At 40.8% G+C, this 72,089-nt stretch overlaps 1 long non-coding RNA gene and 1 pseudogene across 2 annotated transcripts; both read right to left on the bottom strand.

Moving 5' to 3' along the window:
- Nucleotides 1-15,242: 15,242 nt before the first annotated feature.
- On the bottom strand, nt 15,243-45,587 carry LOC110256762 (uncharacterized). 2 transcript variants are annotated; one of them, XR_014826382.1, is made up of 6 exons: nt 45,446-45,587; nt 43,258-43,278; nt 27,557-27,627; nt 25,765-26,233; nt 18,715-18,900; nt 15,243-18,565 (listed from the first exon to the last, which is right to left on the bottom strand). It is a non-coding gene; the product is annotated as an uncharacterized LOC110256762 (long non-coding RNA). The 2 variants fall into 2 exon arrangements; XR_014826383.1 differs by lacking the exon at nt 25,765-26,233.
- A 24,309-nt stretch (nt 45,588-69,896) lies between these two features.
- On the bottom strand, nt 69,897-70,008 carry LOC146396397 (U6atac minor spliceosomal RNA; annotated as a pseudogene).
- Nucleotides 70,009-72,089: the final 2,081 nt, after the last annotated feature.

The following is a 72,089-nucleotide window of genomic DNA, read 5'->3' as shown; positions in this document are numbered from 1 at the left end:
TGTGTGATGAAGTCTCTGTCTTGCTCCTTAAAATAACTGGTATTTTTCTGAATGCTGTTAAACCTTGCTACAAAATATCAAAAACATGATTTCAATGGCTTGTTTTCCACCCATGGATGTATGATCCTTTGTTTTTTTTTTTTTTTTTTTTTTTTTTTTTTTGTCTTTTTGTCTTTTTTTGTTGTTGTTGTTGTTGCTATTTCTTGGGCCGCTCTTGCGGCATATGGAGGTTCCCAGGGTAGGGGTTGAATCGGAGCTGTAGCCACCGGCCTACGCCAGAGCCACAGCAACGCGGGATCCGAGCTGCGTCTGCAACCTACACCACAGCTCACGGCAACGCCGGATCGTTAACCCAACGAGCAAGGGCAGGGACCGAACCCACAACCTCATGGTTCCTAGTCGGATTCGTTAACCACTGCGCCACGACGGGAACTCCCTGATCCTTTAAGTTATACTCACCTACCGTCTGATGGCCAACATGTTCTGACTCCTCACCCAAGTTGGAAGCCTCCTCAAAAGCAAAGCCTCACCCAGCCTCACTTGGAGGTGCATTTCTGCCCTCCAAGAAGGGCAGCAGCAACTAATATGATTCTCTGCCTTGTCTGGGCCTCCAGTTCTCTTTGTTTCCTTCCTATATGATGCCTGCTTCCCCGGAAGAGCTAGATTCACACCACTTATCCAGATTAGGTGAAGGATTTCCCCCAGAATGGATGGTCCTGGCCACAGGGACCAGTCTTTATGCAGTTTACAAACAGTGGTTTGCGTTTATAAGGACAGCAGGAATCTCTCGCTTATCTACAAGGCAGGACAAAGACACAAAAAATTGTAACCTACTCACAGCAGGGACAACCCATCACCTCTGCTGTGCTGTCATGGTGAGAAGAAGGCTCTAGTTCAAGCCAACGTGCAGGGGGAGGGGATCACGCAGGACCCAGGAGGTGGGGGCGTGTGGGAGTGGAGGTGTGGGGGGGTGTCACAGGCACGCTCTCCGAATTCCCCCATCTCACCCATTTCTCTTCTCTCCCCTCACAGATTCCATTCTGAAGAGATATTTCTTTCCCTGAACTGAGCAACTTCTCTCTTGTTCTCTTTTTCTTTTTTTCCTTTTTACCACCACACCTGCAGCATAGGGCAGTTCCTGGGCTAGGGGTCGCATCGGCCCTGCAGCTGCCGGCCTACATCACAGCCACGGCAACACCAGATCCTTAACCCACTGAGCAAGGCCAGGGATGGAATTTGCATCCTCAAGAACACTCCTCAGATTCCTAACCCACCTAGCCATAAGAGGAACTCCCCTGACCAACTTATTTTTATTTATTTATTGTTTATTTTATTTTATCTTCCTCTTCTTCTCCTTCGTCTCCTCTTTCATCTTCTTTTTTATGGCTGCACCCGTGGCATATGGAGGTTCCCAGGCTAGGGATGGAATTGGAGCTGCAGCTGCTGGCCTACACCACAGCCACAGCAATGCCCAATCAGAGCTCATGGCAACACTGGATCCTTAACCCACTGAGCAAGGCCAGGGATTGAACCCACATCGTTATGGATCCTAGTCAGGTTCGTTACTGCTGAGCCAGGATAGGAACTTCCCAATTTATTTTTAAACCAGATTTTTGGCCAGAAACTTCATAAAGGAGTCCATTTCTCTTTCTCTCTTCCTCACCTCTTTCCCATTCTTCATTACATTTTCTTTCTACATTTTAACCTCTTCAACTGAAGGGAGACCAGTTTTAGGGGCCACAGCACAACCCCTCCCTGAGAACTAACTGATGATTTATGGAACCTTAAGCATTTTGGAGGGAAGGTAACCTGCAGAGGACCCAGCACACTGAAAATTTTAGTAGGTGTGAGGAAAATAAGATGCCCTCAAAGCATTTCCCATTGTGCTCCAGTAAAAATCTTCCTACTGTCTTTTAAAGGCTCCTTGTAATTAATTTGAAAAATTTTTACATGAGTTGTTTCATGATGAAGAACTTAAATGACTGCATTGGTTTAGGGAGAATCATTGAAGATATTTATTCTGTGCCCTTTCTCACACCAAACACTGACAAGCAACTTGCTTTTGCATATCCTCCCTCATCCTAAGCTACAGCTCATAACACCTTCCACACACACCTTCTACATGTACCCCCCGGATATACTCTCTACACACAGCCTCTCATATCCCATACCCACCCTCTACAGTTTTCCTCCCAGGAGATACACTTGATCCAGCCATACCTGATTCAGATATGCTCTGCATCAGAAATATTTATTTTCTTGGTTTCCTTGATTTTGTTTTTTTTTTTCCTGAGAATGAGTCTATGCCATTCACAGTTATAGTGGTCCACTATGGCCTCAACCTCTGCCTAGTAGATCAGCATTTGTTGGGAATAAGAACAAAAGAAAATTCCCCATTGATACATTTGTCCCAGCACCTCCCGCTTGACAGGAAGTAGACCCAGGGCCAGTGAAGGCTGCTCTTCCCTGCAGGATGATGGCATGGGCAGTTCCTGTTGTTCCTAGAGATTGTCTGGCCCATGTTGGCACTGTCCCCAGCAGGGTCTTTCCTCCTCGTTGAGAGAAGACTCTGGGAAAGGACTTGGGATTGATTTCAGATGTCCCCAGGAATAATACTCTTGCTCGGGGGCTATAGCCTTTTGGCAGAGTTGCCCAACAGGGTGCAAGGGACATCTGGGCAGCAGATGGGGTTCACGCTGCTGAGTTTCTGCTGAAGAAGTAACTCTCTCTGGTCACCAACACTATTCACCAGCCTCCCCAAAAGAAGGCTGACCTTCCAGGTGCAGAGGAAATGAGGAGGAAAACAGTGCGGACTTGTCCATGTGCCCAGACATCAGTGTTGGTCAGATCGAGTGGTTATGCAAGACGGAACTTGCTAAATAAACAATCTCATCTTCATAGAAAAGACATGAATTGGAGACTGAGCTAGTTAGTTGGCTTAACTTCCCAACACAAGAGTGAGGTTATTAGGTTTGGGATATAGATGGAGAAATGATTACAGGACATTTACAGATGCTAAGAATGAATCCCTTGGGAGTTCCCATTGTGGCTCAGCAGTTAACGAATCCGACTAGGAACTACGCAGTTGCGGGTTCGGTCCCTGGCCTTGCTCAGTGGGTTAAGGATCCGGCATTGCCGTGAGCTGTGGTGTAGGTCAAGGACACGGCTCGAATCCCGAGTTGCTGTGGCTGTGGCGTAGGCCGGCGGCTAGAGCTCCGATTCGACCTCTAGCCTGGGAACCTCCATATGCCGCAGGAGCGGCCCTAGAAATGGCAAGGGGATCAAAAAGAAAGAATGAATCTCTTGCCTGAGGCACTGAAGCTACCTTTCTATGCTCCCCCTCAAAAGATGCTCAGGTGACAGACTGCCCCTACCACACTTCTCAACTACCCCAAACTACCTGAAAATGTTTCTAAAGAGTGTTTTCCCAAAGACAACTTGAGATTATTTCTTAAGTGTCTTAAAGAATTCTGTTAACCAAGATGCTATTGACCTTGACAAGAATTGGCTTACACCTGTAATAAATATAAAGACTGAGTTGAAGGAGCTCTGAACATGGTTTTCCCCACTGTTTGAAGGCAGGCTGTTGGGGCTGTGGGTCAGAAAGGGGTGGGGAGGATGCTACTGGTGCCATTTACCCAAGAACCAGTCAGTGGAAGAGGGTCATGAAACCACTGGGCTTGGGGTCCAGGGGCCTGACCTGGAGTATTTATTGGCTCTGTGTCCTGGGGGAAGGAAACTTGTCTCCGGAGTTTTGAGTTCTCCAGCAAATGAGACAGTCTGTGTCAATGTTCTTTACAAACTCAAATGCACATAGGCTCTCGCATTCAAAAACCTGCAGAGGAGTTCCCCTCGTGGCTCAGTGGTAATGAACCTGACTAGTACCTATGACGCTGCAGGTTCAACTCCTGGCCTTGCTCGTGGGGTAAGGATCCGCTGTTGCCGTGAGCTGTGGTGTAGGTCACAGACAAGGCTCGGATCCCATGTTGCTGTGGCTGTGGCATAGGCCGGCGGCTGTAGCTCCAATTTGGCCCCTAGCCTGGGCACTTCCATATGCCACAGGTGCTGCCCTAAAAAGAGAAACAAAAAAACAAATGAAAACAAAACAAAACAAAACAAAAATGCTGCGGAACACCCTCAAAACAACCCATTAGTTACAGAAGGAACTTGCAAGGGCGCATGGCTGTGTGTCAGAGGGACAGGAAAATGCATCACCTGAAGAGGGTTTTTCAGAAATGCAAGCCCACTGCTCCACAGGGTTGGGACACAGCTGCGATGGCCCAGCAGACACCCCGAGTGGGTCTGACCTCATCTGACCAATGACGAGGTGACTGACCGTAGAGGTTGCCCAACTTTCCAAGCTGGTGAGGGGCAGATGGTTAGTGGCAGAGCTGGTTGGAGCCCGCCGGCTGTTGCTCATCCTTCCTCAGTCCTTTATGGTCACCCTTCTAGTTCTTGCTTCCTGAACCAAAGGGAAGCCCATGCCCCCACTAAGTAACCAATAGCAGCTATCATTGTATGTGACACATGCTGAGGGATCTGTGCAAAACCAGCACGGGTGGCAGTGAGTGCCAGCCCAGAGCACAGGCTCTGGGTCACCTCCTGGCCCTGCAGCTCCCATGACCTGTCCGGGGCAAGTAGCTTAACTGCGTGATTGTCTCCACAGAAACATGTGCCATGCTGATCTGTGGTTTTTTTGTTTGTTTGTTTTTGTTTCTTTCTTTTTTTTTTTTTTTTTTTTTTACTTTTTAGGGCCACACCTGCAGCATATGGAGGTTCCTAGGCTAGGGGTCCAATCAGAGCTGCAGCCCTTGGCCTATGCCACAGCCACAGCAGTGCGGGATTGAGCCAAGTCTTCAGCCTACACTGCAACTCACGGCAACACCAGATCCTTAACCCACTGAGCAAGGCCAGGTATTGAACCCACATCCTCATGGATCCTAGTTGGGTTTGTTAACCCCTGAGCCATGAAGGGAACTCCCTGATCTGGGTTTTTTGAGTCATTTTCTTCAGTGTGAATCAGTCAAATGGTTTCTGGGTATGCCTTGCTCTCTGTGCAACCTGTTTGCAAAGCAATGTGAGGGCCCCACATGGACAGCACATGGGGGAGCTTCTGGGGGCCACCTCAGTCTCTGTAGCATTTTGGAAGTGGATGTTGGCCTTTCAGAGACTGATGGAGTCTAGATCCTGTCAAGCGGAGCTCACTCTTCAAAGGCAGTGTGGGGGCATCACTTCCCCATCTGTTGGGTCTGGTTGTCATGAGGATCGGTGACACTGTGCGCTCCAAGGGGGGCTTCCTTGACCACCTACCAACTTCTCCCCCACCCCCTGAGCCCAGCGAAGCCACAGAGTCCGAGTCGGCAGCCCGGGAACCAGCACCCCATCAGGTGAGAATCCAGGACACAGATGGTTAACTCCCGGGGCTCAGTAAACAGAGCAGCAAGAAAAACACATGTGGAGAGGCATCGTCTGGCCTTTGTTCATGATTAATGGGAAATTTCCAGTTTCAGAGAACCAGGATTAGGCTGACATTCCTGAGGATGAAGAAATCTGTGCTCCGTAAACAACTGAGGAGAGAAAAGTAAAAAGAGGGCAACAGAGGAGGGAAAGTGAAAAGGCACACGCCCCTTTGAAGCTCCATGGTAGGAGGGAAGAAACAGTAGTGAATTTTAAGTATACCCGGAAATATGCAGAGGAAAGTGAGCTGAATCGCTGAGAATCCCATCGATGGCGTGGCCCTTCTCATCTTGTGTGCTTTGAAGCTGGGGTGACTCCATTGAGGGTGAAGCCACCTTGCAACAGATCCAAGGAGTGGAAGCCAAAATTGCCCTGGTCCCCACGGTTGGCAGCTCTGGCCACCAGTGAGCGATGTTGTGCGAACCTGCTCTCCAGACCCGGGGCCCCACACTTCCCAATACCCTGAAATCTGGGCCCCACGCTGCGGTCTATCTATGTTTATAATCCAGAGAACACAGAAAATGACAAAAGAGGTAAAAGAAGAAACACTTTCTGCACTAAATTTTCCTAACTAGGGTTTTGTCAGGACAAGTAAAAATTGAATTTAAGAATAAAGGAAAAGGAAAAGATGGGAAATTACAAAGATGAAAATTGTCTGAAAATTAGAGAAAACTGCGTCAAGAAGCAAAAGCGCACAAAAGAGAGAATAAAAGAGGGGAATAACAAAAGAAAATGGAAATGTCCTGAGAGACAGGAGATCCTTTTGGCATGGCTGAAAAATTGGGAAAAAAATAGCTCTTTTTATATATCTTTATTTGGGAGATTCTGGACACGGAGGTCTGAAGCGTCCATGACCATGAAGTATCACGTGTATGTACAAAAAAATCAAATCCGTGTAAATAGGTTCACCTGAAATAAATGTTAGTTTTCAGTTTTGCTCTTGGGACCATAAAGTTGGTGATTTCCCAAGGAGTTCCACTTTCTGATCTTATGTATAAGAATGAAAAAATTCTACGTTATCATGTTTAGTAGATTGGATTCAAGGGAGACCTTTGGTCTGAAGACTGAGGTTTTAATTTGCTTTTCAGTTTTCCCAACTGAAAGGTAGTGAAACAGATGTGAGACTGAGAAAAAAAAAAAAAAAGGAGAAGCAAAGTCGGTCCAGTCAATGAGCCCCAACGTCTCTGAAGAGGAAAACAAGCTTTCGGCTTCCTCGTGTGCGATGACCCTGCAGGGCTCATGCCTGTGAATTTTCTAGCCCGTGAAATTGCAAGTAAACTTCAAAAGATCAAGGCTCAAGGCCTTGTGTTAGCCACAAGATGTCATTTAAAGCCTCACACCCTGGCAAGCTCTCATGGTTTATTTGTTTCCCTGCAACAGAGAACGGGATGCACAAGGAGCCAATCTCGTGCAGAGGTTTTTGGTGCTTGCATTATGCAGTATCTCTGGGCTGCCCTGACCCCACACTTCTGGGTGTTAGGGGCTGAACTGACTGTCCCTGCCCACCCCACCCCCCAATGCAGATGCTGAAGTTCTAACCTCCAACACCACAGAACGTGACATTACTTGGAGATAGGGTCTTTGCAGAAGTAATCAAGCTAAAATGAGGTCCTTAGAGTGAGCCTTCTTCCTGTATGCCAGGTGTCCTTATAGAAAAAGGAAACGTGGACACAGAGAAATGCACCCAAGAAAAGTGTATGAGGTAAAGACAGCCACCTTCAACCCAGGTAGAGAGGCCTGGAACAGTGTCTCCCACAGCCTCAGAAGGAACCAGCCCTGGAGTTCCCATGGTGGCTCAGTGGGTTAAGAACCCAGCTAGTATCCATGCGGATGAGAGTTCAATCCCCAGCCCCGCTCAGCAGCTGAAAGCTGTAGCATAGTTGTCTATGCGGCTTGGATCCTGTGTTGCTTTGGGGGTTGGTGGGCTGGTCTGGATGCCCGCTAGTCCTTAAAACACTGCATAGGAGGAGGAGGGTTTTGTGCAGCTTGGTCTTCCCTCAGTTATTCCCTGCCCCGGCCCCACCTCTCTCTCCCTGCCCCGCCCCTGTTCACTGCCTCCACCAAGGGCCTGGGATGCAGGCAGGCTTAGGCTTGAAGTCTGACTTTGCCCCTCCTTCCCCAGGCAGCCTTTGAACCTCACTCTCCACCTCTACCCAGAGGGGAAAGAACCAGAAACACAAGCAAAGCACCCTCTGTCTGAGGCCTTCTCTAGGAAAGGGGGCCAGGAGCAGAAGGGGAGGTGGAAACAGAGACCCTGATCCCCGCGGAGAGCGTCAGCTCTCAGGTCAACTGCCCCCCGGACTCTTGGAATTTTACTGGCCCTCCAGAGCCAATGGTGGTGGGAGAGGATGGGAGAAGGGCATTTGCATTGTGCTGAGCTGTGCTTTATCGGAATGCCTAGAGATCCTCTTTAAAACTTGGTGTCACTATGAAATTGTCCACTTATCCCATGTGGACAGAGGCAAGTTATAAATTTGCTTTTCCTGCTGCCCATCCGAGAGGCCCGTCTTTGTCTCTGGAATCAAGGAATTGTGTCACCGAGCAGGATAGACAGTGGGTTTGTCATTTCTTTTTTGTTCAGGAGAGACCAGAATTCACATTCCACTCTGCTAGTGGAGCATGTGGCACTTCTTGTCCTGTTGTTTTCTCAGTAGGTTGGTGGGCACCCTGACAGGAGACTTGATTGCAAGGCTAAGTCCTGGGGCTTGGGTGCTTCCTGAGGGTAAAGAGCAGAAATGCGGTCCTTCCACTACGCTTTCTGCTGGCCCCACCCCCAGGCAGAGAACTTGGTCTCTCTTGAACATCCGTCCCCTCTCTGGATGCATGCAGGCCCTTGTCTGCCACCCTGGCAGGTGGAGTGGCCCCTGGTGGAGACATCAGTGGGAGGCTCATAAGCTCAGGAGCCTGCTGAATTCATCCTGTCCATCCACTTTTTCTGCCACATTGGGCCAAGAGGCAGTGGAGAAGGCTGAACTCTGACAACACAGGAGGCCCAAGGGGAAAGAAATATTTATTTCTCTGGTTTAAACCATTAGTTTTTGTGGGTTTTTTTTTCCTGGTGAGAAGAGGTAGAGAAAATGAGTAGCAGGCAGGTTTCTGTCATCCCAGCCACATGGTACTAAATATTTCAATAGCCAACTGATCCGAACATAAGTTATTATCAAAGTGTATCATCTAAACATGGATTTTCCCACTGTGGTGAATTGTGGGGATCACTCCACATGTTCTCTTTTCCTCCCAAGGTTTGTTTACAGCCAGGATCTCTGCTGAGTGGGAAGAGGGAGAGGCACATGGCACTCATTGGTTGGGATGGCTGAATTTTTACTGGAGCTGCTACTTGATTTCTCCAAGAATGTGTAGGGAGAGGAAGGTGCTGGAAAGAATTTAATTCCTGAATTGTCAATGTGACTCTCAACTCTAAACAGGTATAGAGAATATACATATTTTAAAGGCATTTGTGTGCTTGAAAAAGTCCATTTCAAATGTATGATATAAGAGAGAGAATGGTATAAGGAAACCCCTTAGATCACAAACACAGCCTCAATGACTATCAACGGTTTTCAATTTTGTTTCATTTATACAGTGGTTCTTTGAGTGTGAACCACAGGCAGCATCACCTTGGCCCTAGCCCAGGCCTAAGGGACCAGAAGCTCTGGGGGGCCCAGCAACCTGTGTTGAGCAATCCCTGCAGGGCATCCCAATGCTGTCAAAGTCTGAGAACCCAGCCTCTGTCTCTCCAGGTTGGTTGCTTTTTTCTTTCTTTCTTTCTTTTTTTTTTTTTAATGTTTATTGGTGAAATAATGGGCTGCATATTTTTTTTTTTACTGCTAGATCCTTCTCTGTCCCTCTCTAAACCAAAAGGACATTTATTCTTTGACATAATAGACATGCTGTTATCACCTCTAACAAACCCAGTTGTCCTTCTTTAATATCATCTAATGCCTAGTGCATATTCAGACTTCTGATTATCTCTAAAATACCTTGCTACATTTGGCTTTTAAAATCTATATCCATATACAACTCAACAGCAAAAAAGCCAACAACTCAATTGAAAAATGGGCAAAAGACCTGAATAGACATTTCACCAAAGAAGATACACAGATGGCCAACAAGCACATGAAAAAATGCTCTGATTATTAGAGAAATGCAAATCAAAACTACCACAAGATACCACCTCACACCAGTCAGAATGGCCATCATTCATAAGTCCACAAATAACAAATGCTGGAGAGGGTGTGGAGAAAAGGGAACCCTCCTGCACTGTTGGTGGGAATGTAAATTGGTACAACCACTATGGAGAACCCTATGGAGGTACCTTAGAAAATTATACATAGAACTACCATATGACCCAGGAATCCCACTCTTGGGCATCTATCTGGACAAAACTCTACTTAAAAGAGACACGTGCACCTGCATGTTCATTGCAGCACTAGTCACCATAGCCGGGACATGGAAACAACCTTAATGTCCATCAACAGATGATTGGATTAAGAAGATGTGGTATATATACACAATGGAACACTACTCAGCCATAAAAAAGAACAAAATAATGCCATTTGCAGCAACGTGAATGGAAGGAACTAGAGACCCTCATACTAAGTGAAGTAAATCAGAAAGAGAAAGACAAATACCATATGATATCACTTATATCTGGAATCTAATATATGGCACAAATGAACCTTTCCACAGAAGAGAAACTCATGGACTTGGACAATAGACTTATGGTTGCCAAGGGGGAAGGGAAGGGGGAGGGAGTGGGATGGACTGGGAATTTGGGGTTAATAGATGCAAACTATTGCCTTTGGAATGGATAAGCAATGGGATCCTTCTGTGTAGCACTGGGAAATATGTCTGATCACTTGTGATGGAGCATGATAATGTGAGAAAAAAGAATGTATATATGTATGTGTGACTGGGTCACCTTGCTGTGCAGTAGAAAATTGCCAGAACACTGTAAACCAGCGATGATGGAAAAAATAAAAATCACTATAAAAAATTAAAAAAAAATCCAGATTCAGGAGTTCCTGTTGTGGCTCATCAGGTCAAGAACCTGATTAGTATCCACGAGGATGTGGGTTCAATCCCTGGCTTTGCTTCAGTGGGTTAAGGATCCTGTGTTGCTGTGAGCTATGCTGTAGGTCACAGAGGCGGCTTGGATCTGGCATTGCTGTGCTGTGGCACAGGCCGGCAGCTGCAGCTCTAATTTGACCCCTAGCTCAGGAACTTCCATATGCCACGGGTGTAGCCCTGAAAAGTAAATAAATAAATAAATAATGATAAAATCCAGATCCAAACAAGATTGCATTAGGTTGTTAGGTCCCTGAATCCTCTTGTAGCTTAAAACATCTCCCATCTCTATTTATTTATCCACTTATTTATTTTTGTTTGAAGGAAACATGTCATTTGTCTTATAGAATATCCTACATGTTCAGATTTTTAAGTCTTCACGCTTCTGCATTAACAACTATGTGACAAATGTTTCTGTGAAGCTGTAGCTGAGCTTTACAGCCCTCTTCGAGGTATAGGTAGTGACCCCACCCTGTTCACAGCTTCCAGGAGACTCTTCTAGTTCCTAATGGCACCCTGACAAGCATCATTGCTCCATCAAGCAAAAGCTAAGATTGGACAGAAGTTGGGAGACTGAGACACTAGCAGATGTGCCTGGTACATATTAGGTGCTCAATCTTATTTGATACTTGAATAAAAAAGTGAAACAAAAGGACCTATCATCTGTGCCCTCAGGGTCCCCAGCAGTGACACTGCACCCACAGTGGACTTAGAACCTCAGATACTTTCTCCTGGACCCCCCTGCAAACAGGACCAGGTCTGACACCTAGAGCCCCATCTAGGTAGAGACTTAGCCAGTGAAGCTCAGAGAAGAGGCTATCTTTCTGGTTTATTCCAGCTCTCTTGTGTTCCTGAGATGGCCTGCCTGATTAAAAAAAAAAAAAAAAAAATGAGTGAAGGAACAGGAATTCTCATTCCAAGCTCCTGTTGGTGAGAATGCAAATTGGAAGAAGGCTTGGTGGTTTCTTACAAAAACCAAGGTCCTCTTATCACATGATCCAGCAATTGTCCTCCTTAGTATTTACCCAAAGTAGCTGAAAATGTATACCCACACAGAAATTTGCACATGGATATTTATAGCACCTTTGTTCACAAATGTCAAAACTTTGAAGCAACCGTGACGTGCTTCAGTAGGTGCATGGATAAATAAGCTGTGATACGTTCCCACAATGGAACACTATTCAGTGCTAAAAAGAAATGAGCTCTCAAGCCATGAAGAAACATGGAAGAAGGTTAAATGGTTGTTATTAAGTGAAAGAAGCCAATCTTCAAAGGCTACATACTGTGTGATTTCCAACTTATGACATTCTGGAAAAGGCAAAACCATAGGGATGATCAAAAGTGAGGGAATGCCAGGGGCTAGGGGTGGGGGACCATGAATAGGTGAAAATATTCTGTATGATACTAAATATGTGTCATTATGCATTTGGCCAATCCCATGCAACATACAACATCAAGAGTGAACTGTAATGTGAACTATGGCGTCTGGGTGACAACGATGCATCAAGGTAAGTTCATGGGTGCCACTCTGGTGGAGGATGTTGATAGCAGACAGGCTGTGCTTGTGTAGGGCAGGGGATGGTGTGAAATCTCTGTACCTCCCCCTCAGTTTTGCTGTGAACCTAAAACTGATCTAAAATGAAGTCTGTTTTTTCAAAGGATTGAAAAAGATGCCTGGGAACAGGAAGTCCTGTGTCTGTCCCAGCTTCCTTTGGTGGAAACAAGAGAGAAGTTAGGGCTGGTGAGTGTCTGCAGGGCTTCAGCTGCTGGGGTGGGGCTCAAGGATGACATGTGTCTGTGTCAAGGGCAGGGAGGGGCTGCTCCTTTCTCTGGACGGGCAGATCCCTAAGGGTTCTCAGAGCTTTTCTTTTTTTCTTTATGCAGCATTTCTGCATTTGATGTTTATTTCACAACAGTGTCATTTCTCAGGTTTCTGTGAACAGAAACAAATTAGTAGAGACGAAAATGCCTTTAGATCTTCAGAAGAAAGCCATCCTATAAACCCAGCTCATTATTCCTAATAAAACGATGCAGGATAGCCATCTCCTATTCGTCCTCTTCATTAAATAAAAGATAATCTTCACTCTTTCCCTCGCTGACTCTCCCCCACACCTCTCCCCTCTCACCTCCTCCACAGAAAATAAACATCTGGTTTTGTTTAATTATGGGGCATAAAGTTTATATTTGTTCCCACAGGGTTCAGAGACTGCCCTCTTTTAAAACAACTTTGTAGCTGCCCAGATAAAGATAAAGGAGGATTGGAGCCTACAACCCCACTTTCCCTTTTCCTTAAGATTTTAGCACCAGGCCTCTCTCAATTCTGTAATTGCACAACTTTCCAATATTGGTTTTTTTTTCCAATGCCAAGTTTTCTCAAGGAAACTGCTTTAGATCTTTAATTACTACCACTTTGCAACTTTTTACCTATGGGGTTATTTCTCATATTTGTCTGGCTATGGGGCAATTTCTAATATTTCAGGTTATGTTATGGGAGATGAATTGCTGCAACCTCGAAAACTGTGGCCATGAGATCTGGGGTCCACGTAGGGGCTTAGTGACACTAGCAGTTGTTAAGTCCTGCCTCTGCATTGATGCTGCCCTCAGGCTCAACACCTATGGGCTCTGGCAGAGGAGCCATGTTCTCTTTTGGTTGCAGAGGAGTGAGTGGCAGCCGAGATAGCTTTTAGCAGAGGGAGTAATTTTTGAGAGTGTTAGATTTTGCTGCAGGGTTTACTTCCAAACTGACAGGCAGAAAGATCCCAGGCGTGTGGGATGTGCTTTCTGGGTAGACCAGTTTCCTAGGTAAAATGTGCATAAGAGCAGCTTCCTTTTGAACTTTGCTGGTGGAATTGGCCAGCGTTAGGGGTCGGTGGAGTCTGAGGCTACCCTACATATTTCTCTGCCAAGATTCTGGAGGTTGAGCGTGTGTGAGAGCCTCCCTCAGTCCAGACTGTTGCTCCAGCCTACAGCTGGGTCACACTCGAAAACTGGGCTCTTTGGATCATGACAAGGGAAAGGAGCTGTAGGTTCTGGGTCAGTCTGACATGCTTACAATATACCCTCAGTTTTATCAACAACCCCCAACAGAAGCACTTCCACTTTTGGAAGTTCTTTGAATCTTGATAAGCCACAAACCTCCCATTTCCTCTGCATACTTATGACATCTCATATGAGCTTCTGAAAAAAATGGTTCTTCTGAAACTGTAGACTTAAACGTGGCATCTTTGTTATATCACTGTTTCTTCTTACTTATGTCAACGTAACAACACTGGCAATGATCTCAAGGATTCAAGGCCATGTTGGTTTGGTGGCCCAACGACTCCTCGTAACCTCATATTCCCATCCCCTTTTTGCTTTGTAAAGTGAAACAATGTTTTTACTTTGAAATGGACCTTTCCACTTGTAACACTACAGTAGGCTAAGAAACACAAGCTGGAGTCCTCCTCTTAAGTACAGATATTCTACATTTGCAATGCCATTTAGTAAAAACACTGTTATTTCTCCATCAAATTATCTCTGAAACTTGGTCAGAATCAGTTATTCATATAGTGTGGCTGTATTTCTGGACTCTGCATTCCATTCAATCGATTTTTTAAATCTCTATTTTCAACAAATTGATTACTGTAAGTTTGTTATAATCTGGAAATCAGGTAGTGTTAGCTTTCCAAATTCATTCTTATTTTTAAATGTTGTTTTAGCTATTGTAGGTATTTTGAATTTTGGTATGAATTTTGGATTCAATTATCAAAAAAAAAGCCTACTGGAATTTCAACTGAGATTGCATTGTTTGTATGAATCAACTTGTGGAACTGACATCTTTATAATACTGAGTTTTTTAGCCCATGAACACAGTATATGTCATCATTTACTTAGGTCTTCTTTAATTTTTCTCAACAATATTTTGTAGTTTTCAGTGTAAAGTTCTTCCCTTTTTTCTTTTCTTTTTTTAATTTATTTTATTTTTAGGGCCGCACTCGCAGCATATGGAGGTTCCCAGACTAGGGTTCGAATCAAACTGTAGCCACTGGCCTACATAGCCACAGCAACGCCAGATCTGAGCCTTGTCTGACACCTACACCACAGCTCAAGGCAACGCCGGATCTTTAACCCACTGAGTGAGGCCAGAGGTAAAACCTGCGTCCTCAAGGATGCCAGTCAGATTCATTTCCAAGCTGAGCCACGTCAGGAACTCCAGTTCTTCACTTTTTGTCAAATGAATTCCTAAGTATCTCACATACTTGTGCTAATGTCAATGGTATTATTTACTTTTCAAATTCCAATTGTTTGTTGTGAGTACATAGAAATACCATTGATTTCTACATACTGATCTTGTATTCTGGAAAATTGCTAGACTCACTCGCTTGTGCTAGTAGCTTTTTTGTGAATTCCATCCTATTTCTCTATAAATAATCTTGTCATGTGCAAATAATAAAGGAAAGAGGGACTTCCCGTCGTGGCGCAGTGGTTAACAAATCCGACTAGGAACCATGAGGTTGCAGGTTTAGTCTCTGCCCTTGCTCAGTGGGTTAATGATCTGGCGTTTTGCCCCTGAGCTTTGGTGTAGGTTGCAGATGTGGCTCGGATCCCGAGTTGCTGTGACTCTGGCGTAGGCTGGTGGCTACAGCTCCGATTAGAACCCTAGCCTGGGAACCTCCATGTGCCGAGGGAGTGGCCCAAAGAAATAGCAAAAAGAAAAAAAAAAAAAAAAAAAAAAAGACTTTTTCCTTCGTAACACGAATACCTTTAATTTCTTTCTTCTCCTTCTCCTTCTTTTTAGCTGCTGCAAAAAGTTTTATTGTTTCCATTTCATCCAAGACTTGGGAGAGGTTAAAAGGGTGCCTTGTGGCTCTAAAGAGTGCCGTCTGGCAGAAGCCCAGGCACCAGAGGGGCTCTTCAAAGGCCACCGGGCTTCAGAGGCTCCTAGTCGTGCTTGAGGGTGAGCCTTTCAAAGAGGTACTTGCCCAACCCAGCCTGGGGACCAGACAGCCTGTGGAGGTTGGTCAGGTGGTTGCCCATCTTCTTGATGAGCTTCGCCTTCTCATCCAAGAAGTGGCTTTCCAGGAAGTCACAGAGTGGGGGTCTTCGAGGGCAGAACCTAAGGCATGCAGATCCAGAAGGGCCTGGTTCAGGTTCTCCTCCAAGAGAATGGCAGCTTCCATAGCATCCTGGGTTTTACCCCACTCATCTTGAGATGGCTTCTGCACATCCTGGAAGAGGGTGCAGTCACCATGCTGGTTTTGCATTTTCAAGAGACACGCTATACCCTCGTGCTTCTCCTTGGCCAATTCTTGGGGAAAGTGGCTTACCCCTCCAGAGCCACACTGTCCTGGTGAAATAGAAGCCCAGAGAGAGGTAGGTGTAGGAGCCCCACAGATGCATGTGGATCAGGCAGTTGATGCCAGGCCTCCACTTGGAATAATTCTGACAAATCTGGGAGTTCATGGTTGATTGGTAATAAGGTGTGAAGCTCAAAAACTGGTGTTGGCAGGTCCTGGAAACCAAGGATAGCTGAGTGACTGATTCCAAAGGTTGCAACTGGAAAAAAGTTTGGAGGGTAGTAGGAGGCTGGAGAGAGGGGTGTCCCCGTCCCCGGGGTCTGCTCCATCCTAACACTGCTGAAGCAAGAGACAGGTCCATGCGACCACCAAGCGCTCTGCCACCTTCAGTTTCTTTTTCTTGCTTGATTGTGCTGTACTTCCAGTACAATGTTCACTAAAAACATGTTTCTGATCTCAGGAGGAAAGCATTCTGCCTTTTACTATTAATTATGAGTCATCTGTGGATATTTGGTAGATGCCTTTCTAGTCTTTGTTTGATGAGGGCTTTTATCTCAAGGAGATGTTGGATTTTATTAAATGTGCTTTCTGTGTCTGTTGAGGTGATGACATGATTATTCTTTCTCGATTTGTTAATATGATGAATTACATTGATTAATTTATCAATGTTAAACCAATCTTGCCTTCTTGAGATAAACTCCACTCGATTATGATATCTTTTGCTTTTGATACATTGTCAGATTACCTAAAATATTGTTGAGAATTTTTGCGCTTATATCCACAAGGAATAGTTATAGGTACTATTGTTTCTTTAATATCTTTTCTGGGTTTTGGATCAGGGTATGCTGGCCTCAAAATGAACTCAGAAGGATTTCTTCCTTTTTAATTCCATGGAAGATTTTTTGTAGAATTGTATTTCTTTCTTAAATATTTTGTAAAATTACCATCGAAGCTACAAGGGAGTAGAATTTTTCTGTGTGTTTGTGAAAATACTTTTAATTACAAATTAAATTTCTTTAATTTAGGGTTATTTGGGCTATTTCTTCTTGCAGGAACCTTAGAAGTTTGTGTCTTTCAAAAACTTTGTCCATATCATCTAAGTTCTCAAATTAATTAATTTGAATAAAATTGTTCAAAACAAACAAAAAGTTATAGCTAATAAAACTAACAAAGAATATAAAACTAAAGCATTAGTCATTTCATAATGACAGAGGGGTCAATTCATCAAGAGGTTATAAATATCACTTAATAAGAGAAAATAAAAAGTATTCATACAAAAACTGATATAACTACACAGAGAAATATATAAATTCCAAGTTATGGTTAGAGAATTCAGGAGCCCTCTCTCAATAATTGATAGAGCAGGTAGACAAAAACTCAGTAAGAATATAAAATATTTGAACAACACTGTCACCTAACTTGATCTAATTGAAATTTATGGAACACCCCCTCCACCCCAAAATTAGCATAATATACATTATTTTCAAGTGTACACATAATGTTTATGAAAAAAAGTCAAATTTGGGGCCATGAAACAAGTCTCAAGAAATGTACCATGTTCCAAGCCATACAAATTTTATATTCTGCTCACAGCAGAATTAAATTTAAAATCATCAACAGAAAAATCTCTGGAAAACCCTCCAAACACATGCAAATCAAAATCACATTTCTGAGTAAGCCATGAGCCGAAGAGAATCAAATTAGACAATATTTTGCACTGAATGAAAATGAAAACATAACAAATCAAAATTTGTCGGGGGTCACTAGGGCACTTAGGGAGATCCATATGACACTAAAAATCGCTATCAGAAAACAAGATCTCAGATTTAAAATTGCAGCTCCTACATTAAAAGTATAGAAAGTGAAGAGCATGCTAAATTTCAAAGTGAGTGGAAAAAAGGGTAAATAAATGTCAGAGTGCAAATTAGCAAAACAAAGTAGAAAAACAATAGAAAAAATCAACAACATAAAAATGGTTTCTTTAAGATCAATAAAACAGATAGACAAGAGGCACGATTGATCAAAAAAAACCAGAAGTCACAAATTACCAAAATCAGAAGAAAAAAGGTGACATCACCTCAGAATCAAAATAATGACTATAACAACATTACAAAGATATTAATAATCCTTAGAATTGAAATTCTAACATTATTTGGAATTCAATAAAAATATCACTAGGAGTTTTTTTTTTTTAATTAGACAGAATTCTTATGGAAAAAGTAAATCAACAAAATAGGGAAAAAACTATGTGAAATAGTTAGCAGGGACTAACCTTATTAGAAGTTCAAACATATTATGATGCTTCAATAATTAAAATGGTATGATATTGGTGCATGAATTTATAGATCAATGCCACAGATTAGAATGTCTAGAGATAGCACTATGGGCCTATGAAAATCCACTAGATTATAGAACTGGCATTTCAATAGGTGAATAAAAAGATGGATTATTCAATATATGTTTTTGGACAAACAGGGAGGCATCTGAAAAATATAAAACTCTATCTATACCTCACAGTGTACCCTAAAATTCTAGGTAGATCAAAATTTCAATATCTTTTGTTAAAAATACCTGAAGAGATAATCCAACATATAAAGAACTTGGAAGTTACCACTCTTTTCCTCATACCAAGAAAAAAGCTGAGGGAGTTCCCAAAGTAGCACAGCGGAAATGAATCCAACTAGGAACCATGAGGTTGCGGGTTTGATCCCTGGCCTCGCTCAGTGGGTTAAGGATCAGGCATCACCATGAGTTTTGCTGCAGCCCTAAAAAGACAAAAGACAAAAAAAAAAAAAAAAAAAAATCCTGAAAACTGAAAATCATCATCTTAGATCCACCAGAAAATTGAGGTTACAGCACAAACCACCACCCTGAAAACTGGAGACATAGGAAGCTACAGAGAGTCATAGCTTACCTGGAGCAGGTCCACTCAGAAACCACCACTGGAATCAGCATCAGACAGGAATTCTTAAAGTGTAATTGACTAATTGCAGGAGTCTATGCAAGGACTACCTTGAGAGATACAAACTCCTGGAGGCTAAATTCCGTGATAGAGGGCTTACTGTTTCCTCATTCTTATCTCCGGGAGTCTTATCAGGATCTGAGGATGAAGATCAGAGAAAAGTCTTCTCATGCTTCCAGGGGAAGAAGGGGTGTTGATAAAAAAGTAACCGCTTTTGGAGTTCCATCATGGCTCAGGAGAAACGAATCTGATTAGTATCCATGAGGACACAGGTTGGATCCCTGGCCTCGCTCATTGGGTGAAGGATCTGGTGTTGCTGTGGCTGTGGTATAGGCCAGTGGCTATAGCTCCGACTGGACCCCTTGCCAGGGAACATCCATATGCCATGGATGCGGCCCTAAAAAAAAAAAAAGGTAACCATTTTGAAATATGCCCAGGGCATTCTTTTCTTAACAAAACCTGCCCTCAAAGGAAAGTATTATCAGCAGAGATTAACCAACTTGGGTTTTTCCAGAGCCTAACAACCTAGGGAAATACCCAACTTCAGTTCCCTCTAGCCTTTCACATGGGAGAAGGGAAATACCAACCCATGTATCCTCCGGCCGTCTTGACTCACTTAAATGGGACAAGAATCAGAGAGGCACTTGTGAAGGTCCTGGTCCAGGGGCACAGCCTCACTCGAAGACTAAAACTAATCACAGGAGTATCAGACACTTCGTGTCTTCTTCATGTCACATTACCAAAGACCTAATTAGGAGTTCCCATTGTGGCTCAGCAGCTTAAGAACCTGACATAGGGTCTGTGAAGATCGAGTTTGATTCCTGACCTTGCTCAGTAGGTTAAGGATCCAGCATTGCCACAAGCTGCTGTGGAGGTCACAGATGTAGCCCAAATCTGGCATTGCTATGGCTGTGGTGTAGGCCAGAAACTGCAGCTCCAATTCAACCCCTAACCTGGGATTTCCTTAGGCCTCAGGTGTGGCCACAAAAAGAAAAAAATTTTTTTAAATTTTATATTGGTGTGTATATATATATATATACACACACCAATTTATTTATTTATATACAAATTTATTGGTATATATATGTGTGTGTATATATATTATATATATACACCAATTTTCATATATATATATATATACACACACACACACCAAAAAACCCCCTCTTAAATTCAACAGTAGGAAAATGAAAAACCTAGCTTAAAAAAGGCAAAAGATGGAGTTCCGTCATGTTGCAGTGGAAATGAATCCGACTAGGAACCATGAGGTCGCAGGTTCAATCCCTGGCCTTGCTCAGCTGGTTAAGGTTCCGGCATTGCCCTGAGCTGTGGTGTAGGTTGCAGATGTGGCTCGGATCCCGCGTTGCTGTGGCTTCGGTGTAGGCCACCAGCTGTAACTCTGATTTGACCTCTTGCCTGGGAACCTCCATATGCTGTGGGTACAATGCTAAAAAGCAAAAAAAAAAAAAAAAAAAAAAAAAAAAAGCATAAGATGTGAACAGATACCTCAGTAAAGAAGATATACAGATAGCAAATAAGCCCAACATCATGTATCATGAGGGAATTAGAAATTAAGGCAACACTAATGCCACCACACACCTGTCGGGCTGGCTAAAATCCAGGACACTGACAACACTGTATGTGAAGCATGAGAACTCCCGTTTATTGCTGATGGGAATGCAAAATAGTAGAGCCACTTTGGGAAAGAGTTTGGTACCTTTTACAAAACTAAACACACTCTTAATTATGACCTATTAATCATGCTCCTTGATATTTAGAGAAACGAATTGAAAACTCATATCCACAAAAATCCTGCATACAAATATTTATAGCAGCTCTATTTGTAACTGCCCAAACTTGGAAACAGCCAAGATGTTCTTCAGTAGGTAAATGAATGAATAAGCTGTCACACATGCAAATGATGATACATGTGATGCATCCAAGTCCTAAAAATGGGGGGAGCCATCAAGCCATGAAGATTCATGGAGGACCCTTAAATGTACATTACTCAGTAAAATAAGCCACTCTGAAAAGGCTGCAGACTGTATGATTTCAATTCTATGACATTCTGGGAAAGGTAAAACTATAAAACAGTAAACAGATCAGTGGTTGTCAGAGGTTGGAGTTTAGCAGGAATGGAGGAATATTCAGAGCAAAGAGGAATTTGGGGCAGTGAAATTATTCTGTATGATGCCACAGGTGTATAAAATTTGTCCAAACCCACAGAATGTGCAATACCAAGAGTGAACCAGGAGTATTCCCCCTGCATTTTGTTTTTCTTTTTTCTGGCTGCACTTGCAGCATGTGGAGGTTCCCAGGCTAGGGGTCAAATTGGAACTGCAGCTGCCAGCCTACACCACAGCCACAGTAATGCCAGAGCTGAACTGCATTTACAACCTAACCTGCAGCTGCTGGATCCTTAACCCTGAGGCCAGGGATCAAACCTGCATCCTCAGGGACACTATGTTGGTTTCTTAACCCACTGAGAGACAGCAGAACTCCAGAGAGTATGTCTTTCTCTTTTTCTTTTTATAAAGGCTGCACCCACAGCATATGGAATTTCCCAAGCCAGGGGTTGAATCCCAAGCCAGAGCTAAAGCCGCTGGCCTACAACACAGCACAGCAACGTGGGATCCAAGCCATGTCTGTGACCTACACCACAGCTCAGCCCACGGCAACCCCGGATTTTTTTTTTTTTTTTTACTTTTTTATGAGGTCTCTTTATTTTATTTTTTGAAAATTCTTTTATTTGATAATGATTTTTATTTTTTCCATTATAGCTGGTTTACAGTGTTCTGTCAATTTTCTACTGTACAGCAAGTTGACCCAGTCACACATACATGTATACATTCTTTTTTCTCACGTTATCATGCTTCCATCATAAGTGACTAGATATAATAGATTCAAACTATTGCCTTTGGAATGGATAAGCAATGAGGTCCTGCTGTATGGCATTGGGAACTATGTCTAGTCACTTAAACACCGGATCGTTAACCTGGTGAGTGAGGACAGGGATTGAACCTTCGTCCTCATGGATACTAGCCAAATTCGTTTCCACTGAGCCATGATGGGAACTCCAGAGAGTATTTCTCTTAAGTCATCAAGTCTTCTAAGTCAAGTTAACCAGCATCCCCTGCTTTCTACCTTACATTCTCTAGTCCCACCTAAGGGGCAAGACCACCACCCTCTTGTTTCTGTTGACCTGGTTTTAAAGGACATATCAGGTAGGTTTTTTTTTTTGGTAAGATTTTTATTTTTTCTATTATAGTTGATTTACAATGTTCTGTCAATTTGTGATGAACAGCTAAGTGACCCAGTCTCTCTCTCTCTCTCTCTCTCTCTCTCTCTCTCTCTCTCTCACACACACACACACACACACACACACACACACTTTTTCTCACATTATGCTCCATCGTGTTCCATCACAAGGGATTAGATATAGTTCCCTGTGCCATACAGCAGGACCTCATTGCTTATCCACTCCAAATGCAATAATTTGCATCTACTAGCCCCAAACTCCCAGTCCATCCCACTCCCTCCCCCTCAGCAGCCATTAGTCTGTTCTCTAAGTCCATGAGTTTGTTTCTTTTCTGTAGAAAGCTTCATTTATGTAGTTTAATATCAGAGTCCAGATATAAGCGATATCATATGCTATTTGTCTTTCTGAATTACTTCACTTAGTATAAGAGTCTAGTTCCTCCATGTTGCTGCAAGTGGCATTATTTTGTTCTTTTTTTATGGTTAAGTACTATTCCTTTGTGTATACACACCACATCTTCTTAATCCAGAACATTTAGGTTGTTGAAGTTCCCGTTGTGGTACAGCAGAAACAAATCCGACTAGGAACCATGAGGTTGTGGGCTCGATCCCTAGCCTCACTCCATGGGTTAAGGATCTGGCAATGCTGTGAGCTGTGATGTAGGTCGCAGACGCACCTCCGATCCCGCATTGCTGTGGCTCTGGCGTAGGCCGGCAGCTGCAGCTCCAATTAGACCCCTAGCCTGGGAACCTCCATATGCAACGGGTGTAGCCCTAAAAAGAAAAAAAAACAAACCAACCCAAAAAACGTTTATGTTGTTTCCATGTCTTGGCTATTGTGAATAGTGCTGCAATGAACATAGGGGTGCATGTATCTCTTTCAATGAAAGTTTTGTCCAGATATATGCCTAGGAGTAGGATTGCTGGGTCATAAGGTAGTTCTACATTTAGCTTTCTGAGTTACCTCCATACTGTTTTCCATAGTAGTTGTATGTCAGGTAGTTTTTAATTTGCCTGGCTGATCACTGTTTTACGTGATGCTGGACCTACCTTCTCATTAATGCTCTGAGTGGATCTGATCATACTTTTTTCTTTTTTACACTACCACAGGTATATTAAAAAAAAATTGAATAACTCTAAAATTTTTTACCTGGAACCACCTGTTTTGACCAATATACCATCAACTTTATAAAGTTAAAGCAATTATTTTTTAATGTTCTGATAGCAGTGGTTGTTTAATGCAAGTGCTGCTCATAATTTTCTCAAACAAGAGTTATAAGATATCAAACTAGAGATATCAAGGTCATTTGTAAAGGAAAATAAAATAGTATTTAATTGGCACCTATTGGTGAATCAGACTTCAGGGATAAATATTCTTGCAAACTTGAAAATCTGCTGGTACATCTCTACCAAGTGTCCGTGCGAAGTGTCTTTGTCTTTCTAATGAGGACCATGATGCTGGTTCCCTTCATTTGATTTATGAAGGCTGTCTTTTTTTGACTGAAGTTCGGTATGCTGCATTTGTTTGAGGAAATTCACTCATTTTACTCCACCTAAAGGTTACTGTTCCTTGGCTCACACACACTTCCTCTGTGTGCGGGATGTGGAGATCTGTTATTTTTTATGTGAAGCCGGAGATGGGTGCCTTCTCTGAATTACTGATTTGTGAGCACTTGGAACAGGTGTTGTTAATTCCAGGGCACCCTCTGGCTGCAGAGAGGGAAGCTGCCCAGTATTTCTTTGGGGTGAACAGGATGGCACGTTATCAGCAGGCTTCAGCCTACGTGTTGGCAGAGATTGTTCTCAATACCAAGGTCACTCTAAAAAGTAGAGCTCTTTCTGTTAAAAAAGGGTAGTGCCTTGAAACAAATTTATAGTCTCCAAGGAGATTGGCCATTCTCATCAGAGGGACCCCCATGGACATCTAAGCACTTGGTCGCCATGGAAACTTCTTCCTTCTGTCTCCAGTACTGACCCCTTGCTGACACGCAGAGACTCGAACTCTCATGTCCCGTTTCTCCCACTTGAGAGAGAGTCTTGTATCTAAGGGCTGATTCTTTTACCTACTCTAATGCAGCCTGGGGTCTGGAGCATTTGTCTGTGGCAGAGGATCTGGGTGACCACAATTGCCCATCAGCATGACCCAAGCTCGTCAGCATGGCATCTAATGCAGCCAGCTTTGTCCAACTCAGGGGCCAGGCAAGGCTTAGATGGGCAGATGGCTAAAGCCCAGACCGATGAGTCCTTCGCTCCTCATGTGTCGGCACCAAAAGCAAACAGCAAATTAATGAAAAAAGTACTTGCTGTTAGTCCATTAACAAATGAAAGGGTAGGTTTGGGGCCCATAGCTTCTACTTAAGTCCTAAGTTCCTTTGTCACCCATTAGGTGACAGCAGCAATGTGTATTTATCCATGATATTCATGCTTGGATGTATGTTAAAGAAAAAAAATCGTAACTAGCATCCAGAAATTCTTACCAAAAGGTGGGGGGGGAAGGGGATAGAAAGAGAAAAAGAACTCTTTAGCCATGAAGCAGCCATTCTGAATAACTAAGGACCTCCAGAATGGGCTCATCCAGGAAGTCATGGAGCCTGGCTGTCCCCTCCAACCTAGGGCCAAGGAAATATATTTTTCCAGAAGCTGCAGCCCTCCTGGGAAGTGTGCTCACATCTAGGGCACAGTGAGGACACCAAGGGGCAGAGGGTAATCCCACAAGACCAGCCCGGACTGGATACCCAAGATGAGGCAGGATGGACCCCTCCTGGCAATTATGGCTCTTAATGGAGCACAGCTCAGAGCTGTTCCAGCAGTACTGTAGTCACAGAAAGTACAAACTGTCACCTGTCAAGTCAATCAAATTAAAAAAAAAATCTAATTTTAAAAAAGGAAAACTAGGAGTTCCCATTGTGGCTCAGCGGGTTAAGTACCTGACTAATATCCACGAGGATGCGGGTTCAATCCCTGGCCTTGCTCAGTGGGTTGCCGTGAGCGGAGGTGTAGGTCCCGGACACAGCTTGGATCCTGAGATGCTGTGGCTGTGGTGTAGGCTGGCAGCTGTAGCTCTGATTTGACCCCTAGCCTGGGAACTTCCAGATGCCATAGGTGCGGCCCTAAAAAAAGAAGGGAAGGAAAACTGTTTTTTTTTTCAGTGCTTAATCTCAATATTTTCCAATTAACACGTGAAAGAGGATTATTGATTAGGAGAGAAGAGTTGGCCTAGACACATTGGTTCTGGGTTCTATGACTTTTCTGGATTCTAATCTGGCTCTCCTCCTGCTTTTTCCTCTCCCATTTGTCAATGCTTGTAATCTCTCTCTCTCTCCATCCCTCTGTCTGTCTAGTTCTGTCTCCCTTCCTCTTTCCCTCTCTGTCTGTCTGTCTTTCTCCCTTTCTTTCTTTCTGCTTCTGGGAACTGGAGGTTTCCCTTGTCGTGGGCAGCTCAAGGAGGCGGGTAGAGGAAAGGAATGAAAAGTCCCTGAGGACTTGGAGCAGAACCAGCTCTGAAGGAACCAAAATTCCAGGCCCTGAGAATGTCACATTGTGTCAGATCAAGGTTGGGACAAGAAATTGGGGCTGACATTTGGAAGGGTTGATAGCCTGGGGAGAAGGGGGAGAGGAAAACACATGAGAGATTGTTTTCATATGTTTAACTTTTTGGCTTGACTTAAACCTATTGTTTCTTGGTGGACCACCTTCTTTTAAAGAATAAAAGAAGCTTAGACGTTGTACCAGTAACTAACTCACTTCTGAATTTCCTGAAGGGTGGGCACAAAGAGGAGACAGAAAGAGCCAGCCCTAAGGACGAGGACGAGGAAGGGCTCTGGACAGGCTCTGGAATGCTGACAAGCGGAATGACTGAGCAGCAATTTCATTTTCCACATCAGAGTAGAATTTGCATTCAATTCAGGAGCCCTCAGAGGCTCCCCTGTCTCTCATGTGGCCCCATGAATTTTCTGGCTGGCAATATTTCTGAGCAGATGCAAATGTCAATATTGGAGAGATCTGGTTGACCGAAAAAAGCAGTCTTTGTATCTCATTGCAGTGTTTCAAAAAAATCGAATTCCTCATGTCATGGGCATGACTGTGCTTTTATCAAAATCAGAAATCGGGGACAGGCTGAGGGTGAGTTCAACAGGCTCTTCATCCAAAAAGTCATCTTTTAGCGGCTTGGCTGAGACTGGAGGAGCGGGGAACAGAACAGACCCCCTGGAGGCTGTTCCCGGACAAAGAGATGGAGAAAGGATGAAATTTAGCTGTCTCCTGAGAGAACGGCAGTCATGTGATCAGACAACCTCTGGATTAAGGAAAAAATGCTTGTCGAGCCCCAATATACAACTGAACAAAGATAAAACCAGTGCTACCTGCTGTTTCATACCCGAGGCAAAGTCCCTCCAGACTGCCCCCTGCGGGTGGCCTGGGCGCTGGGCTTCAGGGGAGGGTACCATTCTCAGTGGCCTCTGCTGCCGAGAGAGCCCAGGGACGCTTCCAACAGTTCTGTTTCTCTACACCGAGGTGACTGCTGAGATCTGGGATTCCAGCCCAGGGTGGAAGAATACATTTTTCAAACATTGATGAGACGCATGTCTAACCCATCATGATGATGGTTGACAAACATGCCTCTGCAGCTCCAGAGTTATGTCATATGCTCTATGGAGGTGAGTGTGGTCCCTGCCTTGAACTGCCCCAAAGGGGCATATTTTAAAAAAGGATGACGGCTGTAACGTCTTAGAGCCACTCACCTCAACTTCCTCTTATTAGACATGAGTGTGCATACAGATATACTTGGAAGTTTTCTATAAATATTTAAGTATATTCATATTTTTGGCTCCAGGACCCCCACCCCATACCCAAATCCTCAAGTCCTTTATATAAAAGGGCCTAGTATTGGCATAAAACCTACACACAGCTTCCTGCATACTTTAATTGCCTCTAGCTTCCTTATAATACTTCATGCAATGGAAATGCTAAGTAAATAGTTATAAACACAATCAAAATGCTATGTTAATAGTTGCTGGAGCGCGGCAAGATCAAGTTTTGCATTTTGGAACTTTCTGGAATTTTTTTTTCCCTGAATATTTTCTATCCACGTTGAATACTCAAATATGGAACCTGTGGATACAGCCAACTGTGTATATTAAATCTCACACAGAAAGTAAAATTGGAAAGTCTTTCTTTAATTTATTGACTCAGCTCTTTAAATGGGCTATTTGACAATAGACATTTTACTAATTTCTAAAATTCTGGATTCAGAAACACAAAAGAACTCTGGAAAAAAAAATGGAATTGGTCATCAGCAAATGTGTGTCCGGGGCCTCTCCCATCACTGAGGAGACGGCACCTCTGCTCTGTGACCGGAAAGGCCATCGAGGCTTTGGCTGCCACACCGCCTGTGGTGGAACAAGAGGAGCCCCTCATCTTGGCCACCATGGGGACAGTTGGCTCCCTGACAAGGCCGAAAAGCAAAATCCTCTCACTCATCTCCTTTATAACAAAAGGGTCTAGTGTTTTGACTGGCATAGAAGAGGAAGTCTCTTACCTGGATATGGGGTTTTCTTCCAAGCAAAGCTCTTTCTCCACAGAGTGGCAGGTGTTCCCCAGAGACAATTTCTGGTTCCAATCATGTGCAAACAGAAAAAGAGCAAAGAGCATTTTGCTCACCATTCAGGCCTACAAAGATTAACCTGCTGCAGGCACTGACCCACGGTGCACTCAGAGCCTCAGAAGGAGATGTGCCTTGGACCCTCAGGCTCTTAGATAGGTAGATACCCTTCAGGAAGAATTTTAATGAACCCTGTTTCTTGCAATGGCTCGTACTCAGAATTCTTAGTCCTTAACTTGAAATGTCTCTTTTTTTGAGACGAGCAGGACTCTTCAACTAAAATGTAAGCTTGACTGCCTGTATTCCCTAACAGAAGTCACATGTAAACTGGTCTCCCTGACCTCTTTGGAGCAGCTCCTCAGAGCTATCAAAGAGGCTGACTCCTGGGCTATACTCCTCAGTAAGACCCTAAATAAAACCTAGCCCACAACTCGCACGTTGTGTGTTCTTCTTTCAGTTGGCATGTATGTCTTATGACACAGGGTTTAGAGATATGTGGCTATCTCATGTCTTGTGAGACGGACTTCGTCTTTTAAAGCCTGCATTTTTTTTGAAAGGAAGGAAGTACGTTCTATTTTTATTTGACATTTTTGTGATTTTTTAAAAAATTAGAGTATATTTGATTTACAGCGTTGTGCCAGTTTCTGGTATACAGCAAAGTGATCCAGTCATACATATATATACATTCCTATTCTTATATTATCTTCCATCATGGCCTATCCCAAGAGACTGGATACAGTTCCTGGTGCAATACAGTATAATGAGTATACCTCATTGCTTATCAAAGCCTGTATCTTTTAATATGGACTTTAAATAAATCTGGGAAAAAGACTTCCATGCATTCCAACTGCTTAACAGGATGCTCATAAATTATGGAGGACACAGATGTCTGACCCAGCCCCCTTAGACAGACGGATAAGGTTTATTTTCTTTCACCAATTCCTGCCTTTGCCAATATGACAAGCTCTTCTCTTGGGTTACATCAATCAGGAGTTTTACACACCATCCTTCCATTAGTAAAACTCTATTTTCTTTGCCAATAATCAGCTGATGAGAAAGCTCTTCGTTTCTGGCTTCCAATACAATGCTGTTAGCAAATAATTATCAGGAAATAGAGAATGTGCAGAATTTTAGGGCTTAAAACAAATATTGCTCCTACAATAGAATATTATGGAGGCTGGATTTTTCTGTGTCTAGCTTGCACATTGGAAACAAACTCATGCCTTTCTAATGCTCAGAGGCTGCTCCTCATGGCAGCTTAATTTTGTTCAGATCAACAGCATTTTTTTTTTAAAGTTCACATGTTGTGTTATCATTTAAAAATCCTCAGGTTTCTAGATCAGGGCTTAGAGGTCCTAGTTCTTGAGCAGATGGCTGTCCTGGAAATCTATTTTCAATCAAGTAGAAAAACGGATCCTCTGTCACCTTCAGTATTTCTTCTGTACTCAAGCAATGTGCCATTTTCATTGGTCCAGGACACCAGTATGTTTCCAAAATAGCACGGTATCATATATGCTCCTAAACTTCCAGGATAATTAACAAAGTAAGAAAAATCCAAGCCTATGAATCACTGACTGCTGCGTGGTGGCATTTCAGAAAAGCAAAGTAAAAAGAAACTCAAACACCTGATATTCCCATTGAGGTAACTAATGTTACCATGACAACTGCTGGAACATGCTGCACACATAGCAGGTTGTAATAAATACAGATACAGGACTCAGCAAGCACACAGGTTTAATGTTGTTCTGAATGCAAAATGGCAGGATGGATGGCCTGAATCCCATCCTTTCCAAGCCGGCTCAGAGCCCCTAATGGGCCACCTACTTTCCCTCATGTCAAAGTATAATTTTCGACCAAACATCTGACTCTCATAGTTTGAGAGTGTGTCAAAGATTAATTGATTTAACACATTGAAGAGAAAACTAATAGGCAAAGGATGGCAAAACCAGCTCAAGAGAAGATAGGACGAAGTATAACCATGCACACACACATTCAGTGGGGGAAAAAATACTGCTTGGGCCGTATCATGTTTACCCTCTCTTGTGATAAATGAAATTAACACCTACCTTTACAAAGTCTGGCAGTAAATAATAGCAAACAATAAGTCCAACAGTTATTCCTTCCCAGAATATTAGATGATTCTTAGATGAGCTTGTTGGACAAGGTTGAATTATGACACCCTTTTGTCATTTTTCCTCTTTTTTATTTATTTATTTATTTTGGCATATGGAGGCTTCCAGGCTGGGGGTGAATGAGAGCTGTAGACACTGGCCTACACCACAGCCACAGCAATGCTGGATCCTTAATCCACTGAGCAAGGCCAGGGATCGAACCTGTGTCCTCATGGACGCTAGTCAGAGTCGTTTCCACTGAGCCACGACAGGAACGCCAATGTTTTTGTTTTTTGTTTTCTTAACAATCAAAGCATATGGACTATATCCTGACTCTTAGAATTTTAAGAAGGATAACCTTAGAGCAAACTCAAATGACTGGTTATCCTAGTCTGATTTAGGATTTACCATTTATAAAGTGATTTTCACATTTGATCTTTCCCAAACCCTTAGATTTACTGCGCACCAAAAATAAGCATTCTCTTGAATCTAAGAACTTTGGGAAAGCATTTCTCACACTGTACTTGAAGGTATAACGCGAACAATTCATTAAAGAAATAACTTGCACTTCATTGATGATTATAGTAGATTGTTATAAGGATCTACTACTTGAATCTGGAGGGGGAATAAATGAGAACAGAGGTCCATTATTTGAATGCTCTGTTCTTTGTTTATTTGAACAGTGGCCAGAATCTGGGCAGGAATGTGTCAGAAGCCCCTCGCTAAAGGCAGATGCTGGTCATGCCAGGAAACGAACTTCTTGCTCTCAGATGGGAAACATTGTCTCTCACTATCATTTTTCAGACATCATTTACCATGTGGAGGACGTTCCCTTCTCTCCCCAGTCTGTTGAGAGATTTTTATCCGGAATGGATGTTGTCCTTGGCTAAATGCTTTTTTCTGTGTCTAGCGAGATAATCATATTTAAACTTTTCACTTTGAGATTCTTGTAAATTGACATGAAGTGTAAGAAACAACAAGAGGGAACCGGATACCCATTGCTCAATGTTTCCCCTGACTCGAGAATAACACTCCCCTAAACTATAGCACAATATCACAACCAGGATATTGACATTGATGCGGTCCAGATACAGAACATATTCACCGTCTAAAGGATTCCTCCTGTTGCCTTTTCATGGCTCCCCACACTTCTCTCCCCTATTCGGGGGTTTTCTATTCTGTGCCTTTTCTTCTTCCAGTACCACATGCTCTTGATTCCTATGGCTAAAAAACAAGTCTTAAAATCTGGTAGACTGATTCTTCTATTTCAATTTTTTTTCAAAGTCTTTTTAGCTATTCTACTTGCTTTCCCATATAAATTTTAGATTATGGTATCTATATCTATTAAAAAACTCACTGAATTTTTATAGGAATTGCATTAAAACAACATAAAAATTAATGTGCTTAAGGATATTAACTAGACTTAGGCAATGATCCTTTTATAATATATACAAATATCAAATCATTATGTTGTATATCTGAAACGAATATAATGTTATGTGTCAACTACACCTCAATAAAAAACCTGAATATTAATTTGGGGAGAACTGACATCTTTACTGTATTGAGTCTTCCAATCCATGAATGTGGTATGCTTCTCAATTTGTTTAGAACTTTGATTTCTTTCAGCATCATTTTGTAGTTTACGGCATTTAAGTCCTATTCATGTCAGATTTACACTTAAGTATTTCTTTCTTTCTTTTTTTTTTTTTTTGGAGTAATTTGTAAGTGGTATTAATTTAAATTTTAGTGTCCATGTGTTTTTTGCTAGCATATAGAATACAAATAATTTTTGAGTGTTGGTTTTGTATCATAAAACCTTATTAAACTTGCTAGTTACTTGTAGGTAGTTTCTATTTTTTTTGTACATTCCTTAGGATTTTCAGCATAGATAAACACATTATTTAAAAAGAGAGACAGTTTTCTTTCTTTCTGGTCTATATGCATTTTCTTTCCTTTTCTTTGTTCCTTGCACTAGCTAGAAATTCCAGTACTATATTGCATAGTGGTGGTAAGAATAAACACCCATATCTTGTTCCTGACTTTAGAGAAAGACATTGAGTCTTTCACCACGAAGTATGCTGTTAACTGTAGGGTTTTTGTACATGTTCTTTACCAACTTGAGGAAGTTCTCTTTTATGCCTATTTTTCTAACAGTTTTTATCATAAATAGTGTTGAGTTTGGTGAGTATTTTTCTGTATCTATGGACATGAGCAAGTGATTTTTCTTCTTTAAGTCAGTTAATATTATGGTTTGCAACGATTGATTTCTAAATAGTGAGTCAGCATTGCATCCCTGGGATAGATCCCGCTGGTGTTAGTTTATAATTATTTTTTACACTTGCTATATTCTATTTGCTAATCATTTGTTGAGGATTTTTATACCTATGATCATAAGGAATATTGTGCTGTAGTTTTTCATTTGTAATGTCTTAGTCTAGTTTTCCTATCAGGGTTAAGACTAGCTTTGTGAAATGAAATGGAAAGTCTTTTCTTACTTTCTGGAAGAGATTGTGTAGCATTGTGTTAGGTGTTCTTCAAACATTTGGTGGAATTTTCCAGAAAAATACTGTGGGCCTCGAGATTTTTCTGTTATTTTTTTGTGAGTTCCATTTCTTTACTAGTTATAGGGTTATTCAAATTGTCATTTGCATATTGTGCAAGCTGTGGTTGAGTGTTTTTGCTGTTGGCTCATTTCATAAAAGTTATCATATGTCTTGTTTATTTGGTCATAGCATTCCCTTATTACTCTTTTGATATCTGTGGTGTTTGTAGTGATATTCTCTCTTTCATCCCCAATACTGGTAATTTGTCAGTATTAGAAGCTTGTCGAGGGAGTTCCTGTAGTGGTGCAGTGGAAACGAATCCAACTAGGAACCGTGAGACTGCGGGTTCCATCCCTGGCCTCACTCAGTGGGTTAAGGATCTGGCGTTGCCATGAGCTGTGGTGTAGGCTGCAGATGTGGCTTGGATCTGGTGTTGCTGTGGCTCTGGTGAAGGCCGGCAGCTGTAGCTCCACTGGACCCCTGGCCTGGGAACCTCCATATGCCGCAGGTGCGGCCCTAAAAGGACAAAAGCCAAAAAAAGAAGCTTGTCGAATTTATTAATCTTTTCAAAGAAGCTGTTTCATTGATAGTCTCCGTTGTTTTCCTATTTTCAATTTAATTGATTTCTGCTGTTATCTATATTAGTTCCTTCCTTCTGCTAGCTTTGAGTTTATGTGACTCTTCTTTTGCTATGCTCTTGGAGCAGGAGAATTTTCCTCTTTTCTAACATATGCATTTAGTGCTATGAAATTTCTCTCAACACTGCTTTATCTGTATTATACTGATTTTCTTTGATGTGTTGCATTTTCATTCAATTCTACGTGTTCTTTTATTTCCCTTCACATTTCCTTTTTGACAGTGGATTAAAGTATATTGTTCGGTTTCCAATTGTTTGGAGATTTTCTTATCTTTCTATTACTGATTTTTAGTTTGATTCTGTTAATGGACAGAAAAATGCATTCTGTATGATTTCAATTTTTTTTTTTTTGCTTTTTAGGGCAGCACCTGTGGCTAGGGGTCAAATCAGAGCTGCAGCTGCCAGCCTATGCCACAGCCACAGGATCCGAGCCGTGTCTGTGACCTACACCACAGTTCGAGGCAATGCCGGATCCTTAACCCACTGAGCAAGGCCAGGGATTGAACCTACAACCTCATGATTCCTAGTCAGGTTCATTTTCGCTGTGCCACGACAGGAACTCCTGATTTCCATATTTTTAAATGTTTCCAGGTTTGTTTTATGGTCTAGGATATGATCTGCCTTAGTAGGTACACCATGGGTGTTTGAATAGAATGCGTATTTTGTGTTGTTTGGTACAATTTTGTATAAGGTCATTTAGATCCTGTTGATTGATTATAACTTTGCTGATCATCTGTCTAGGAGTTTTAATTGTTAAGAGGAGGGTGTCGAAGTAATAATAATTGTGGATTTGTCCATTTCTCCTCTCAATTTTTAAAATTCTTTTAATTACTGATTTTCTTTATTTATTTTCCTGCTGCCTTATTTGGTAATACACAATTAGGATTGCCGTGTTCTTGGTGATTGACCTGTTTATCATTATATAATATCCCTCTCTGCCTCTGGTAAATTTATTCACTCTGAAGTCTGCTTTATCTGCTATTAATATAACACTCTTATTTTTATTAATGTTTGCATAATATATATTTCTTCATTTTTAAAATTTCAAGCTACCTATATAATTTTATTTGTACTGAATTTCTTTATTTCTTTTTTATTTTTAGGGCCAGACCTGTGGCATATGGAAGTTCCTGGCCTAGGGGTCAAGTTGAAGCTGCAGCTGTTGACTTATGCCATAGCCACAGCAATGCCAGCTCTGAGCTACATCTGCGAACTACACTGCAGCTTGTGGTAATGCTGGATCTTTAATCCACTGAGTGAGGCCAGGGATCAAAGCCCCACAACCTCATGGACACTATGTCGGGTTCTTAACCTGCTGAGACACACCAGGGAACTCCTGTAAGGAATTTCTTACAGACACCAGGAGTCATATTTTTTAATCCTGCCTGTCAGTTTCTGTTTTTTTGTTTTTGTTTTTGTTTTTTTTTGTCTGTTGTCTTTTTTGTTGTTGTTGTTGTTGCTATTTCTTGGGCCGCTCCCGCGGCATATGGAGGTTCCCAGGCTAGGGGTCCAATCGGAGCTGTAGCCACCGGCCTACGCCAGAGCCACAGCAACGCGGGATCCGAGCCGCGTCTGCAACCTACACCACAGCTCACAGCAACGCCGGATCGTTAACCCACTGAGCAAGGGCAGGGACCGAACCCGCAACCTCACGGTTCCTAGTCGGATTCGTTAACCACTGCGCCACGACGGGAACTCCAGTTTCTGTTTTTTAATTGGTGTATAGTTCATTTACATTAAATATAATTTCTGATACATTAGGGCTTAAGTCATCCATTTTATTTTTTGCTTTATGTTTGTTTTATTTTTCACTACTTTTTTCTGTCTTTCTGTGAATTACTTAGACCTTTTTTTCTAGAATTGTTTTTATTTAATCATAATGTTTTAGATAATATAAATAATGTTTTAAATACAGTTTTTTAGACTATAGTGTTAAAGTGTATTTCCTTGTATAGCTTTTTTGTGGTTGCTGTAGGTATTGCATACATATGTATGACATTAAACTATTAGCATCATAATTTTATCAAAATGAATGAAATGGAGAAAACTTAGCTGCCTTTGTGTCTCCTCACCTTCCCCATTTTTATAATTCTCCACACATTTAGAACAATATCAGAGAGTATATACTATTTTGCTTCAGTAATCAAACATAATAGAAAAAACTAAAGATGAGATTAAAAAGTCTACTGTATTTACTAATTTTTGCTATATTCTTTCTTTCCTCCTGATGTTCTCAGAGTTATTATTTTATTATTTCCTTCTTGTTTCAAGAGCTTCCTCCAGCTATTCTTTTAGGGTACCTAAGCTGGCGACATATTCTCTTAGTTTTTCTTCATTTGAAAGGGTCTTGTTTACCTTTTCATTCCTGAAGGATATAGAATTCCTTGTTGACAGTTCTTTTCTTTTAGCACTTAGAAAATGCCATGCCACTTCCTTCTGGCTTCCTTGGTTTCTAATAAGAAATCCATTGTGGAGTTCCCGTCGTGGCACAGTGGTTAACGAATCCGACTAGGAACCATGAGGTTGTGGGTTCCGTCCCTGCCCTTGCTCAGTGGGTTAATGATCCGGCGTTGCCGTGAGCTGTGGTGTAGGTTGCAGACGCGGCTCGGATCCCATGTTGCTGTGGCTCTGGCATAGGCCAGCGGCTACAGCTCCGATTAGACCCCCTAGCCTGGGAACCTCCATATGCCGCAGAAGTGGCCCAAAGGAATAGCAAAAAGACAAAAAAAAAAAAAAAAAAAAAGAAAAGAAAAAAAAAGAAATCCATTGTTATTCAAATTGTTTTTACCTTCTAGATATTGTTTGTCCCTGCTTTCATGATTTTTCTTTGTCGTTCATTTTTTAAAATTTTTCTCTGATGTGTCTTGTGAATTTCCTTGATTGATTTTCTTTGGGATTTGCTCAGCTTTTGGAATCTCTAGATTTAAGTTTTTTGACGTGTTTGAATTACTTTCACCCATTAGTTATTCGAGCCCTGCTATCTTTTTTCTTTTCTTGCAGGATTTCCATTCTATCATTACTCAGGGAGATAGAAATCTAGGCTCCTCACATGGTCTCCATTGACAGCATGGCCTTGGAGGCTCCTTGTTGCTGAGTAGGAATGAAGGTCCTGGCTCTACTCAGGCTTTTCTGATGTCACCCTGGGTGAAAGACAGGGAGCATCATAATATAGCCTTATGAGGTTGGAAGTCTAGGCTCCCCACCTGGCTTTTGCTAACATGGGCAGGAGTGGATCCACAGTAGTTTCTGTGTTGTTTGGCTGGAGTAAAGCAGATATTGTTTAAAAGTTTATTACCTTAATGGAGTTCCTGTCGTGGTGCAGTGGTTAATGAATCTGACTAGGAACCATGAGGCTGCAGGTGTGATCCCTGGCCTTGCTCAGTGGGTTAAGGATCTGGCATTGCCATGAGCTGTGGTATAGGTTGCAGACACGGCTCGGATCTGCCATTGCTGTGGTTTTGGTGTAGGCTAGCGGCTACAGTTCCCATTGGACCCCTAGCCTGGGAACCTCCATATGCCATGGGAGCGGCCCTAGAAAAGACAAAAAAAATTAAAAAAATAAAAAAATAAAAAAGTTTATTACCTTGAGAGGCTACTCTTCCTGGTCTTATGGTTAAAGAGAATAAGCTTTTGTTCAGGCCTCTTTTAGTCTGAACCTGTTGGTGTGTCTTGTTGCCAACTTTTCCAACACCCAGTCTGAGTTAGATGAGGCAAAAAGAAAATCTTGGGTCAAGATTCCTAGCTGGTCTTCCTTTTTCCCCCCTCTACCTTGGAGAATTCTCTTATTTTTTTCTATTAGTGTTTGTGGGTGTGTATGTTGAGAAATAGGGAAAAGTATATCTATTCCATCTTCCTGGAAGTAGAAATGGGAACGTACTGATTGGTTTTTGAATGTTAAACCAACCTTACATTCCTGAGATAATCCCCAGTTGGTCATAATTTATCTTTTTATATGGATAATACAGTGACCAATTTAAAATTAATTATGCCTCACTATTGATGCAAAGTTGTTGTTGTTTTTTTTTTTTTTTTTTTTTTTTTTTTTGTATAATCTACCCCAAACTCATTGAATCCAGCAGTGTTTTCAGCTGGAATGTGGGGAAAGGCACTATTCCCAGCCCTGTGTGAGCATCAGACACCTATCTTTAATCCTTCCAGATGGTTTTTTCTCTGGCCTTTTTTCACATGCATATGCCATTATACTCAGCTGAATGATTATCATTAACGTATGAATGGACTAAAAAAAAAAACTGTGATACAAGGATAAAATAAAATACAACTCAGCAATTTAAAATGTTCATTGCAGCACTATTCACAATAGCCAGGACATGGAAACAACCCAAATGTCCATCGACAGATGATTGGATTCGGAAGATGTGGTATATATACACAATGGAATACTACTCAGCCATAAAAAAGAATGACATCATGCCATTTGCAGCAACATGGATGGAACTAGAGAATCTCATCCTGAGTGAAATGAGCCAGAAAGACAAAGACAAATACCATATGATATCACTTATAACTGGAATCTAATATCCAGCACAAACGAACATCTCCTCAGAAAAGAAAATCCTGGACTTGGAGAAGAGACTTGTGGCTGCCTGATGGGAGGGGGAGGGAGTGGGAGAGATCGGGAGCTTGGGCTTATCAGACACAACCTAGAATAGATTTACAAGGAGATCCCGCTGAATAGCATTGAGAACTATGTCTAGATGCTCATGTTGCAACAGAAGAAAGGGTGGGGGAAAAACTGTAATTGTAATGTATACATGTAAGGATGACCTGACCCCCTTGCTGTACAGTGGGAAAATAAAAAAAAAATTATAAAAAAATAAAAATAAATAAAAAAAATAAAATGAACTATTGGTAGGATTGATAGGTGCTATGATGTGAGTAAATCTCAAAACAACTCTGTGTGGTAAAAAAAATTCATACCAAAACAAAAATATATTCTTCTTCTGTTTATATAAAATTCAGGAAAATGGTATTTAACACATAGTAGTAGAAACAAGATCCACAGATGTAAAGATTACCAGGGGGATTGAAAACACCTTGGGGAGGATGTGTATGATCATTGACTGGACTACATGATGGTTTCATAAATGTATACAAATGTAAACAGCTTCTAAATGTACACTTCAAATATGCACTTCACGTCGCTTATACTGTGTGACATGAAACTATCAAATTGTTCAAAAACATAAACCTACAGATTATTGCCATGTGGGGCATTAATTGCTTCTCTTCATCTCACTTAGAATTCTAATTTCAGTAGCCTTCCTTTCACTGACTATATGCATCTGAGGCCCCCAAATTCTCCTTTGAGTCACATTTGTTCCATCATGAACAGATTAGCTATGTGCTGACTGTGTACTTGGAGAAGAATTATGTTTTTACCATTTTGCAAATTATCCGTTGACAACCTTTACACCTATATACATACCTTTATTTAAAATATCAATACAGGAGTTCCCGTCGTGGCGCAGTGGTTAACGAATCCGACTAGGAACCACGAGGTTGCGGGTTCGATCCCTGCCCTTGCTCAGCGGGTTAACGATCCGGCGTTGCCGTGAGCTGTGGTGTAGGTTGCAGACGCGGCTCGGATCCCGCGTTGCTGTGGCTCTGGCGTAGGCCGGTGGCTACAGCTCTGATTCGACCCCTAGCCCGGGAACCTCCATATGCCGAGGGAGCGGCCCAGGAAATAGCAACAATAACAACAACAGCAAAAAATAAAATATCAATACAAATTCTTTGAGAGAAAATATCTATAAACTTTAAGCCTGAAATATTCTTTCATCTCCCGTCCTCTACCATGGACCATAGAGAAGCAATTTGATTTATAAATAGACTTTTGACAACCTGAGGATTCCTAGGAGGACACTGAACTTAAGAACAACCAAGTTTCATAACCTAAAGCATTATGTGAAAATGAAGATGAGACACAAGAACACCTGTATATGTCAAGACAAATATCAACAACAACAACAACAAAAAAAAGGAGTTCCCGTCATGGCGCAATGGTTAACGAATCCGACTAGGAACCATGAGGTTGCGGGTTCGGTCCCTGCCCTTGCTCAGTGGGTTAATGATCCGGCGTTGCCGTGAGCTGTGGTGTAGGTTGCAGACTCGGCTCGGATCCTGCGTTGCTGTGGCTCTGGCGTAGGCGGGTGGCTACAGCTCCGATTAGACCCCTAGCCTGGGAACCTCCATATGCCACAGGAGCGGCCCAAAGAAATAGCAAAAAAAAAAGAGACAAATATCAAGACCTATTTGGGAATTTGGAGGAGGGCTGGGGCGGGTTGCAGAGTCCAATAAAACTGAATAAAACAGAAAGCACAGGGGATTTAAAAGGAAACACATGGGAAAATTGAGGGTAGTGGTGGCTTGTTCTGTGGTATTTGAACTCATCTATGACATCTTAGGAGTAATTATCTTTGTGTTATACCCTCAAAGGAAAAAGCCAGGAGAAATATCAGACAGAGGGGCTATGGAGAAAAAAGAGACTAAAAAGAAAATTGGGCAAGAGAGAGAAAGAAGATTTGGATAAACGTATTTATGTCAACTTGCCATTAAAGATAGAGGACAAATTTTGGGGTGAGAAGCTCTCAAGTGAGAACTGTGGGTGTCTCAGAAAATACAAGTAAGCGAGGACTCTGTGAGGTGGGAAGGGTCCCACCTGCCAGGCTGCTGCTCCTCCAGCCCTCCTGTACGTACCTCCAGGGGCAGATGGAGGTATGTACAGACATGCTAAAAGTACTCACGAGGCAGACCTGAAGTGAGTAATTTCCATCTGACCTGGCTCAATCTCCAGTATCTGGCAGTTCTATTCAGAAAAAAAATTATTGACCTAGATGGAATTGTCCTTTTTCGAAGATGTCTTATGAACCAAAAATGTTCAATATTAGGTCTCTATATAAAGATTACCCTCATATCTATTGGCGCTACTCCCCTGGGAGGTAGGGCAGTAAATAAATATAATAATAAAGAATACATTTCAGTTGCAGTTATGCCTTAATAATGCTGGGAGAAATACATCTAATACCATGAATTAAGGCTGTTTGCTTTTTAATATATGTTAAAAATACATTTCAAGATAAGAATTGTTCCAAGCATAAGAAAAATATTCAAATGATTGCAATCTAAAAATGTCAAAGAAATTAAAGAAAAAAGTGGAGCACTGAAAGAAAAAAAAGGAGTTCAAGGAAGAGATTTTATAAGTTAAAAGCAAGCTAATAGAAAAAGTTAAAAGAGAGTTGGAAGTTTGATGAGAAAAGAAATTTAAGATAACATAGAACTATTACAGTAATGAAAACCACATTAGAAGCAGCTAGTATAAAAATAGGACTGCTGGAAACAGATTCAATGCAAAAACAACTTTAAAAAGATCACATGAACAAAATGGAAAACTAGAAAAATGTTTTGGGGAAAATAAAATATATAGGAAAGCAGATTAAGAAAGTTCAACATGTGTATAACTGGGGTTTCTGACAGAATAGAAAAAGTATTTGGAGTTCTGGTGATGTTGGGACTTTAAGGATAAAAATAGGGGGAAAAAAGCCAATTCACTTAGAAAGAAAAAAACAGACCAATTTCAGAATTCCCTAGGAATTCCTGTTGTGGCTCAGTGGTAATGAACCCAGCTACGATCCATGAGGATGCAGATTCTATCTCTGGCCTTGCTCAATAGGTTAAGGATCTGGTGTGGCCATGAGCTGTGGTGCTGGTTGCAGTCATGGCTCAGATCTGGTGTTGCTGTGGCCTAGGCTTAGGCCAGCAGCTTCAGCTCCAATTTTACCCCTGGCCTGGGAAATTCCGTTTGACATGGGTACAGCCCTAAAAAAAAAGCCCCAAATAATTATTTTCTGTGGCAGAATACAGTGGAGAAATACATCAATGATACTAAGGATAAAAAAACCTAACTCCAAATATTTTGTAGTCAAAGTACCCTTCACTTAAAAGATAAGAGGAAGACATTCTTAAGCTTGTATTCTTAGTGCATATAGCACAAATCTGTTTTTTTTTTAAAAAGTTGACAATTGCAGAATTTAATGCAGAATTCCCAAAGTGAAATTGGGAAATATTTCATATATTAAAATTAAATATCTTTTTTTTTTTTTTTTGTCTTTTCTAGGGCCGCACCCATGGCATATGGAGGTTCCCAGGCTAGGGGTCTAATTGGAGCTGTAGCCACTGGCCTATGCCAGAACCACAGCAGTGCAGAATCCAAGCTGCGTCTGTGACCTACACCACAGCTCATGGCAACGCCGGATCCTTAACCCACGGAACACCTTGCTCAGGGATCAAACCGGCAACTGCGTTGTTCCTAGCTGGATTCATTAACCACTGAGCCATGATGGGAACTCCTAAAACTAAATATCTTATCTTTCATCATGTAAGAACAATTGATACTAAAATTTATGAATTAATGAAGATGTTTGCATATATATGCATGATATATTTATATATAATAAATATACATATATTTACAAAGGTAATCACAAGAAGAAAAAAGAGACAATAAAACTTTTAAATTACCAGGAGAAAAATAAGTACACCCCTCTCCACACACACACACACACACACACACACCCACGTGCGTGCTCACCCACCACACACACACTCAAAACAAATGTTAAATTTTGCAAATATACCAAGAATATATGTTACAACTATAGATATAAAATTTTTTAAAAGACATAGCTCCTTTGTTGGATCCAAACGCTAATGCAATTACATGCCAAAGTAAGAGATACATTAAAAATTAAAGGAGTTCCCATCGTGGCGCAGCAGAAACTAATCTGACTGGGAACCATGACGTTGCAGGTTCGATCCCTGGCCTTGCTCAGTGGGTTAACGATCCGGTGTTGCCAGTGAGCTGTGGTGTAAGCTGCAGACGCGGCTCGGATCCCGAGTTGCTGTGGCTCTGGTATAGGCGGGTGGCTGCAGCTCCGATTAGACCCATGGCCTGGGAACTTAGATATGCTGCAGGAGCGGCCCTAGAAAAGGCAAAAAGATAAAAAAATAAAAATAAAAAAATAATTAGAAAAAGTGGCTTTCAGAGCAAACAACAGTGTCAAGGAAAACAAGGTTATTTCAGAATGATAAAGAAGCAATTTCATTAGGAAGGCATAACAGTCCTATATATATATATATACATGCACCTAATAGCAGAGCTTCAAAACAAATGTGGCAAAGCTAAAAGAACTGCAAAGGAAAATAAACAAATCCATAATTACAGTTGGAGTTTCAATACCCTCTCTCAATAATTGATGGAATAAGTAGGCTGAAGATTAGTAATACATAGAAGACTTGACAACACTATCAATTGATTGGACCTGAATGACATTCATAGAATTGTTTACACACACACACTAACATATTCTACAAGTACACACAAAATGTTTACCAAGATAATGATATTATGGACTATAAATAATACTTTCAAATAACCTACTCAAAGAAAAAAGCAAAAGAGATATTAGGCAGTGCTTTAAATGGAATGAAAATAAAACACAACACATTAAAATTTGTGAAATGATACTAAGGCTGTAGTTGGGACATTTATAGTACTTAATATTTATATTTGGAAAAAATTGTCAAGTTATCTGAGATTCTACCTTGAGAAATTAGAGAAAATGGAGCAAAAGAAACAAAAAGTAAGCAGATGATAGGAAATAATAAAGATCAGAGCAGAAATCAACGAAGTGGAAAACAGAAAAGCAGCAGAGAAAATCAACAAAATTCAAACTCTTTCTTTGAGAAAGTCAATAAAAATGATAAATCGTGGATCCCATTTATCAAGATAGGGAGCAAAAGACACAAAATACCAATATAAGGAATGAGAGATGTCATATTAGCACAGAATAAAAAGGTAATAAATGAACTGTAAGGGAATGCTATGAACAACTTTATGCCATAAATTAAACTTAGATAAAATGGACAAATTTATTGGTAGATCTACCAAAAATCACTTAAGAAGAAATAGATAATCTGAATAGTCCTCTATCTACTAAAGAAAACTTTATTTATTTAGTCTTTTTGCCTTTTCTGGGGCTGCTCCCGGGGCATATGGAGGTTCCCAGGCTAGGGGTTCAATCAGAGCTATAGCTGCCAGCCTATGCCATAGCCACTGGCCTACGCCATAGCCACAGCAATGCAGGATCTGAGCTGCATCTGCGACCTACACCACAGCTCACAGCAATGCCAGATCCTTAACCCACTGAGCAAGGCCAGGGATCAAACCCACAACCTCATTGTTCCTAGTCGGATTCACTAACCACTGAACCATGACAGGAACTCCTGTAGAAATTTATTTTTTAATTAAAATCCTTCCCTCCTTACCTTCATAAACTGGATGAGATTCTGGAACAGAAAAAAAGAGAAAAAAAAGGACATTAGGTAAAAACAAAGGAAGTACAAATAAATATGAACTCTACCTCTTAATAACTTCTAAATATTCATTCATTCATTTTAAGAAATGTACCATAATAATGTAAGGTATTATAATAGGGGAAACTGGATGTGAGTTATATCGGAAATCTTGGTACTATCTTTGCAAGATTTCTATAAATCTAAGACAGTTAAAAGATAAAATGTCTATTTTTTAATTTTTAATTCTCTTCTTATTGCTTTGTAGGGCCGCACTAGGGGTTGAATAGGAGCTGCAGCTATAGGCGTACAACACAGCTAAAGCAAATTGGGATCCAAGCCAAGTCTGTGACCTATACCACAGCTCACAGGAATGCTGGCTCCTTAACCCACTGAGTGGGGCCTGGGATCGAATCCATGTCCTCATGGATACTAGCCGGATTCATTACTACTGAGCCATGATGGGAACTCCCAAATGCTTATTTTTTTTAAAGGTAATAAATAATATGGTCTTCCTTCTCACGCATGTACATACACAAATCTCTCCCACAAAGATAACTCTAGGGAAAGACTGCTGTAAATACCCAAGCTCATTAACAAAAAAGAAGGGAAAACACAAATACAGAAAATTAGCGCTGTGTATAGCAATATAGCTACAGGTCAAAGAAAATTTCCAACAGAGCACATTTCCTGATCTGTGCTAATAAATTTTAAATTTTGATTAAATAGCTGATTTTCTAGGAAAATATAAATTATAAAATTTGATGTAAGAGATTAACAACATTGAAAAATATTAGCTAGACTCACTAAGAAAAAAAAAGAAAGAAGGTTCAGATAAAAGCTGAAAGTAAAGAGGAGAAATTATATTGGATAAAACAAAATCTAAAGAAACCAACACAAGCAAAAGAAATTGTGAGAATTCTTAGTGTTATTGCCTATATTACCAAAACCAAATGCTTTCCTGCTTTCAAAAAAATTATGATTCTGACAATACTTGTATTGTTTAGAGCCTTCAGAAGACAAGAGTCTTATACAGGTATACAAGTGAAACTGACATAACAGCGATTTTAATACTTGACAAAGACAACAGAAAAAAATGAAAACAGTTTGGCAGTATTAATATCCCCATTTAACAGATAGATATCTTTAGGTTTACAAATGTCAAGAAATGCATCCCAAGCCATCAGAAATAGAGTGGGCATTTTTTTTTTTTCTTGTCTTTTTGCCTTTTTCTTGAGCCACTCCTGCAGCATATGGAGGTTCCCAGGCTAGGGATCTAATCGGAGCTATAGCCACCAGTCTACACCAGAGCCACAGCAACCAGGGATCCGATCTGTGTCTGCAATCCACACCACAGCTCACGGCAACGCCAGATCCTTAACCCACTGAGCAAGGCCAGGGATCAAACCTGCAAACTCATGGTTCCTAATCAGATTTGTTAACCACTGAGCCACGACGGGAACTCCTAGAGTTGGCATTTGAATTCAAGTAAAGCAGTTTTCAAACCTAAAGTCTAAACTGCTATTTACCAGTAAAAACCATAAATACTCCCTTTAAAGTCGGAATAGGACAAAGAAACTCAGAACTCTACTGCTTAGTGTTGTTCTAAATACTTTACCAAAACAATTGAAAGAGGAAATAAGATGAAAGGGAAAAGATAAAATGAATATAATTAACTGATGTGACTCTATGTCTGGAAAACATTGATGACCACTTTGTAGTCCCAAATGTCTGGCAAATACAGTAATAATGATGGTGAAACTGACAGCACTAATGGCCTAAATCCAGATTGGGACTTGAATCCATGTGCTGAGACTCGAACCCAGCCTAAACCCTAGATTGGGACTTAAACCCACAGTTTTAAACTAGAAACACTTGGAGTTCCCGTCATGGCTCAGTGGAAATGAATCTGACTAGGAACCATGAGGTTGCGGGTTTGATCCCTGGCCTCGATCAGGGCTTAAGGATCCAGCGTTGCCATGAGCTGGGGTGTAGGTCACAGACACATCTTGGATCCTGCATTGCTGTGGCTGTGGCTGTGGCTGTGGCTGTGGCATCGGCCAGCAGCTATAGCTCCGATTAGACCCCTAGCCTGGGAACTTCCATATGTCGTGGGTGTGGCCCTAAAAAGCAAGTAAATAAATAAATAAGAAATACTCACCCGATGTCTGAACTCACTGAGGTTCATTCAGGTTCTTCATGCCTCCGCACAGAGGGAATTCAGTGAGAGACAAAGTGATAGGCAAGAAACAGATTTATTAGAATAGGACACTTGTGAGAGATGCAAGCCGGCAGGCAAGGAGGCCCTGCCCCAAGGATCTGGAGTTATTTCATCCAAGGGGAGTTGGGGTTGGAAAAGATGGCCTCTTCCTCTTTCTTTGAGTAGTAGCCCCGCCTTAGAATCTAGTAAGGTGTGTACTCAAATCAGCAGAATGGGCGGTCCTCAAACTCCTGCTTTTGCTCTGAATATGAATGCAGGCCTCATCCCACCCCCCACCCAATGACCTGAGGCAATTCTCGCACTTCCACTGGTCAAGCAAGCCTGCCTTGTTCTGGTGGCTTTCTTGAGCAATTAGTAACTGACAGTGATCTCCCAACATTCCCCGGGTGTCCCTATGATCCTTTATTGGGACTTCTACAACTACCTGAGCCTACCCCATCCCTATCAATAGTGGGAGTGAAATATACTAAGGCATACATGGGACTAAGAAAATTTTAAGGGTAAAATGAATGATGTGAGCCTAGCAGTATCTGTTAGTAACAATATGTTTCAGTGCTCATAAATGGTGATACAGACTTGCACAGGAATAGACTCATAGAAGGAGGAGCTAGTTGTGTTCCTACACAACACCAGAGTTAAAAAGCCAGAAAGAGATCCGAATGGATGTGAGAACTTTGCATATAAAAGCTGGCATTTCAAATAAAAGTGTATTGGTGTGGGGGATGCTAGCTTGTTATTTGAAAAAAATCACAAAAGCAAATGACTATTACCTATCTTATTCCAAAATAAATTCCAGTTAAGTGTTTCCTTGTGGTTCAGTGGGTTAAGGATCCAGCATTGTCACTGCTGTAGCTCTGGTTACTGCAGTGGCTCTGGTTTAATCTCTGGCCCAGAAACTTGGTCCACATGCTGTGGACACAGCCAGAAACAAGTAAGTAAGTAAGTAAGTAAATAAATAAATAATTTCAGTTAAGTAAAAAATTAAATGTAAAAAATTAAGCCACAAAAGTATTGTACACCAAGCAGGTAAATTTTATAGATCTTCCCAATTTGGGAAAATACTTTCTAAACATACTGTAAATTCCAGACATCAAGGAAAAGACTAAGACATTTGGCTCCATAAAAACTTTGTGCAGAGTAACAAAAGAAATAAACAAATATCATGCCACTATGGTGTAAAAATTACTTGCATTACATATAACACAGAGAGAATGCCTTAACATGTAAAAGGCTCATATAAATCAATAAGAAAAAGATGAACAATCCTTTAGAACATGGCTATCAAAGGATCTGAACAAGAGTTCACAGAAAAAGAAAGAGCAATGACAGTCAACATTTGAATAGAGGCTCAACTTCACCACTAATCTAACAGTAGCAGATCTAAACAATGACAAGATTGCATTTCATATCCACCAGATTAAAAGCTTGACATTATCTGGTGCTGTCAAGGACCTGGGTAACTGTTTCGAAGGGAGTGTAAATTGGCATCACCTTCTTTAGAAAGTCATTTGGCAACACAAATCAAAACTTTAAATATGCATGGACTTTGATTCAGCAACCTCATTTTTTAGGAATTTATCCTACAGAAATACAGTGTTGGTGTAATTCTACAAACACAGACACACACACACACACACACACACACACACACAGACACATGATCACACACCACTGTAGTAAATATGTCGATTTCAGAGCTATTAAGTACGTTACTACTTCCCTTAGGTAGGAATTTTCAGTATCATTTTAAAGTGCAGTTGAAGGCAAGCTACCTATGTATCTCTAGGGAAAGGTGTTGCTGGCTTGAAGATCATTCCTTATTTACATACAACTTGTTGATGACTTCACCGGAGATTGCCAACTTATTTTGTGCAAACTGAGAAAACCACTACTTCTTTCTGGTCAGGCAGAGGGTACTCATTTATTTCTGGGAAGAGAAAGACACAGCATTTTATAACTACTTGCTCAGGGACCGCAGACACAGGAATGCTTTTGTGAAACACTCCATGGATATCCGGCAGCTGTGTGGTCCCACTGCCTGGGAATGAAAACTGGCGCTGAGGCAGGGGAAAATCTCTTTGAGATAAGGCGCAGAGCATTAGTCACGGGCTGGTGCTCAGCAGCAAAGCCCAGAGCTTTTTCTGGGAAGAGAACTCCTGCTGCCTGAGTTCATTAGCAAGAGAATCTGAGTGATCTGACTCAGCTCCAGAGGCTTAGACCCCAAAATGTGTAGGGGCACAAGAGAACTCTTCACATATTTGGGGGATTTAAAAATATCTTTTTTTTTTTCCTCTTTGGCTTTTAATGTAAAAGAAAAAAATGAATTGTGAAATGGTCTTTAGAAGAGCTCAAAATAAGGGCTTGTTGAATTTGCTGGAAGTTGGATCTTGTTTAGATGCTAAATAAAACATAACCCATGTGAATGGACAGAAATCTCAGGATTACTCTATTTATCAAAGTAGCACTCTGGTATTTAAAACATTCCTATCGCATTTTCTGGAAAGTGAATCCCTGACTAGATAGGTCTCCAGGGCTGTCTCAGGTGGCCCTTTCTATCAAGGCAGAGCAACAATTGGGCTTCTTGGATTATTGGGTAAGTCAGTTCTGAATGACATGCTGTTGTATTCCATATGTGAGAGGTTGTTTACTCAGGTACTTAAATTAGTATCACTGGACTCATGAATATAAGCAGACACACTGTTATTGGACTCTAGATTTTTTTGTGGGAACACTAATTATTTACTGATAATGCCATAAGCTTTGGCCATGATGAGGCAGAATACTAACTCAGGGAGTCAGTGTAAGAGCCTGGACTTGAATGCATTCTTTGATATGGCTATTGATTAATATTTGTGGTCTAGGGCCTCCAGAGAGTAATTCCCCACAGGCCTTGTTTTATTATAGGAAGTGTACCTTCCCCACAGACCTTGTTTACTATAGGAAATGTGCCTTCCCCCACATGGACCTTAATCTCTAACCCACTCCTCAACTGAGGAATGAAAGGAAGGGTGACTCAGTCTAAGGAAAGAGAAGGACACAGAAATCATAAAACTTATGGGACATTTCCACCCCTAAAACCCCTATTGGACAAGGACTGATATAGGTAATTGGACAAGGCCAATGCGGGAAAACTACACGTTTGTGGACCCCACATTTGTACCCTCCCCATCTTTAAGGGATTAAAAACCCCTAGAGGACATTTGAGAAGGGGGGCTCTTCTCCCCCTTCCCAGCAGCCCTGGAAGCTATTTGCTTTCCTGTAATAAAGACTTTGCTTGCTTGCTGCCTGTGCCTTCGTGGAGTTCATTCTTTGACTGCGTGAACAAGAACCCGGATTCTGGTAACATCTTTCCGGCATCATCTTTTGGGGGTTCATCTGGGATCCAATCCAATACACCAGCACTCACAAGGTAATTGACAGAAAGCTTGCACTTTCTACCCTTTTCAGTTTCATTTGCCTCTGAAAGGAGGGTGAAAGTGCAAATGAATGTGCCAGCCTGAGACGCATCCTGGACATGAAGCAAGTGCGGAGTCCCCCATCCGTGGTTCTGTTTAAGCTCCTGAGTGATCTCATATGGCTAAAAGGGAGCCCTCCTGAGTCCAATTGGGCCAGGAGTCTGGTTGGGGGTTTATACCATCCTGCCATATGCCAAGAGGCACCAAATGGGGTGTCCCGAGAGAGAGATGGCTGACAAAGTGAGTCATGAGGCAAACTTTCCTTCCCATTCCCCCACCCCCAAATCTCCTCTATGTACTCTATAGTCTTTGTAAAGCATTTGGGAAATCACAGGTTACTATATTTCTGAAGGTTCACAACTGTTGAAAGGCATATGAGGAACAAAAGTGTTGTTTTCTGAATTCTTGCAGGGTGAAAAATGTTTTAAAGTAGCCATTCTTGACCCGTTACAAGACTCTCACTCCACCTTCCCTGCTTCCTACAGTATGTTAGGAGCCAGCATTTTACAGTAAATGATGTTAGTTGAGTGGCTGGACTCCAAGTTTTGCTGAAAATCTATATTTTAGTGGCATCCCTAAGAGGACAAGACACAAGGAGACCCCTTGCAATATGGAGGAAAAAAAAAAAAAAAACCTTAAGGGCTATATGGACAAAAGTCCTCACAATACAGCTCTGTAAGCTTAGGGAGTTCCCCTGAAATTCTAAGTCCATCCCATTGTATCGCACTTCTGGTCTTTTACCCCTCAGTATTTTTAGCCAGTTCAGCACCCCTTGGGCTTTAGGCCAATTGATACCACCTCTTATATGACTTCAGCCTTGTCCCCTATGCTGGGCTTGGTCACTGTTATATTCTTCTCATTGAACAAGTCCCAATCTCCTTAGGAGTTTTTTAAAGGGCTTGACTAATCCGATTCTTTCTCATTTCCTTTGCCATTACCTCGAATGGAGCTGCAGGGGCAAAGGAAACAGACCTCTAGATGTGAAGACCACCCTGAGTTGCTACCCTGCCTGTGAGGGAGAAGGAGTTCATAACTAGTATTCATCTGAATTAGGCCAAGTGTTTAGTCTCAGGGCCCAGGGAATGGTCAGTTTTGCTTTATGCTATTTCCTTTCACCCTGGTTGGAGAAACCAACAACTTGTTCATCCAATTTACCTGTTAACTGTGTCTTAGGAACTTTCCTAATATTAACAGAGGGCGTGTCAGAGCAAGCATCTTAGGATTCAAAAGCTCAGGACAGGGCCTATATGCCTGGGTTTTCCTCACCTCTGTCCAGAGATGGGCAGGGATGACATGAAAAGAGGTTGATAAGGAGTGGTTAAGTCCAGTCAGCCTAAGGTCAGATGGAACAGTTGACCACTAGTGTCTAGCTGCTCTGTACAAGAGAGAGAATGCCCTCACACAACCTAGAAAGGACAACAGGTGCTGGATACTGGACTTTTCTCTTTTTCAGATGGGAGACACATCCTCGAGTCTGGTACAACTCCTCTGACATGTGCCTTAAAAGAACTGGGAAAAGGTTGACCCTCAGACTCTGAGAAAGAAATGTTTAGTTTTCTTTTGCACAAAAGCCTGGCCACTGTATAACCTGTCAGGTGGGGAGTGATGGCCATCTGAAGGCTCTCTAGATTATAATACTCCTCTCCAATTAGACCTATTTTATAAATGAGAAGGGAAATGGTCAGAGGTGCCTTATGTTCAGATCTTCTTTACAATGAGGGAAGATACTAAACTGAGGAAGGCTGGTGGACCTCTCCAGTGATTACACCAACTCCCTCAGAAACTAGGTGCCCACCATATCCTGACACAATTGGGTCAGGCCCTCCTGAAGTTAATCAGCCTTCTCCAATACTACCCAAGACTCCTCTTCTCCCCACTCCAGGGCCAAAATTATATCCCTCTTTACTCCCATTGCAAGAGGTAGCAAACAGAGAGTGGGGACCAATGCAAGTCCACATGCTTTTTTGATTCAGGACTTAAGACAGATTAAAAACAAATTTGGGAAAATTTGCTGATGACCCAGATAGATATATCAAGGTCTTTCAGGGTTTCACACAGTCCTTTGAGTTAGCCTGGAAGGATGTCATGTTATTACTAAACCAGTCATTGACTATAAGTGAAAAAAATAAAGTCTTAAAAAATGCTCAAGGCAGGGGAAATGAGTGGTATACTATAAATGCCAGAGGAAGATCAGAAGAGACTGAATAAGATTCCCAACAGGGTGTCAGGCAGTTCCTGTGAGAGATCCTAATTGTCTGCTGATAAGGGGGATAAAGATGATTGGCATACAAATCATTTTATTACTTTTATAGCTGAGGGAAACAAAGCAGCATGAGTAAAGCCCATTAACTATTCCAAACGATCAGAGATTTGTCAAGGGGAATGAGAAAGTCCATTGGCTTTCTTAGAAAGACTTAGAGAAGGGAGTTCCCATCGTGGCTCAGTGGTTAATGAATCTGACTAGGAAGCATGAGGTTGTAGGTTCAATCCCTGGCTTTGCTCAGTGGGTTAAGGATCTGGCATTGCTGTGAGCTATGGTGTAGGTGGCAGATGTGGTTCGGATCTCGCATTGCTGTGGCTGTGGTGTAGGCTGGTGGCTACAGCTCCGATTAGACCCCTAGCCTGGGAACTTCCATATGCTGCAGGAGCAGCCCTAGAAATGGCAAAAAGATTAAAAAAAAAAAAAAGAAAGAAAGAAAGACTTAGAGAGGCACTGAGAAAACATACATGAATGGACCCAGAATAAATGGAGGGCCAAATAATTCTTAAAGACAAGTTTATAACTCAATCGGCACCAGATATATGGAGAAAGTTCCAAAACTTGGCTTTTGGCCCTGATCGGGACCTGGAGCACCCCCTTAGAGTAGCAACTCAAGTATATTATAATTGGGACCAGGAAGAATGAAAGGAGAACAAGAGGTGAGACAGAGGAAAGGCTGAGGCTCTAATTATGGTGTTTCAGGGAGTCAACCTGGGCACTTCCAAGGTGAGAGGACTATGGCAGAGACCTAAACCTGGAACCTATTTCCTCTGTGGAAAAGAGGGACATTTTAAATCGAAATGCCCCAAGGGTCAGACCACAGCACCTAGGCTGTGTCCCATATGTCAGGGAGATCACTGGAAGAGGGATTGCCCCTGAAGATGAAGGTCCCTGGGGTGGACCCCTCAGCCCCAGGATCAAGACTGATGGGACCCAGGGCTTTCCATATTGGCTCCTGTCCTCATCAGGAGCCCCAAGTGACTCTACAGGTAGGAGGACAGCCTATCGACTTCCTCCTGGATATGGGAGCCACATTTTTGGTCCTCCTCTCCAACTCTGGTTCCCCCTCAAGTAAATCTGCCACTATTCATGGTATTTCTGGCAAGCTGGTTACAAAATTCTTTACACAACTGGGAGTCCATTTGCTTGTGACTGGGAGTCCATTTGCTTCTCTGATGCTTTTCTGATTGTTCCAGAGAGTCCAACTCCTCTTTTAGGAAGAGATATTTTGTCAAAGGTTAAAAACCTGCTCAACTTTAAATGCTGCAACTTTTCTTCCTGACTCACTAGATCAGAAATTTAAACATGACTATCACCAGATTTTAGTTGCTAATTGTGCAGCCAAAGAGGACTTAAAAGATGAGCCTTTAACTAATCTGATCTCACTATGTTTATGGATAGCAGCTCTTTTATTGAAAAGGGAGAACACAAGGCAAAATATACAATTGTAACTCTCTATGAGATCCCTAGAGAGTGGAACTTTGAGCCCAGGAACAATTGCTCAACTAGCAAAATTAATAGCGTTATCCACGGCATTGGAATTGGGGTCAGGAAAAAGGGTAAATGTTTACACAGACTCCAAATATGCATATCTAGTCCTCCATACACATGCAGCACATAAACTGGAAAATATTTAGTATTAAATTAACATCTTCTATTAAAATTGAAGTTTGTCAATCTAATTAATACCAACATGTCATTACAGTTATCAATGTTAAGTATAGTATCTTATTGTACCTAGGTTTAATAAAAGTCAAATGAAACCCTGAGACATCAGTTACTAAACAGAAAAACTGAAGGTATTTAAGACTATGAATTAATGTGTTTAGTGCAACCCTGAGATGTTCTCTATTAAAAAAAACATATGTTTTTTTTTAAATTATAAAAGACAGTCCATGGCTGCTTTAGAAAAGTAGATTGTGTGTGCTTTCAGTAAAGAAGGAATGAAAAATGGAATTGCATTTTATTAAGGGAAAAGAAAGTCTGTCTTTAGCTTGTTGCTCTGGATGAAAAAATAAGGAGCAAACTAATATGGATACAAAAAGTGATGCGAGGTGTGTGGAAAGTGAATACTGAGAAAAGAATTTTGTCCATGGTGGGGACTAAGTTTAGAATAAATTTAATTGAGTAAATGAATTTTAAAAGTAATGTGGTGTCATAAATCATACTCCTCGCAATGACGTAATGTAACTTTCAATTATACACTGACCAAGGAGACAACATACAAATATTTCATGAGCTGCCAGAGAAATCAGAAAAATCATACAGGTTATAGGTATTTTAATAAATTTTTATCAAATATGGGATCAATACATGTGTATCACTCCTGAGAAGGGTTATTTAACCCAGCCCACATCTATTTGCTGTGAGCAAAATAAACATTACATGCTAGATGCATCAGATCAGTGTTCCACTGGTATGATTACTTAACAGCAATATTTGTGCCTTCATTGGGAACCACTGACACAATGCTGCGGGTGAAAGCCTTAACTAATTTTACTCAACAAGATCTTAATGATACTGCAGAAGCTGTTTATAGCCTATATATGGAACGACAACAAAGAAGAAAAGTAGTGTTACAAAACTGAATGGCCTTAGATATACTCACTGCAGCTCAAGGAGGTAGCTGTGCTGTTATAAAATCTGAATGTTGTGTCTATATTCCTCATTTTTCACAGAATGTGTCTGATTCCCTGTGAGATCTCTGGCAGCAGATTCATAAGTTATCTGATCCAGCTCCAGCTTTTGTTTATTTATTTATTTATTTTTGTCTTTTTGTCTTTTCTAGGGCTACACCCATGGTATATGGAGATTCCCAGGCTAGGGGTCCAATCAGAGCTGTAGCCACCAGCCTATGCCAGAGCCACAGCAACGTGGGATCTGAGCCATGTCTGCGACCTACATGACTGCTCACGCCAATGCCCAATCCTTAACCCACTGAACGAGGCCAGGTATCAGACCTGCAACCTCATGGTTCCTAGTCAGATTCATTAAACACTGAGCCACAATGGGAACTCCAGCTTCAGGTTTTGGAGCTGCCCTCTGGAACTAGTGGACCTCCTCCTCCTGGTGGAAACATTTCTTCACCATAGTCATCATTGTGATCTCGATCCTCTTATTTGGACCCTGTATAATTAATTGTATTTCTCACTTCATTACATCCCAATTAGAAGCTATCAACCTTCAAGTGGTGATAGAAGGGGTACCCAGAGTAATGTATTGAAGCCCACCCAACCATCCCATGAGTGGAGACCTAACTGCTTTCTCCTAATGACACCCCCTTTCAGCAGTCAGAGTGGTCATTGTCCCTTTTCCCAGAAGTTAGTCTCCAATTCTAGAAGAATACTAACTCAGGTAGTCAGTGTAGGAGCGTGGGCTTCAATGTGTTCTTTGATATGGCTATTAATTAACAGTTGTGGTTTAAGGGCTCCAGGGAGTAAATCCCCACAGGCCTTGTTTTATTATAGGAAGTGTGCCTTCCCCACAGGCTTTGTTTACTAATGTGCCTTCCCCCAAATGGACCTTAATCTCTAACCCACTCCTCAACTGATAGAAAAGGAATGAGAGGAAGGGTGACTCAATCTAAGGAAAGAGAAGGACACAGATATAAAACTTATGGGACATTACTGCCCTCTAAAACCCCTTTTGGACAACCCCTATTGGACCTGCTATAGGTAACTGGGCAAGGCCAATGGGAGAAAACCACATCTTTCTGGACCCCACATTGGTACCCTCCCATCTTTAAGGGATTAAAAACATCTATAGGACAACAGAGAGCAGGGGCTCTTCTCCCCTCTCCCAGCAGCCTTGGGAGCTATTTGCTTTCCTGTAATAAAGATTTTGCTTGCTTGCTGCCTGTGTGTTTGAAGAGTTCATTCTTTGACTGTGTGAACAAGAACCCAGATTCTGATAACATATTTCTGGCATCAATGACAGGGCCACACACCTGGGGATGGTAAATGTGAGGCATTGTAAGATGCAAACCCGAGCCGTGTGGCTCCTATTTTTAGGATGATCTCTCTGAGCACCCAGTCTCTCCGCCTTCCCACTCCAGCACCCAATCACTCAACTCTGCTGCAAAATGTAAGTCTTCAACCTGGGGTTTTCCTAAGAGGACAGCAAATGCACAGATGAAAGAGAAGCACCCAAAAAACCTCTTTTGACACATCTATCTCAGGGCCCCTTTCTTTTTCTTTTTCTTTTTTAAATTTTTTATTGCAGTTGATTCACTATATTCTGTCAATTTCTGCTGTACAGGAAAGTGACCTATTTATACATATACAAGGCCCCTTTTCTTTATCCTTTCACTCCTATCACAAGTGGCCCAGCCTTCACTCACAGAAGAATAGTAACTGTCCCTTCTTGCCTTCCTCCTTCAACCGACTGCATCTCATTCTTCCCCAGATGGCTCTAAGCACTTTCTCCATTTCTTGGGTAGGAACCCCTGTTCTTTCTCACCCTCTTTAATTTAGCTCTTCCATGTACTTCATTTTTCTGCCAAATAGAGACCTTCCAAATGAAGAGAAACACACACTGTCTCATAGAGGTGGGTAAGGGAAAGAGTTATAATACAATTATTTTAATTTTTTCCCCATCCAAGAGTAAAGAGTTTCTTTTCTTCCTTTAATTTTTTGAACATTTTCTACATGGTAGGTATTGCTGGGGTGGGATGGGGAGTAGGGTGGATTGTTGACCAAAACCCTATTTCTGTCCTTGTGTAGCTTACTATTTCCAGCTTTGACAACCTGGAAAGACTTCTCTATGACAAAAGAAGAAGAAGAAGAAGAAGGAGGAAGAGGAGGAGGAGGAGGAGAAGGAGAAGGAGAAGGAGAAGGAGAAGGAGAAGGAGAAGGAGAAGGAGAAGGAGAAGGAGAAGGAGAAGGAGAAGAAGAAGAAGAAGAAGAAGAAGAAGAAGAAGAAGAAGAAGAAGAAGAAGAAGAAGAAGAAGAAGAAGAAGAAGAAGAAGTTGTTCTAAATAAAGTTGGTTTCTCTCCCACTCAGCAGACCATTTTTTTTTCATCATTCTGAGGAGCACCCATCCTAGTGAGCATTTAGGAAGATGTTCTATTTGAAGTTGCTGCTCTATCTTTCAAAAGTTTCCTACAAAGAATCTCTCTTTATATTGGCAATCTTAAAGGCCTTTGTCTTTACCTTAAGACAAGGTTCTATGTGTTCCTACCTTGACCTTTTTGTGTGAAACTACCATATGCTTTCCCAAGAGATGAGATTACCTGTAAGTCAACTAAAACAGATGATAAATTCTAGAACACTTCATCCCTCCTTTTCTGACTTTCCAGCAAAAGAATAAATAAATTGATTTCCTAATACTCTAGTGAACAGTTGACTTTTGCAAAGGAACTTAAAATTTTAGTCAAACAACAACTGAAGTTCTGATGCTAGCAATGCCTGGACCCCTTATTCACTTGAACACATTGTTGTCTCCCTTTTAAAATGTAATCCACAAGGATCAGTGCTCAGAATATTTCTATAGTAGTTACCATTTTCTCACTGGTATACTTACACAGTTTGCAGATTAAAAAGCATAAGTAAGTGATTGGGAAGAGTCCTAGTTAGGAAGAAACATGAGACCACCCCTGTGCATTGCTCACCATGGTATTCCTAGCTCTGAGCATGATATGGTTTGAAGAATGAGTTCAATAATTACTTTGTATAATGAATGAATAAATGAGAGAAAAGGAATCTGGGATTTCTACTCTCTGTTTCTTTCCTTTTTTTTTTCAACTTCTTGCATAACTTTATTTTTTTTTTGTATTTATTTATTTCTCAATGAATTTACTACATCTGTAGTTGTACAATGAGCATCACAATCCAATTTTATAGGATTTCCATCCCACAACCCCAGTGTATCCTCCCACCCCCCAAACTGTCTCCTATGGAGACCATAGGTTTTTCAAAGTCTGTGAATCAGTATCTGTTCTGCGAAGAAGTTCAGTCCGTCCTTTTTTCAGATTCCACATGTCAGTGAAAGCATTTGATGTTGGGGTCTCATTGTATGGCTGACTTCACTTACCATGATAATGTCTAGGTTCATCCATGTTGCTAAAAATACTGGTATTTCGTTCCTTTTAATGGATGAGTAATATTCTATTGTGTATATGTACCACATCTTCTGGATCCACTCCTCTGTTGATGGACATTTAGGTTGTTTCCATGTCTTGGCTATTGTAAATAGTGCTGCAATGAACATTGGAGTACATATGTCTTTTCGAGTCATGGTTTCTCTGGATAGATGCCCAGGAGTGGGATTGCTGGATCAGATGGTAATTCTATTTTTAGTCTTCTGAGGAATCTCCATACGGTTTTCCACTGTGGTTGCACCAATTTACATTCCCACTGACAGTGTAATAGTGTTCCCTTTTCTCCACAGCCACTCCAGCACTTATTGTTTGTAGACTTTTTGATAATGGCCATTCTGGCTGGTGTAAAGTGGTACCTCATAGTGGTTTTGATTTGTGTTTCTCTAAGAATGAGTGATATTGAACATCTTTTCATGTGTTTTTTGGCCATCTGTATGTCTTCTTTGGAGAACTGTCTGTTTAGATCTTCTGCTCATTTTTCGATGGGGTTGTTTGTGTTTTGGGTATTGAGCTGTAGATGGTGTTTATAAATTTTGGAGATGAACCCCTTGTCAATTGATTCATTTGCAAATATTTTCTCCCCTTCTGTGTGTTTTCCATTTTGTTTAGGGTTTCCTTTGCTGTGCAGAAACTTCTAAGTTTCATTAAGTCCCATTTGTTTATTTTTGTTTTCACTGTCATTACTCTAAGAGGTGGATCTGAGAAGAGGTTGCTGTCATTTATGTCAGAGAGGGTTTGGCCTATGTTTTCCTCTAAGAGTTTTATAGTGTCTGGTCTTATATCTAGGTCTTTAATCCATTTTGAGTTAATTTATGTGTATGGTGTTAGGGAGTGTTCTAATCTCATTGTTTTCCATGTAGCTGTCCAGTTTTCCCAGCACCACTTATTGAACAAGCTGTCTTTTCTCCACTGTATATCCTTGCCTCCTTTGTCATAGATGAGTTGGCTATAGGTGCGTGGGTTGAATTCTGGGCTTTCTATCCTGTTCCACTGATCTATACGTCTGTCTTTGTGCCAGTACCATGTAGTTTTGATGATTGTTGCTTTGTAGTAGAGTCTGAAGTCCAGGAGCCTGATTCCTCCAACTCCGTTTTTCTTTTTCAGGATATTTTTGGCTATTCTGGGTCTTTTGTGCTTCCAAACAAACTTTAAAATATTTTTTTTGTGTTCTGTGAAAAATGTCCTTGGTAATTTGATAGGGATTGCATTGAATCTCTAGATTGCCTTGGGTAATATAGTCATTTGGATAATATTAACTCTTCCAATCCAAGAGCATGGTGTGTCTTTCCATCTATTTGTGTCCTCTTTGATTTCTTTCATCAGTGTTGTATAGTTTTCAGAATACAGGTCTTTTGTCTCTTTAGGTAGGTTTACTCGTAGGTATTTTATTCTTTTTTTTTTTTTTTTTTTTTTTTTTGTCTTTTTTCTATTTCTTTGGGCCGCTCCCATGGCATATGGAGGTTCCCAGGCTAGGGGTCGAATCGGAGCTGTAGCTGCTGGCCTACACCAGAGCCACAGCAACGCGGGATCCGAGCCGCATCTGCGACCTACATCACAGCTCACGGCAACGCCGGATCGTTAACCCACTGAGCAAGGTTAGGGACCGAACCCGCTACCTCATGGTTCCTAGTCGGATTCGTTAACCACTGCGCCACGATGGGAACTCCGAGATTTTATTCTTTTGGATGTGATGGTAAACGGGATTGCTTCCCTAATTTCCCTTCTGATCTTTCATCGTTGGTGTATAGAAATGCCATTGATTTCTGTGTATTAATTTTGTATCCTGTGATTTTGCCAAATTCATGGATGAGCTCTAACAGTTTTCTGGTAGAGTCTTTAGGATTCTCTAGGTATAGTATCATGTCATCTGCAAATAGTGATAGTTTTACTTCTTCCTTTCCAATTTGGATTCCTTTTCTTTCTTTTACTTCTCTGATTGCTGTGGCAAGGGCTTCCAAAACTATGTTGAAGAACAGTGGTGAGAGCAGACATCCTTGTCTTGATCCTGATCTCAGCAGGAATTCTTTCATCTTTTCACCATTGAGAATGATATTAGCTGTGGGTTTGTCATATATGGCCTTTATGATGCTGAGGTAGATTCCCATTATGCCCACTTTCTGAAGGGTTTTTATCAGAAATGGGTTTGGGTTTTGTCAAAAGGCCTTTTCTGCATCTATTGAGAGGATCATATGGTTTTTATTCTCCAGTTTGTTAACGTGGTGTATCACACTGATTGATTTGCGGATTTTGAAGAACACTTGCATCTCTGGGATAAATCCCACTTGATCATGATATACACTGCTTTTAATGTATTGATGGATACAGTTGCTAGTATTTTTTTTTTTTTTTTTGTACTTTCGCCTTTTCTAGAGCCACTCCAGCAGCATATGGAGGTTCCTACGCTAGGGGTTGAATTGGAGCTGTAGCCACCGACCTACACCAGAGCCACAGCAACTTGGGATCCGAGCTCCGTCTGTAATCTTCACCACAGCTCACAGCAACGCTGGGTCCTCAACCCACTGAGCAAGGCCAGGTATCGAACCTCCAACCTCATGGTTCCTAGTCAGATTCGTTAACCACTGTGCCACAACAGGAACTCCAGTTGCTTGTATTTTGTTGAGGATTTTTGCACTGATGTTCATCAGTGAAATTGGCCTGTAGTTTTCTTTTTTTGTGGTATCTTTGTCTGGTTTTGGTATCAGGGTGATGGTGAACTCATAGAATGAGTTTGGGAGTATCCCTTTCTCTGCAATTATTTGGAATAGTTTCAGAAGGATAGGTATTAGCTTTTCTCTAAAAGTTTGATAGAACTCACCTGTGAAACCATCTGGTCCTGGACTTTTGTTTGTTGGAAGTTTTTAAATCACAGTTTCAATTTCTGTTCTTGTGATTGGTCCATTCATATTTTCTATTTCATCTTGGTTTAGTCTTGGAAGATTGTACTTTTCTAAGAATTTGTCCATTTCTTCTAGGTTTTCTGTTTTATTGGCATATAGTTGCACATAGTAGTCTCTTATGATCCTTTGTATTTCTGTGATGTCCATTGTTACTTCTCTTTCTTCATTTCCAATTTTATTGATTTGAGTCCTATCTCTTTTTTTCTTGATAAGTCTGGCTAAGAGTTTATCAATTTTGTTGATCTTTTCAAAGAACCAGATTTTTGTTTCATTGATCTCTTCTATGGGGTTTTCTTTGTTTCTATTTCATTGATTTCTGCTCTGATCTCTATGATTTCTTTCCTTCTACTAGATTTAGGTCTCATCTGTTCTTCTTTCTTGAGCTGCTTTAGGTGTAAAGTTAGGTTGTTTATTTGAGCTTTTTCTTGTTTCCTGAGGTGGGCTTGTCTTGCTGTAAACTTCCCTCTTAGAGGTCATAAAATCACTCCCTACAAATAAAAGTCCAGGACCAGATGGCTTCACAGGTGAATTCTATCAAACATATAAAGAGGAATTGGTGCCCATCCTCCTTAAACTCTTTCAAAAGGTTGAAGAAGAAGGAATACTCCCAAAGACATTCTATAATGACACCATCACCCTCATGCCAAAACCAGACAGAGATACCACCAAAAAAGAAAACTATCACCCAATATCTTTGATGAATATAGATGCAAAAATTCTCAACAAAATCTTAGCCAACCGAATCCAACAACATATCAAAAAAATTATACACCATGACCAGGTTGGGTTCATCTCAGGTTCACAAGGATGGTTCAACATAAGCAAATCAATCAGCATCATACACCACATTAACAAAAAAAAAGTCAAAAATCATATGATCATCTCAATAGATGCAGAAAAAGCATTTGACAAAGTCCAACATCTGTTCATGATCAAGACCCTCGCCAAAGTGGGTATAGAGGGAACATGCCTGAATATAATCAAAGCCATTTATGATAAACTCACAGCAAATATAATACTCAATGGGGAAAAACTGAAAGCCTTCTCACTCAAATCTGGAACAAGACACAGATGCCCACTCTCACCACTGCTCTTCAACATAGTTTTGGAAGTCCTAGCCATAGCAATTAGACAAACAAAAGAAATAAAAGGCATCCATATAGGAAGAGAAGAGATAAAATTGTCACTGTATGCAGATGACATGATACTATACATAGAAAACCCTAAGGACTCAACCCCAAAACTACTTGAACTGATTAATAAATTCAGCAAAGGAGCAGGCTATAAGATTAACATTCAGAAGTCAGTTGCATTTCTGTATACCAGCAATGAAATATTAGAAAAGGAATACAAAAATATGATACCTTTTAAAATTGCACCTCACAAAATCAAATACCTCGGAATACACCTGACCAAGGAGGTAAAGGACTTATATGCTGAGAACTATAAAACTTTAATCAAAGAAATCAAAGAAGATGTAAAGAAATGGAAAGATATTCCATGTTCCTGAATTGGAAAAATCAATATTGTAAAAATGGCCATACTACCCAAAGCAATCTACAGATTCAATGCAATCCCTATCAAATTACCCATGACTTTTTCACAGAACTGGAACAAAAAAATCCAAACATTTATATGGAACCACAAAAGACCCAGAATCGCCAAAGCAATCCTGAGAAACAAAAACCAAGCAGGAGGCATAACTCTCCCAGACTTCAAGAAATACTTCAAAGCCACAGTCATCAAAACAGTATGGTACTGGTACCAAAACAGACAGACAGACCAATGGAACAGAAGAAAGAACCTGGAAATAAACCCTGACACCTATGGTCAATTAATCTTTGACAAGGGAGGCAAGAACATAAAATGGGAACAAGAAAGTCTATTCAGCAAGCATTGCTGGGAAACCTGGACAGCTGCATGCAAAGCAATGAAACTAGAACACACCCTCACGCCATGCACAAAAATAAACTCAAAGTGGCTGAAAGACTTAAATATAAGACAGGACACCATCAAACTCCTAGAAGAAAACATAGGCAAAACACTCTCTGACATCAACATCATGAATATTTTCTCAGGTCAGTCTCCCAAAGCAATAGAAACTAGAGCAAAAATAAACCCATGGGACCTCATCAAACTGACAAGCTTTTGCACAGCAAAGGAAACCCAAAAGAAAACAAAAAGACAACTTACAGCATGGGAGAACATAGTTTCAAATGATGCAACTGACAAGGGCTTAATCTCTAGAATATATAAACAACTTATACAACCCAACAGCAAAAAAACCAATCAATCAATGGAAAAATGGGCAAAAGACCTGAATAGACATTTCTCCAAAGAAGATATACAGATGGCCAACAAACACATGATAAAATGCTCAACATCGCTGATTATAAGAGAAATGCAAATCAAAACTACCATGAGATACCACCTCACACCAGTCAGAATGGCCATCATTAAGAAATCCACAAATAACAAGTGCTGGAGGGGCTGTGGAGAAAAGGGAACCCTCTTGCACTGTTGGTGGGAATGGAAACTGGTACAGCCACTATGGAGAACAGTTTGGAGATACCTTAGAAATCTATACATAGAACTTCCATATGACCCCGCAATCCCACTCTTGGGCATCTATCCGGACAAAACTCTACTTAAAAGAGACACGTGCACCCACATGTTCATTGCAGCACTATTCACAATAGCCAGGACATGGAAACAACCCAAATGTCCATCGACAGAGGATTGGATTCGGAAGAGGTGGTATATATACACAATGGAATACTACTCAGCCATAAAAAAGATAACATAATGCCATTTGCAGCAACATGGATGGAACTAGAGACTCTCATCCTGAGTGAAATGAGCCAGAAAGACAAAGACAAATACCATATGATATCACTTATAACTGGAATCTAATATCCAGCACAAATGAACATCTCAGAAAAGAAAATCATGGACTTGGAGAAAAGACTTGTGGCTACCTGATGGGAAGGGGAGGGAGTGGGAGGGATCGGGAGCTTGGGCTTAGCAGACACAACTTAAAATAGATATACAAGGAGATCCTGCTAAATAGCATTGAGAGCTATGTCTAGATATTCATGTTGCAGCAGAACAAAGGGTGGAGGAAAAAAATGTAATGGTAATGTATACATGTAAGGATAACCTGACCCCCTTGCTGTACAGTGGAAAATAAAAAAAAAAAAACTAAAAAAAAATAATAATAAAAAAACTTTCCTCTTAGAACGGCTTTTGCTGCATCCCATTGGGTTTGGAGTGTTGTATTTTTATTGTCATTTGCTTCTAGGTATTTTTTAATTTCCTCTTTGATTTCTTCAGTGATCTGTTGGTTGTTTAGTAGCATGTTATTTAGTCTCCATGTGTTTGTGTTTTTTGCAGTTTTTTTTCTTGTTGATTTCCAGTTGTATAGTGTTGTGGTTGGAAAAGATGCTTGATATGATTTCAATTTTCTTAAAGTTACCAAGGTTGGATTAGTAGCTCAGGATATGATTAATCTTAGAGAATGTTCCATGTGTACTTGAGAAGAATGTGTATCTGTTGCTTTTGGATGGAATGTCCTATAAATATCTATTAAGTCCATCTGGCTTAATGCTTCATTCAGGCCCTGTGTTTCCTTATTGATTTTCTGTCTGGATGATCTGTCCATTGCTGTAAGTGGGGTGTTGAAGTCCCTCATTATGATGTGTTATTGTCAATTTGTCCTTTTAAGGTTGTTAGCAGTTGCCTCATATATGGTGGTGAACCTATGTTGGGTGCGAAGATATTTAAAATTGTTATATCTTCTTCTTGGATTGATCCTTTGATCATTATGTAATGTCCTTCTTTATCCCTTAAAATATTCTTCATTTTAAAGTCTATTTTGTCTGATATGAGTATTGCTACTCCAGCTTCCTTTTGATTCCCATTTGCATGGAATATTTTCTTCCATCCTCTTACTTTCAGTTTGTATGTGTCCCTAGAAGTGAAGTGGGTCTCTTGAAGACAGCATATATATGGATCTTGTTTTTGTATCCATTCAGCCAGTCTGTGTCTTTTGGTTGGGCATTTAGTGCATTAACTTATAAGGTAATTATTGATGTGTATGTTCTTATTGCCATTTTATTAGTTGCTTTGGATTTGTTTTTGTTGCTCTTTTTTCCTCTCTTCTTCTCTTGTTCTCTCCTCTTCTTGTTTGATGACTATCTTTAGTGTTGTATTCGGGTTGATTTTTCTTATTTGTTTTTGTATCAACTGTAGATTTTTGGTTTACAGTTATTCTGAAGTTTTGATATAAGAATCTATATACATATATTCATGAGTTCGTTTTAAGTTGTTGGTCGCTTAATTGCAAGTTCATCTCCAGTGTCTTGCATTTGTACCCACCTCTTCTCATGATTTCTGATTTTGGTGGCATAATTGTGTGTGGATGATTTCGTATCTTTACTGTATATATACTTTTACCAGTGAGCCTTGTCACTTGTATTATTTTTGTTTCCTGTTGCTGTCTTTTCTTTTCTGCCTAGAGAAGTTCCTTTAGTATTTGTTGTAAGGCTGGTGTAGTGTTGCTGAATTCTCTCAGCTTTTGCTTATCTGTGAAGGTTTTGATTTCTCCTTCAAATCTGAATGAGAGCCTTGCTGGGTAAAGTCATCTTGGTTGGAGGTTTATTCCTTTCATCACGTTGAGTATATCATGCCACTCCCTTCTGGCCTGCAGAGTTTCTGCTGAAAAATCTGCCAATAACTTATCGGAGTTCCCTTGTATGCTATTTGTTTCTTTTCCCTAGGTTCTTTCAAGATTTTGTCTTTGTCTTTAATTTTGGTCAGTTTGATTAATGTCTTGGTGTATTCCTCCTTGGGTTTATTTTATATGGTACTCATTGTGCTTCCTGGATTTGAGTGAGTGGTTCCTTTCCCATGTTGGGGATGTTTTCAGCTATTATCTGTTCAAGTATTTTTTTCTGTCCCTTTCTCTTTTTCTTCTGGCACCCCTATAATACAGGTGTTGGTGCATTTAATGTTGTCCCAGAGTTCTCTGAGACTCTCTTCATTTGTTTTCAATCTTTTTTCTCTTTTCTGTTCCACATCTGTAATTTCCACTAATCTGTCCTCCACCTTGCTTATTCATTCTTCTGCTTCCTGTATTTTGCTGTTAGCTGCTTCTAGTGAAATTTTTATTACAGTTATTGTATTTTGCATCTCTTCTTGTTTAAGTTTTATATCTTGCATCTCTTTGCTCAGTGTTTCCTGTAAGTTATCCATCTTTGCCTCCAGTTTTTCCAATGTCTTGCATCAACAGCATCAACAGTCTAAAGTCTTTTTCCTGGAGGCTGAGAATCTCCTGAGCACTTAGCTGATTTTCTGGGGTTTTTTCTTTCTCCCTCATCTGAGTTATAGTACTCTGTCTTTTCATTTTTATAGGTTTTTGGTGTGGTGACCTTTTTACAGATAATAGAGTTGTAACCTCTCTTACTTCTGGTGTCTGCCCTCCTTGTGGCTGAAGTTGGTATATGTGCTTGCTGTAGGCTTCCTGATGGGAGGGACTGATACCTGCCCTCTGGTAGGAGGAGCTGATTCTTATCCCTCTGGTGGGTGGGGCTTTGTCTCTGGATGGGATTAGAGGCAGCTGTGTGCCTGGGGGGTCCTTAGGCAGCCTGTTTACTGAGGGGCAGAGCTGTGATCCCACCTGGATTGTTGTTTGCCCTGGGGCTTCTCAGTGCTGATGGGTGGGGACAGATTTTCCCAAAATGGCCACCTCCAGAGAAAGGCACTGCTGCTGAATATTCCCAAGAGCTTTGCTTCCAATGTCCTTCCCTCACAACAAGCCACATCCACCCCTGTTTTCCCAGGATGTCCTCAAAGAACTGCAGTCTTGTTTGACCCAGATTCCTAGGAAAACTTTGTTTTGCCCTGGGACCCAGCGCATGTGGAAGTCTGTGTGAGCCTTTTAAGAATGGGGTCTCCATTTCCCCCAGTCCTGTGGAGCTCCTGTGCACAAGCTCCACTGGCCTTCAATGCCAGATGCTTCAGAGGCTCTTTCTCCCAGTGCCAGATCCCCACACGTGGGAGTTTGATGTGGGGCTCAGAACTTTCACTCCTGTAAGTGAGTCTCTGTGAACCAGTTAGTTTCCAGTCTGTGGGGCTTCCCACCCAGGAGGTATGGGATTGCTTATATCATATCATCGCCCCTCCTACCTCTTGATGTGGCCTCCTCTTTTTCTTCTGGAGTAGGATATCTTTTTTAGAGTTTCTGGTCCATTTGGTTGAAGATTGTTCAGCCTTTAGTTGTGAATTGTGTTGATTTTAGGAGAGAAGTTGAGCTCTAGTCCTTCTATTCCACCATCTTAATCCAATCCTCTTCACATAACTCTTGACTGAAGACCTAAGGCAATGCCATCAAGACTCAGTTTTTCCCCCATCTCTTGGCTTGTCCTTCTGCAATGCTGATTTCATTTTCAGGCTTGACATGGTGTCCACGATTGGGTCACTATTACTGCTGGCAGTGCCAGGGAAAAGAGATGGTCTCAGCTGAGTGGTTTCTAGACAAATTCCAGTATTTTGGATGACTGAAAAAAAAACTGTGTAGCTGAAGTCTCTCCGAACTAATTAATCATGTTGCTGGGGCTCTACTCTCTGTTTCCTTGTTTTTCATAATCCCAGTATACCCCCATGCCAAGAAAAATCCTTTTAGAAGTAAGATGTAATCATCATCCTCTTTATTTAGCCTCTTAGAGACTGCCATTGAAGACACATGCTGGCATGGAGAAACTCCTCTGGAATGAATGGTGTGCTCAATGCTGTGGTTTAACCCAAAATATCATAGGTTAGCATTCTCTTCCTGTGGATAATATGTTCAAAGGATAGTGATGATGAAAAGTATATCAGGAAGCTCTTTCTGCAGAATATATGCCCTAATTTTGCCACATTCTTTCCCCTTGAAGAGAGCAGTGATGCCTTTGATCACTAACTCTGTGTGTTTCATCAAGCAGTGCTGGGCATGGCCTTTGTCAATGTTCAGTGGTAGGAAATATGAATGCGTGGCTGTAATTGCTCAAGCTGCAAATATTATAACCCAAACATTTACTGCACTGCTTTGTTGTTTTTAGGTTATTCTTCCCAAGGTTTCAAGGTTTATGCAAATTTCGAGATGAATCATTATGTTTCCCACATGTAAATTTTGAAATTCTGGAGATTGTTTGGGTTGAGGTATCCTCTTGGCTGTACAATTTCAAATGCATCCATGACAAGATTCCAGGAGCATAAAATGCAGTTAGAACCTGGTCTTTGTTCAAAAAAGAAAGATATAGTAACTGTAACTTAAATATCCAAGGTAATCATCTTTTAGTAAATAGATATTTAATTTAAAAAATTAAAATAGATTTTAAACTCTAGTTTTGAATTGATAAAATCAGTGAGTGGGTTCAGCATTTATAGTTGTAATTTTGTATCTAACATTCTTTCTAAATTACCTACTGCTTGGCTGCTAGTATGGAATTTGAAGCTTTTCAATATTTTGTCTCTTTCATTTCTAATGGACAATTGAAGATAAATGTATTAACAGTAGGGGTGTCTTCACTTGTTTCCTACTGTGAACTTTGTAAATTTTGAACATGAGGCAAATCATATTGGGAATTTGGAAGTTCGAAATCTTAAAGCAAATGCCCCTCTCAACAAAAGGGTGTGCTTGAGGCAAAGGATGTGAGCTGGACATAATAGAACTGTGAGATCCAGTAATCTCATTTCTGGATACATATCCAAAATAATGGATATCAGAATCACCTGGTGCAAAAAATATCTGCCCTGCCTATTCATTACAGCCTCATTCACAATAGTCAAAATATGGAAACAAACAGTTGACCAATGAATGAATGAAATACAAGTCAAATATAGTGAAATAAAACAGTCAAACTCATATAATCAAAGGGTAAAATAGGTGGTTCCAGGGTCTTGGGGGAAGTGGGATAGTGTTAGTCAAAGGTTACAAAGATTCAGTTATGCAAGCTGAAAAAGTTCAGGAAGTTTAACGTACATTATGGTAGCAAGAGTTAACAACACTGTATTGTGTACTTGAAATTTGGTAAGAGGGTAGATCTTAAGAGTTATCATCAGAAAAATTGACTATGTGAGGTAATGGAAAGTTAATTGACTTCATTGTGATAATGTATATGTATATCAAAACATCAATTTGGAGTTCCCATCATAGCGCAGTGGTTAACGAATCTGACTAGGAACCATGAGGTTGTGGGTTTGATCCCTGGCCTTGCTCAGTGGGTTAACCATCTGGCGTTGCCGTAAGATGTGGTGTAGGTTGCAGATGCAGCTCGGATCCTGCGTTGCTGTGGCTCTGGTGTACAGTTCTGATTCGACCCCTAGCCTGGGAACCTCCACATGCTGCAGGAGTGGCCCAAGAAATGGCAAAAAGACAAAAAAAATCAATTTTATATCTTAATTATATATATTATTTGTCAATTATACTTCAATAAAGCTGATGAAATTTTTTTGAAGACTAAATTCATACCAAGTATCTTTTTTACCTCAATAGAATGACAGTAGAAATTAATAAAATAAGGAAAATCAACAAATGTGTAGAAATTAAAAAACAAAATGGAAAATTAAATGGATCAATGAAGAAATAACATTGTAGTAAAAAAATACTTGATATGATCTTAAATATGGTAAGATTTGCTTTGTGGACTTACAAGTGATCTATCCTGGATAATGTTCTGAATGTGTTTGAGAATAATGTGTATTCTTCTACTGCTGGGTGGAAAGTTCTGTATATGTCTGTGGGTTCATTTGGTATCTAGGGTTCAATGATTCTTTACTGATTTTCTGTCTGGATAATCTATCCAATATTGTAAGTGGGGTATTAAATTTCCCTCTTATTATTGTATTGCTCTCTCTGTCTTTTATTTATTCTGTTAATATTTGCTTTATATCATTAAGTCCTCTGCTGTTAAGTGTGTATATTTATAAATGTTACATCTACCTGCTGAATTTATTCTTTTCTTTTTATATAATGCATTTTTTTGTGCCCTATGACACTTTTATACTTAAAGTTTATTTTATCTATTAACAGAATGGCTACTTTGTGTTACTTCCTTTGTGTTACTATTTGTGTGAAATATCTGTTTCTATCCATTCATTTTCAAACTATGTATGTCTTTAAAGGTAAAATGAATCTCTTGTAGACAAATATGGTTAGATCCTTTTTTTAAAATCCATTTGGCTACCCTTTGCCTTTTTATTGGTAAGTTTAATCTATTTACTTTTAAAGTAATTATTAATAGGTAAGGACTTACTCTAACATTTTACTAAATTTTCCTGTCATTTTCTGTCCTTTTTGTTCATTTTTCTCTTTTTTTCTTTTGTAATTTTCATAATACATATTTTGGTCATCTTGGTGTTGATGTCCCTTAAGCTTCTTCACTTTTTTTTATTCTTAATTTTTTCTGCTTCTCAAACTTGATAATTTAATTGTTTTATCTTCAAGTTCTCTAAATCTTTCTTCTATCTGTCCATATCTGGTCTCAAACCTCTCTAGTTAATTTTTTATTTTAGTTATTGTGCTTTTCACCTCCATAATTTCTGTTCAGTTCCCTATTATAATTTCCATCTTTTTTTGATTTTCTAATTTTGTTCAGATATTATTTTCCTGATTTTCTTCCATTCATTTTTAAAAAAATTATTTTTAAACTATATTTAGATGCCACAAAGTAGGTGGCAATGTCTTCATTATCTGACCTGAGGCCCTCTTCCATCCATTAAGGGGAAACTAACCTATTCACCTTTCAAACAATAGCTGATTTCCTTTGCTTCCTGGAGTTTTTCCTTAGCTTTTTGAGCACATTTAGGAGTACATTTTTTTTTTGGCTTTTTTAGGGCTGCACCCATGGCATATGGAGGCTCCCAGGCTAGGGGTCAAATCAGAGCTGTAGCCACTAGCTTACACCACAGCCACAGCAGTGCCAGATCCAAGGCATGTCTATGACCTACACCACAGCTCACTGCAATGCCAGATCCTTAAACCACTGAGTGGAGCCAGGGATCAAACCTGTATCCTCATGGATGCTAATCAGTTTCATTTGTGCTGAGCCATAGGGGAACTCCCCAAGAGCACATTTTTGAAAGTATTTATGTAGTAAGTGTGATGTCTTGGGCTTCCCCAGGAATGGTTTCTGTCAATCTATTTTGTTTACTTGAATGAACAATATTTTCCTATTTCTTTTTATGCCTTGTGATATCTTTTTTTTTATATTGGCTATTATAGTGCAGTAACTTTGGAAACCAGATTATCACTTTTCTCCAGGGTTTGATATTTATATTGTTGAAGGTTATAGTAGTCTATTTTTGAGAAATTTCCAAACTATTTGTGCAAAGACTATTCCTTGATGTGTGTGATAGCTGAAGTCTCTTTGTTCCTTTACCTCATGTTCAGCTATTCTTTGATAGAGATTTCCTTCAATGATAGGAACTAAAATGAAGAAACAACAACAATGAAACCCACTGGAAGAGGAGAGAGACAAAGGGAAAGAGGAAGAGAGAGATGGAGGAGAGGAACAACATACCTCTTCCAGTTTTTTTTTTATTTTTATTTTTCTTTTTGCCATTTCTAGGGCCTCTCCTTTGGCATATGGAGGTTCCCAGGCTAGGGGTCCAATCCAAGCTGTAGCCACCAGCCTTCACCAGAGCCACAGCAATGCGGGATCTGAGCTGCATTTGCAAACTACACCACAGCTCATGGCAACACCAGATCCTTAACCCACTGAGCAAGGCCAGGGATTGAACCCCCAACCTCATGGTTCCTAGTCCGATTCATTGACATTCATGGCTCCTGACATGAGCCATGACAGGAACTCTTACCTCTTCCAGTCTTTGTAGATTGTGTCTGTGTTGGGACACTCCTTCATCCTAGGGATCGGCCCATATGAAAACTTAAGTTCTTTTCAGGACTTTTCTGAATAAGTGTCTTACCTGTGTAAGTACATGGCTTTCTAAATCCCCCATACTATGACTGATTTTGAATGCTTTATTTTCCCAAAAAGTCTCCCCAGAGTATTTTCTATGCCTTAGACAGTCTATTGTATGTTTATTTTGTAGCTTTCTTTTATGAGCAATTCCTGACACTTTTCCTGCCTGGATTCTGCATTATGCAAAACAGATGAGTACCTTGCATCAGCACTCCAGGTCTCCCCAGACTGATTAGAACAATTGTACATAATAATTGGCAAATAAAATCTGTTCTGCTCTCTCCAGTCCTGATGGAGAAAAGGAGGCTGAGCTGCCACTTTCTCAAAACCAAATCCACTATCATGCTAAGAAGGGGATGGAGCAATGGTGAATGAAGGTAGATTTTTTTTGGGGGGGGTACACCTGCAGAATATGGAAGTTCCCAGGCTAGGGGTCAAATCAGAGGTACAGCTGAAGGTCTACAGTGCAAGACCCAAGCCGCATCTGCAACCTATGCCGCTCCTGGTAGCAATGCTGAATCCTTAACCCACTGAGCAAGGGCAGGGATTGAACCCACATCCTCATTGATACTAGTTGGGTTCTTAAACTGCTTAATCACAACAGGAGTGCCAGGGTGAATTTTTCTTGATTGGGTGTTTTATTAATTGCTGTAAACATCTATTTTTCCAGAGCTTGTATCAAGTTGTTTCAGACAGTTTCTAGCTGTAATTTTAATGTTTTAGGGGAAAATGAGAGCTTGAAACTTCCTAGCCCACCAGTTTGCTGATGTTATACCCTCTTTGTTTTTTGATAAACAGGAATTTACTCTTTCATTTCCTTTTTTTTTGGCATGCTCTTCCCTAGATGGCTTCCTGGCTGGATCCTTTACCTCCTTCATCATTGTGCTCAAGTGTCACTTGCTCCAAGAGACCT

Source organism: Sus scrofa, chromosome 14, assembly GCF_054392235.1.
Source record: "Sus scrofa isolate SSC_HxYL_T2T_F1_AM1 chromosome 14, Sscrofa_HxYL_maternal_Yorkshire_Landrace_v2.0, whole genome shotgun sequence".
NCBI classification, from domain to species: Eukaryota; Metazoa; Chordata; class Mammalia; order Artiodactyla; family Suidae; genus Sus; species Sus scrofa.
The sequence above is the reverse complement of the archived record's forward strand: the minus strand, read 5'-3'. Positions and strand labels throughout refer to the sequence as shown.